This window comes from Triticum aestivum, chromosome 2D, assembly GCF_018294505.1.
Source record: "Triticum aestivum cultivar Chinese Spring chromosome 2D, IWGSC CS RefSeq v2.1, whole genome shotgun sequence".
NCBI lineage: Eukaryota > Viridiplantae > Streptophyta > Magnoliopsida > Poales > Poaceae > Triticum > Triticum aestivum.
Window position 1 is genome coordinate 541,543,601 of NC_057799.1, and position 72,089 is coordinate 541,615,689.

At 47.9% G+C, this 72,089-nt stretch overlaps 1 protein-coding gene and 1 pseudogene across 1 annotated transcript; one reads left to right on the plus strand and one right to left on the minus strand.

The window, feature by feature from the left end:
- The first annotated feature begins 24,751 nt into the window (after positions 1-24,751).
- LOC123049866 (pumilio homolog 1) lies at positions 24,752-39,015 on the plus strand. The gene is made up of 9 exons (XM_044472730.1): positions 24,752-24,991; positions 25,506-25,686; positions 36,375-36,874; positions 37,041-37,182; positions 37,291-37,398; positions 37,732-37,944; positions 38,046-38,156; positions 38,243-38,443; positions 38,539-39,015. Exons 2-9 carry the CDS (start codon positions 25,510-25,512, stop codon positions 38,764-38,766), a joined length of 1,680 nt encoding a protein of 559 aa, XP_044328665.1. The 5' UTR covers positions 24,752-24,991; positions 25,506-25,509; the 3' UTR covers positions 38,767-39,015.
- Positions 39,016-50,963: 11,948 nt separating this feature from the next.
- LOC123049867 (coniferyl alcohol acyltransferase-like) lies at positions 50,964-54,685 on the minus strand (annotated as a pseudogene).
- Positions 54,686-72,089: the final 17,404 nt, after the last annotated feature.

Genomic DNA, 72,089 nt, shown 5'->3' on the forward strand with positions numbered 1-72,089 from the left:
AACGTGATTTTCGGAACGAACATGATCCAGAGGACTTGGACCCTACGTCAAGACATCAACCAGGAGGGCACGAGGTAGGGGGGCACGCCTACCCCCCAGGCGCGCCCTCCACCCTCGTGGGCCCCACGTTGCTCCACCTACGTACTTCCTCCTCCTATATATACCTACGTACCCCCAAACTACCAGATACGGAGCCAAATACCTAATTCCACCGCCGCAACCTTCTATACCCGTGAGATCCCATCTTGGGGCCTTTTTCGGAGCTCCGCCGGAGGGGGCATCGATCACGGAGGGCTTCTACATCAACACCATAGTCTCTCCGATGATGTGTGAGTAGTTTACCTCAGACCTTCGGGTCCATAGTTATTAGCTAGATGGCTTCTTCTCTCTTTTTGGATCTCAATACAGTGTTCTCCCCCTCTCTTGTGAAGATCTATTCGATGTAATATTCTTTTGCGGTGTGTTTGTTGAGACCGATGAATTGTGGGTTTATGATCAAGTTTATCTATGAACAATATTTGAATCTTCTCTGAATTCTTTTATGTATGGTTGGTTATCTTTGCAAGTCTCTTCGAATTATCAGTTTGGTTTGGCCTACTAGATTGATCTTTCTTGCAATAGGAGAAGTGCTTAGCTTTGGGTTCAATCTTGCGGTGTCCTTTCCCAGTGACAATAGGGGCAGCAAGGCACGTATTGTATTGTTGCCATCGAGGATAACAAGATGGGGTTTATATCATATTGCATGAGTTTATCCCTCTACATCATGTCATCTTACTTAAAGCGTTACTCTGTTCTTATGAACTTAATACTCTAGATGCATGCTGGATAGCGGTCGATGTGTGGAGTAATAGTAGTAGATGCAGGCAGGAGTCGGTCTACTTGTCTCGGACGTGATGCCTATATACATGATCATACCTAGATATTCTCATAACTATGCTCAATTCTGTCAATTGCTCAACAGTAATTTGTTCATCCACCGTAATACTTATGCTCTTGAGAGAAGCCACTAGTGAAACCTATGGCCCCCGGGTCTATCTTCCATCATATTAATCTTCCAACACTTAGCTATTTTTTATTGCCTTTTATTTTACTTTGCATCTTTATCATAAAAATACCAAAAATATTATCTTATCATATCTATCAGATCTCACTCTCGTAAGTGACCGTGAAGGGATTGACAACCCCTTTATCGCGTTGGTTGCGAGGATTTATTTGTTTGTGTAGGTGCGAGGGAATCGTGCGTGGTCTCCTACTGGATTGATACCTTGGTTCTCAAAAACTGAGGGAAATACTTACGCTGCTTTATTGCATCACCCTTTCCTCTTCAAGGGAAAACCAACGCAGTGCTCAAGAGGTAGCAAAGGCGCGCGTGCCTCCTGCGGGGGAGATTTCGCCGACGCCGGGGGAGGGCGAGCGGGTCGTCTTCCGCTCGCACTTCATCCGTGTATTCGGCCTGCCGATGAGCGGCTTTCTCCGCTCGTTCCTCGAGTTCTATCATCTCCAACCGCATCACATCACGCCCAACACTGTGATGCTTCTGTCCGCCTTCGTCACGATGTGCGAAGGCTACCTCGGCATCCTCCCCACCATCAAGTTGTGGGGAGCGTTCTTTTACACCAAACTGGGCACCTCCGCCAAGGAGAAGGCGGCCCAGTGTGGTGCCTTCATCGCGGTGTGCCGGCCGTCGCCGAAGAACGCCTTCCCTGCCATCAAGCTGCCACAGTCGGTCAAGATGTGGCAGCAATCTTACTTCTATGTGGAGAATGTCAACCCAGCCGTCGACTTCATCAACCTGCCGGCCTATGAAGCCGGCCCACCGGCTGAGCCTCGGGCCAACTGGGGCTACAAGCCGAAGCCCGTGTCAGCAGACGGCGCCGCTGCCATCAACCGACTCCGGGTGCTGACCGAAGCCGAAGGCCTCAAGGCGTCCGACTTGCTGGTCACCTTTGTCGCGCGCCGGGTTCTCCTGCTCCAAGGCCGGCCTCACTTGATCAGCCGGATGAGTGGGCATCGTGACCCGTGCGGGCTGAGCACCAAGGAGATGCCGGCTGCTGAAGTGGCGAACTTGGTGAACGAGATCTCCGACCTCAAGCTGGAGGGCTCCGGGCAGTTCGGCAAGCAGCTGTACTCCCGCGCGGACCCACCGCCTGCCGTAAGTTCTTCAATCTTTTCTCCCTTCAGAACTTCATCTTGATTCTGTCTTGTTGTAACGAACAGTCAGCCTCTTGCTTTTTGAAACAGATCTATATGTCTGAGGCGACGACCGCCGTTGTGGGGCAGGTGGCCCCTACAAACCAGACCGAGCTGTGAGCGACGTGGACGACCCCGACTTGGGGGCAGCCGCCTTGGAAGATGACGCCACAGGCGGCGTCTACAGAGCAGACGCCTCCGAAGAAGGGGGCGGCGTCGAGACGTGGCCGGACGACTTCAAGGAGGAGGACGCGCCGTGCCACATGCGGGGGGCCGACAAGGCGGTCGCAGGCTCCTCCGCCGCGCCGACTGCGCAAGCCGGCACGCGCAAGCGCAAACAAGGCGCCGCCTTGTTCGGCAGCGCACCGAAGAAGGCCAAGAACCCGACCGCTGCGACCAGGCGGAAGGAGGCCACCGCGAAGGCGGCCAAATTTCAGAAGCTCCCGAAGGCGCCTCCCATGGTGTCGGCGTAAGTATCTTTTTCTCGTGCCTTCCTTTCTTATTGGTTCTATCTGAGCTTCCTCTCCTCATCTTCTTGACTTAGGGCTCCGCTCTCACTTGAGAAGTCGGCCGCCGCCTCCGTTATCGGGTCGGTGGAGGCCTTCACCACTAGCCGGCGAATCGATCCTGCGGCTGACCTCCGGGAGGCGTAGGAACGAAACGCGCGTGAGGCGCGCGAGGAGCAGGAGGCCGCCCGCCTGCAGAAGGCGGAAGCAGACAAGGCGGAGGCCGCCACGCTGAAGAAGCTGGCGGAGGCCGAGGCCGATGCCGCCGTGAAGAAGCGGCTCGAAGAAGCCGCACGCCGCCAGGAGCCGCTTTTCGTCGTTCCTTTGAATTCTGCACCGCCTCCACCAGAGTTCACGGCGCCGACTAGAGGAGCCGGCGACGAGCACCCGATCATGGAGAGGAAGGCGGCGACGTCGTTATGCCGGATGTAGTCGTGCCTCCGCCACCGCCATTCGAAGGAGTGCGAGACAAGCAGCCGGCTGACCCGCTGGTGCCACTAGCCGGAGACGAGATGGTGACGGACCCGACTCCTGGGGCCCTCACACCAACGCGTCGTCGCTTTGCGAAGGCGGCCTCAGCGCCACGACCGCTGGAAGCCAGCGCCGCGAGCTCATCAATCCCCGATGCCGAAGCGACCAGCGCCGCGCCCGCTGACTGGGTGCGAGGAGGCGGGACGGGCCCTTTGAATCAGGCGATCCTGGACATCCAAGGCAAGCTCCGAGCCGAGGCCGACGCTCTGAAGCGGTGCAATAAGCTTGATAATCCCCAAGTGAAGGGAATCGTCGTAGCAATTTCCAAAGGTGGAAGTGATAAGTATGGAGTGTCGAACCCATAAGGAGCTAAAGGTAAGATCAATATTCTCTCAAGCCCTATCTGCCACTGATACGACTCTACGTATACCGAACGTTTGCTTCCAACTAGAAACGAGAAATAAAACTATGTTGTGGGTACGAAGAGGATAACTTTGTATGGTAACGGAGAGCTAAAACATAAAAGTAGGTGATGTTATCATAAAGTTAGAATATATTACTAAATATCACAGATAGCGAGTGTGGAATAATGATGGATCGTGTGCGGAATTGTCCTAGGCAATTGTTAACAAGACCGGTAGTCGTCATTGCAATTTCATATGAGGGAGAGGCATAAGCTAACATACTTTCTCTACTTGGATCATATGCACTTATGATTGGAACTCTAGCAAGTATCCGCAACTACTAAAGATCATTAAGGTAAAGCCCAACCATAGCATTAAAGCATCAAGTCCTCTTTATTCCCATACGCAACAACCCCTTACTCGGGTTTGTGTTTCAGTTACTCACCAACCCACTATATGCGAATCATGAACGTATTGCAACACCCTACAGCGGGAATCCCTCATGCTTGCGCGACACGGAGGGCACCATAGGACAGAACCAAAATAAAACATACAACTCGTACCAATCTAGATCATCAATCAACCCAAAGACAAGGGATATCTACTCAAAACATCATAGGATGGCAACACATCATTGGATCATAATATGTGGCATAAAGCACCATGTTCAAGTAGGGATTATAGCGGGATGCGGGAGAGTGGACCACGTAAAAGAGATGAGGATGGTGATGATGATGGTGATGTTGATGAAGACGATGACCGCGGTGATGATTCCCCTCCCGATGGCACTCCGGCGCCACCGAGAGAGAGGAGGAGAGGTTCTCCCCCTTGTGCTTCCTCCTCCATGGCCTCCCCCTAGATTGGGAGAGGTTCTCCCTCTGGTCCTTGGCCTTCATGGCGATGATGGCCCCTCCGAGATCCTCCTCCATGGCCTCCGGTGATGATGGCCCCCTCCGGCAGGGTGCCAGAGAGGGCCTAGATTGATTTCTCGTGGCTACAGAGGCTTGCGATGGCGGAACTTCCGATCTAGGTATCTTTCTGGAAGTTTGGGTATATACAGGATAAGTTGGCTTTGATTTCACGTCAGGGGGTCACCGAGGCGTCCACGAGGCAGGGGGCGCGCCCTACCCCCCTGGGCACGCCCCCACTCTCGTGGGTGCCTCAGGACTCCCCTGGTCCATCTCCGGTGCTCCAAGCGCTTCTTCTGGTCCAACAATAGGCTCCATGAAATTTCAGGTCAATTGGACTCCGTTTGGTTTTCCTTTTCTGCGATACTCAAAACAAGGGAAAAACAGGAACTGGCACTGGGCTTTGGGTTAATAGGTTAGTCCCAAAAATCATATAAAACAACATATAAAAGCCCATTAAACATCCAAGATAGATAATATAACAGCATGAATGCTTCATAAATTATAGATACGTTGGAGACGTATCAAATGCCTTCTTGGACTCGCATGCAGCCATCCGGGTATGCTTCTCACTTCTTCATCTTTGATTTTTGTACTTCTTTGTGGGGGCGCGCCAGCGCACCCACTGGGTGTAGTCCCCGAGCTACGGGCCGGCTGCTGAGCAGGCAGCTCGGAACTTTAACTGGCAAGCCCCGAGTACTAACATTGTCTGATATCTTCATTATAGGACTATCATAACCTCCGCGCGGTCGCCTTCAACTCTAATGTCCGAGATCTGGACAAACGGACCGCCGACCTGTCGGAGAGCCGGAGTAAGTCCTTGTTTTCTTTCTCTACGGGGGCGCGCTAGCGCACCCGCGGGCTGTAGTCCCCAAGATTCGGGCCGACTGCTGAGTAGTCGGGCCGGATCTCCCCGACGACTGTTCTTCTTCTTTGTTGATATTGATAACTTCTTTCTCTGCGGGGGCGCGCTGGTGCACCCACGGGCTGTAGTCCCCGAGATTTGGGCCGACTGCTGAGCAGTCGAGCCGGATCTCCCCGGCGACTGTACTTCTTCTCTGTTGGTTGCTGACGTCTTTTTCTTTCTCCCTCCTTGCAGTGGCCAACGCTGCCCTGCAGCAGCAGCTGGGTGAAGCCAACACCGCCTTGCGTGCCAAGGAGGTGGAGTGCAATGAGCTGGCCCAGGAGCGTGACCGGCTGACCACACGACTGGCGGAGCAGGCGGAGCTTCTCAAGAAAGCCCAGAAGGAGGCGGAGGCGAAGGAGTCCAGTTTCCTTGCTGAGTTCGAGATCGAACGCTCCGCCTGGACCGATAAGGAGGCATTGCTGACTGTCGGCTTTGGCAAGATTGAAGACATGGTTGACAGTAAGCTTCCTTCTTTATTCTTTCTTCAAGCCGCCGGCTGCTGATCGAGCCGGCTTCTTGTTTCTAATTTTGTCTCTTTTGCTTTCTGTTTGAGCAAACTTCTTCCCTGGTCACTCTGGCGCTGCCAATCAGGCCATCGAGGCCGATCGCGAAGGGCGGAGGGCGGAAGGTGCGCAGATTGCTGCCAATGCCCCCCGGACCTTTAGCGAACAACTTCTCAACATCCAGGCCCGTCTTCGGCCGGCTCATCGGATGCTGCGCCGTCTTCAGCGCGTTGGCGCCCAAGCGATCTTCGCCCTGTGGCCAGACATGTCGGCTCCGCGCACTCCCAGTTGGACTGCCGACTGGCTGGAGGTGGCGGCCAGCCGTCTTGAGGCTTGGAAGGGTTCCTCGGCCCGGGCTGGAGCACGCCGGGCCTTGGAGTTCGTCAAGGCGTGGTACCCTGGGCTAAATCTAGCCCAGTTGACCATGTTTCGACAGGAGGCCCAAGAGGAGATGGTGGCGGTGGAGCGTGATCTTATCAAACGGGCGGCGGCGATCGCCGAGTACACCAACACCAGCATCTTCGTCCCGGAGCTGGCTGAGAACGGTGCCGAGGCGCCACCAGAGTGGTTTGGGCTAAACCCGGAGGATGGCGAGGACTCGGCCGACGTGATCGACTCCAGCGACGAGGGAGAAGACGAGGAGGAGGAAGGTGAAGAGTAAGCGCTAGAGGCTGAAGCGGACGGCCAGCCTCAGCTCGACCACGCCTCCAGCAACGAGCCACGCCCGAGCGAGCCGACTGCTGCTGAAGGCGACCAAGCGGAGACTGGCCAGCCGGCCGCTCCACTAACCGGCACCACCGACTCCACCGTTCCGCCGAACCCGTCTGCTGCTCCCTAGGCTGCCAATTTATCTTTTGTTTTTACCTGCTTATCAGTCTCGATAAACTTTGTTAACTTCACACAATTCCACCCGCGGGGTGTATTTCAAACTTCTGTTGAATGTTGGCCAAGGGCCTTTTGATATGTAAATATGCTTGTCGAGTTCTATCTTTCCTTGCTTTCTGCTCCTTGGCTTTTTTTCTTTGTCGCCCTCCCTGGGCTGCCGTCTGGCCAGCCAAACAGCCGCTCTGCGGACTGCGGCTGGGTCCAGTACTGGGCTGCTTTGGGAGGGTAAGTACTTAGCCGATTAGAGCATTTAGCAATTTAAGTAGAAGTCGGCCGGCCGGCTGCTCAGTAGCCGGTCGGTGAGGCGGGGAGCCGGCTTGAACTTTGTACATGCTTTGGGGTCCTTAGCCATTTTTCATGTGGGCACCCTTTTCTGCCTTTGACTCCTGCCTACCGGACAGCCGCTCTGTGAGCTGCGGCTTTGGCGGGAGAAGGCTTAAGTGCCAACACATTACTTGACCGGCTACAGGAAACACTACATAGTACAAGGCGGCGAGCCCCCGGGCCGACTGGTCGAACCCGGTGCCAGGCGGACTAATGAAATACCACATTCATAGGCATAATACTTATCATATAGATAAAAGAGGGCAGTCCCCGAGCTCTTCTCGGGGGACCCGGAGTCTTCATACTTAATACAAAAGTTAGCGTGGTACATACTGCATCAACTGTAAAACCTTCGAAGGAGATTTGCATTCCATGGCCGCTCTGTCTCCTTGCCGGAGTCATCTCTTTTGCGTGCTCGAGGCTTCTGAGCATCGATCAAGTAGTAGGAGTCATTGCCTAACACCTTGCTGATGATGAAGGGGCCTTCCCAAGGTGTCGAGAGCTTGTGCTTGCCGGCTGTTCGCTGGATCAGCCGGAGCACAAGGTCTCCCTCTTGGAAGGATCTTGGCTTGACCTTCCGATTGTAGTATCGGCGCAGGCTCTGCTAGTAGATGGTGGACCGGCTGAGTGCCAACAGTCGGCCCTCTTCCAGCAGATCGACGCCGTCTTCTCATGCTTCTTTTGCCTCCTCTTCAGTGTATATGGTGACTCGAGGGGAGTCGAATTCTATGTCCGTCGGGATGACGGCTTCGGCACCGTAGACGAGGAAGAAAGGCGTGAAGCCGGTTGACTTGTTCGGAGTTGTGCGCAGGCTCCAGAGGACGGTCGGCAGCTCATCGAGCCAACAGCCGGCCGAACGCTGCAGAGGCTCGACCAATCGGGGCATGATGCTGGACAAAATGAGGCTGTTTGCTCGCTCTACTTGGCCGTTTGACTGTGGATGGGCAACGGATGCTAAGTCCAGCCGGATGCCCTGCGTCATGCAGAAATGAGCCAAGGCGCCCTTGGCGAAATTTGTGCCATTATCTGTGATGATGCTGTGCGGTATGCCATACCGGATGGTGATGTCGGAGATGAAAGTCATAGCAGTCGGACCATTCAACTTCTTGATTGGTTTTTCTTCTATCCACTTGGTGAACTTGTCCACTTCGACAAGCAGATGAATCATGCCACCGCGTGCTGTCTTGAACGGTCCCACCATGTCCAGGCCCCAGACGGCAAAGGGCCAGACAATGGGGATAGTCCTGAGTGTAGAAGCCGGCAAATGTGGCTTGGAGCAGAACTTCTGGCACCCTTTACACTTCTGGACCAAGTCTTTGGCATCTTCTAGAGCAGTCGGCCAGAAAAGACCATGGCGGAAAGCTTTTGCAACAAGTGATCTTGAAGCCGCATGGTGACCGCACTCGCCTTGGTGGATATCTTTGAGGATTGCTTGGCCTTGCTCCGGCTCCACGCAGCGTTGGCACACACCAGTGACACTGCGCCTCACAAGTTTTATGTTGACAATGGTGTACGCTGCTGCCCGGCGTTGCACTTGTCGGGCCGAGATCTCATCAGTCGGCAGCTCTTTGTTCACCAGAAAGTTGAGGATGGGCTACGCCCATGAAGGTGCTGCTATTTCTTGGACTGCCAGAACTGCAATTTGCACGAGGGCAATTGGGCCGGGAGGCGGCGGGTTGGAGTCGGCTGCCGCTTGCTGAATCAGTGAAGTCCCCGGGCCGACTGCTGCAGTCCCCGGGCTGGGTGCGACCGCCGCAGTCCCCGAGCTGCCTGCCGAAGTCCCCGCGCCGGCTGCTGAGGTTCTCAAGTCGGATCCGAATGCTTCGGGAGGAGCCGACACGAAGATGGAGTCTGATTCTGGCGACGACTTGATAGACGGTTTGAGGAGGTATTGCAGGGCGACGCCGGCCGGTATTGCTTGCCGGGTGGAGCCAATTAGTGCCAAGGCATCTGCTTGCTCATTGTCATTTCTTGGCACATGGAGGAACTCGCACCCTTCAAAGTATCCACTGAGTTGCTGGACGAGGAAGCGGTAGCTGGCCATATTTGCATCCTTGGCATCCCGGTCGCCAGACGACTGCTGGACCACCAAGTCGGAATCACCATAGCACAGGATCCGGCGAATGCCGAGTTCCTTGGCTAGCCGGAGCCCGTGAATGAGTGCTTCGTATTTAGCAACGTTGTTGGAGGCGGCAAAGTGAATCTGCAACACATATCTGAGCTTGTCGCCTTTGGGAGAGGTGAGGACGATGCCGGCTCCCAAACCGGTGCACATCTTAGAACCATCAAAGTGCATTCGCCAATGAGTGGAGTCTGGCACTGGCGGCAGGTACTGGGTCTCGGCCCAGTCGACGAGGAAGTCGGACAGTGCTTGTGACTTGATGGCGGTGCGAGGCTGGTAGTAGATGGTGTAGGGGGCCAAATCTATGGCCCATTTGGCCACTCGGCCTGAAGCATCTCGGCTTCCAATGATCTCGGCAAGTGGAGCAGTGCAGACCACAGTGATTGGGTGCTCTTGAAAGTATGGCTTCAGCTTCTTGGCGGCGAAGTGCATGCCGTAGCACATCTTCTGATAGTGGGGGTAGTTCTGCTTGGAGGCGGACAATGCTTCACTCAGGTAATACACCGGCCTCTGGACTGGCAGTGCCTTGCCATCTTCCTTGCGTTCCACAACTATGACTATGCTGACCACCCGGCTGGTGGCGGCGATGTAGAGAAGCATGGGCTCCTTAGCAGTCGGAGCCGCCAGGACAGGCGCAGTGGTCAACATCTTTTTGAGCTGGAGAAAAGCTTCATCCGCCTTGTCGTTCCACTCGAAAAATATGGTCTTCTTCATGAGCTGGTACAGGGGAAGAGCCTTCTCGCCCAGCCGACTGATGAAACGACTGATGGATGCCAAACTGCCGGTAAATTTTTGCACGTCCAGCAGTCGGGTGGGCACCTCCATCTCTTGATGGCCTTGATCTTCACAGGGTTGCACACTTTGCCGCTCTGAGACCAGGAAGCCAAGAAGCTGGCCGGCTGGTACTCCAAAGATACATTTCTCCGGGTTGAGCTTGATTTGAAATCGGCGCAAGTTTTCAAAGGTTTCCTTGGGGTCTTCTAGCAGCGTGCCGGGCTTCTCCGTCTTCACCACAACGTCGTCCACATAGACATGGGCGTTTCTGCCGAGTTGCTTGAGGAGACACTTCTGCATGCAACATTGAAACGTGGCGCCGACATTCCTCAAGCCGAACGTCATGGTCAAGTAGCAGAAGGCTCCGAATGGTGTGATGAAGGCGGTCTTCACCCTGTCAGCCGGGTTCAGCTTGATCTGATGGTACCCTGAATATGCATCCAAAAAACTCAACAGCTCGCATCCGGCTGTGGAGTCTATTACTTGGTTAATTCTTGGCAGGGCAAAGGGATCTTTGGGGCAAGCTTTGTTCAGGCTGGTATAATCGATACACATGCGCCATTGCTTATTCTTCTTCAGTACAAGGACTGGGTTGGCTAACCATTCTGGAAAGAACACTTCCATGATGAAGTCGGCTGCTAGAAGCCGGGCTATCTCCTCTCCAACAACTCTTCTCTTCTCTTCTGACAGGCGGCGCAAGGGCTGCCTGACTGGCTTGGCATCAGATCGGTCATGTAGCTTGTGCTCGGCGAAATCCGTCGGGACACCCGGCATGTCCTTGGGAGACCATGCAAAGATGTCCCGATTCTCACGGAGGAAATCGATGAGCTCGCTTTCCTATTTGCTGTCGAGGTTTGCACCTATGACAGCGTGCCTCTCCGGGTGCTTCGGGTCCAAGGGTATCTTCTTTGTTTCTTTTGCCGGCTTGAACAAGCTCTCAGCTTTCGACTCCTTGGGGTTGGGTGACATTTCCGGCTGCTTGCCTGCCATTGCCACAACCCGGTCAAGGAGCCGCTTCTCTGCTGCAATCACAAGGGACTCGGCTAGCCGGCTGTTGTCTGCCGCACAGGCGGACAACTTCTTGTAGTCTCCGGTTATGGTCAGGATTCCCTTGGTGCTTGGCATCTTCATCTTGAGGTAAGCATAGTGGAGGACCGCCATGAACTTGGCCAGAGCAGGTCGGCCAAGTAGCGCATGGTAGGGGCTTTCACGGCCCACCACCTCAAACCAGACTGCTCTCGGCGAAAGTGATCTTTGTCCCCAAAGAGGACATCTATCTGTGTCTTGCTGATTGGTGAGCAGGAAAGGCCAGGAACTATGCCATGGAATACAGTCCGACTGGGCTGAAGCTGCCTCTGTTTGATTCCTAACTTCTCCATAGTATCTCGGTACAGGATGCTGATGTTGCTACCGCCATCTATCAAGACTCGGGAGAAGCGAGCAGCCCGCCTCTCTGTTGCGAAGGTGGCATCTAAGACCAAAGCATAAGAACCAGGAGAGGGCATCACCTCCGGGTGGTCAGCTCTGCTCCAACTGATAGGCTTCTCGGACCAATGCATGAACTCGGGGGTCTCTGATGCTACTGCATTTACTTCTTGTTGCCGTTGCCGTCTGCTGTGCTTGTCGTCGGCCACGCTGGTGAACACAACATAAGCCCCATGCTCTTCAGGATATTCATCTTGTATTGCGCCGACTGGCCGAACCGCCGGCTGCTGGGGAGGAGGAGGAGGCGGCGGCCCGATAAGCGGGGGAGGCAGGAGTCCATCGCCCTTGGCAATCCTAGTGAGCAAGTGGCATTTCCGAGTGGTGTGGTTGGACGGCTTCGCGCCGCTGTGGAACTTGCAGGGTGCATCTAGAGTTTGCTCGTACGAGAAGGCGGGCAGCCAGTTGGGCTTGCCGCCCTTCTGGCGTTTGGGAGGAGGCTGCCCTTCCGGCTGCTGGTCTTCAACTGTCGACACCTGCCGGCTCATGGAAGCCGGCTGCGTGGCCTTGCGCTTATGGTCATTCTGTTGCTGACGCCGACTGGTGTCACCAGCCGGGGTCCGAGGAGCTTGAGGGGCCACCTTGCCCGTTGCGTCAACTTGGATCTCCGCCTTCATGGAGGAGTCGGCCGTGGCGTACTTGTCTGCTATGATCAGCAGTTCATCGAGGGTCGTCGGCTCATCGCAGAGAAGCTTGTGCTTGAGGAGGGTGCCTTCTCGGCACCCGGCGGTGAAGTACTCGATGGCCTGCACCTCGTGCACGCCCTCGCAAGAGTTGCGCAGCTCGGCCCAACGCGTGAGGTAATCGCGAGTTGATTCGTTGGGGCCTTGGACGCACAAGGAGAGCTGGCGAGGCTTGGGCGGCCGCTTGTAGGTGCCGGTGAAGTTGCGGATGAAGGCTTCAGTGAAATCGACCCAGCTGTTGATGCTGCGGGGCTTCAGGCTGTTCATCCATGTCCGGGCTGTGCCCTGGAGCATGAGCGGAACGTACTTCACGGCAACGCGCTTGTTGCCGTTGGCGATGCTGACGGCTGTGGAGTAGTCGACCAGCCAGTCCTCCGGCTTCATGGAGCCGGTGTACTTGGGTGTATCTCTCGGGAGAGTGAACCCTTTGGGGAAGGGCTCATCTCGGATGCGGGGGCCAAAACAAGGCGGACCCAGCTCGTCTTCTTCTTCTAGTGCCAGGGATCGGTTGAGGCGGTCGATCCAGTGGCAGGCGTCGTTCTCTCCGACTCCTTCTCGGCGACCAAGGTGGTCGCCGAGTGTCGGGTGGTCAACAGGCGGCGGTGAAATGCGCCTCTCTCTGCGGGGAGGGGGAGGCGGATAGTCGTCTCGTCGCTGCACTGCTCTTGGGCGGCCGTCTTGGTCGCGCTCGATGGTGATGCGAGTCCGGCTGCGGCTGGCAGCCGGCTCCTTGTCTCTTCTATCGCGGAGGCCGCCAGTCGGCGTCCGAGATGTCGCGCCTTTCTCTCACCGGGGAGGCGGATCGTCGTTTTGCCGGTTGGGCGTTTCAACGCGGCAGCCAGCTTCTTGCTGCTCGGCAGCCGCGTCAAGGAGCTGCTGGACGCGCTCCGTCATGTGGCGACGCTCGTCGCCCTCGAGCTTGTCTAGCTCGTCTGCTGCCGCCTGGGCAGCTCGTATGTTCTCTGCGGGCGTGGCGTAGACGGGATGATCTGTCCCGAACATGCTGGCGATGGTCGCGCCACGCTGCCGGATCAGGCCAATGCAGCTAGGCCCACCAGGAGCTGGCGTGCCGCCGCCGACACGATCCATCTCACGCTGGTAGGCCTCCGAAAGGCGTGTCATGCTGGCCAGCCGGTTGGTGCTTTCGACGAATTGGACACGGCGTGCCTCCAGCATCTCAGCGTTGGCGTCTTCCGGGATGGGCGCAGTCAGGTCTTGCAGCGCCGCCTGCAACGGATCCTGGCCACTTTTGCCAGAGTGCTCGCCGTGGCTGATGATGAGCACCTCCGTGACGGTGCTGCCACCGCTGTCCGCGTGAGGAAGCGGTTCGTCGTGGACCACCACGTTGGTGGGGAACGCGTCAAGCGACGCTGTGTCGGAGTCGACGAGCATCGGGTCGGTGGAGCCAACCGACTCCAAGTCCACAACAGGCTCGCTGGCGATGGCTCTCGGGGCCATCGGTGCCCGCATCAGACGCGGGCTCGTCGGAGAGGCGAATGTCGCCAACAAGATCGGCGAGGCAGCTCACCGCGCAGGAGACCTCCGCGCCGTGCAGCGCATCGGCGCAGATGCCATTTGGCGTGCCGAGCTGGCTGCGCTCACCAGGAAGGAACAAGGTTCCCGTCCAGAACAGGTCTCCGGGAGACGGTGCACCTCGCCCCACGGTGGGCGCCTAATGTCGGGGGTTGGGTGCGACATATGCCAATGGATGGCTTATTATGGTGGGAGCGAGTAGAACGTCGCCGGTGCCTGGAAGCGGGATGAGGCGTAGACACGAACGCCGGCGCACTTTACCCAGGTTCGGGGCTCTCCTAGGAGATAACACCCCTAGTCCTGCTCTGCGGGGTCTCCGCATGATCACTAAGGCACTAGTGAGTACAATGGCGCTCCTCGAGCTGTATGCTGGAGGTGGAAGAAGGCAGGGCTCGCTCTCTCCTCTCTCTATGTGTGAGTCTAGTTCTAACAGGTTGGGAACCCTTTGCATGGGTGCCCTGGGGGGTTTATATAGGCCTACCCCAAGGGGTATAATAGTAATCCAGCCGGGTGTAGGACCCGGCTGTCAGTGTCTCTGGTCGCCGGCTTCTCCGCCGGCTGCTGGAGCCCGCCGCCTGGTGGCCCCGCCGACTGGTCTGGTACGGAGCTGACAGGCTGCTCCCGCCGCTCGCAGGTCTTGCCGGCTACTGGTTACTGTAGCCGTGATGCTAATGACGTGTACTTGGTCAGGGAAGCATGGCTACAGTCTCGCCAACTGGTGGGAGATCACTGTAGCCACTTCCTGTCTCATCTGGTTAATGGCGCACGGACCCCGAGGGAAGGGAGGGCCGCCTACTGGAGGCCGGCCTCCCTCGGGTCCGACTGGTCAGGCCTCCGCCGTCCTCCGGGCTCTCGCTGTTCGGTAGGGCCCGCCGCCTACAGGCCGTACCGGCAGGTCGTCGTGGGAACAGGGCTCTGCCTGCCAGTAGTGATGTCAGGGGTGGAGTGGCAACAGTGCCGCGCCGGGTGGATATCTCCGCCTGTACGGAACACTGTGGCCATGCCCGGCCCTGGATACGAGGGTGATGGGCTACACTGTAGCCACATCATGTCTTGTCTTCTTAATGGGGCGCAGACTCTGAGGGCGCCGTGGGCCACCTGCTAGGAGCCGGCCTCTCTGGAGGCCGCCTGCAAGGAGTCGGCCCGTCTTGGTGCTGCCTTCTGGAGCTTAGCCGCCTTCTGGCAGCCGGCTGCTTGGGCAAGCCGGCCATCAGTAGGCGGCGCTTCATCTTGATGTCCTGAGGGTCGCAGCCAGCCCCGATGTCTTGAAAGGCTCAGGGACTCGGGTTAGGCTACCCGTCGCCCATTACTCCGACATAATCTGAAAATATAAAAATAGCAAGGTAACTAATGATAAAAGTGAGCACAAACGGTATTGCAATGCTTTGAAACAAGGCCTAAGGTTCATACTTTCACTAGTGCAAGTTCTCTCAACAATAATAACATAACTGGATCATATAACTATCCCTCAACATGCAACAAAGAGTCACTCCAAAGTCACTAATAGCGGAGAACAAACGAAGAGATTATTGTAGGGTATGAAACCACCGCAAAGTTATCCTTTCTGATCGATCTATTCAAAGCTATTCTTTCCGTTCGATCTATCCTAGAGTTCGTACTAGAATAACACCTTAAGATACAAATCAACCAAAACCCTAATGTCACCTAGATACTCCATTGTCACCTCAAGTATCCGTGGGTATGATTATACGATATGCATCACACAATCTCAGATTCATCTATTCAACCAACACAAAGAACTTCAAAGAGTGCCCCAAAGTTTCTACCGGAGAGTCAAGACGAAAACGTGTGCCAACCCCTATGCATAAGTTCACAAGGTCACTGAACCGACAAGTTGATCACCAAAACATACATCAAGTAGATCATGTGAATATCCCATTGTCACCACAGATAAGCACATGCAAGACATACATCAAGTGTTCTCAAATCCTTAAAGACTCAATCCGATAAGATAACTTCAAAGGGAAAACTCAATCCATTACAAGAGAGTAGAGGGGGAGAAACATCATAAGATCCAACTATAATAGCAAAGCTCGCGATACATCAAGATCGTGCCAAATCAAGAACACGAGAGAGAGAGAGATCAAACACATAGCTACTGGTCCATACCCTCAGCCCCGAGGGTGAACTACTCCCTCCTCGTCATGGAGAGCGCCGGGATGATGAAGATGGCCACCGGTGAGGGATCCCCCTCCGGAAGGGTGCCAGAACAGGGTCCCGATTGGTTTTTGGTGGCTATAGAGGCTTGCGGCGGCGAAATTCCCGATCTAGGTTTCTTTCTGGGGGTTTCTGTATTTATAGGAATTTTTGGCGTAGGTTTCACATCAGGGGGTCTCTGAGTCGTCCACGAGATAGGGGGCACGCCCAGGGGGGTAGGGCGCGCCCCCCACCCTTGTGGACGGCCCGGGACTCTTCTGGCCCAACTCTTTTACTCCGGGGGCTTCTTTTGGTCCATAAAAAATCATCAAAAATTGGCACGTCAATATTCCTTTTCTGCGATACTCAAAAACAAGGAAAAAACAGAAATTGGCACTGGGCTCTAGGTTAATAGGTTAGTCCCAAAAATCATATAAAATAGCATATAAATGCATATAAAATATCCTAGATGGATAATATAATAGCATGGAACAATCAAAAATTATAGATACGTTGGAGACGTATCAAGCATCCCCAAGCTTAATTCATGCTCGTCCTCGAGTAGGTAAATGATAAAAACAGAATTTTTGATGTGGAATTCTACCTTACATAATTTTCAATGTAATTTTCTTTACTGTGGCATGAATGCTCAGATCTGACAGATTCAAGACAAAAGTTTAATATTGACATAAAAATAATAATACTTCAAGCATACTAACCAAGCAATTATGTCTTCTCAAAATAACATGGCCAAAGAAAGCTCATCCCTACAAAATCATATAGTTAAGCCATGTTTCATTTTCGTCACACAAAATGCTCTCATCTTGCACAACCCCGATGACAAGCCAAGCAATTGTTTCATACTTTAGTATTCTCAAACTTTTTCAACTTTCACGCAATATATGAGCGTGAGCCATGGACATAGCACCATGGGTGGAATAGAATATAATGATGGGGGTTGTGTGGAGAAGACAAAAAGGGAGAAAGTCTCACATCGACGCGGCTAATCAATGGGCTATGGAGATGCCCATCAATTGATGTCAATGCGAGGAGTAGGGATTGCCATGCAACGGATGCACTAGAGCTATAAATGTATGAAAGCTCAACAAAAGAAACTAAGTGGGTGTATCCAACTTGCTTGCTCACGAAGACCTAGGGCATTTGAGGAAGCCCATTGTTGGAATATACAAGCCAAGTTCTATAATGAAAAATTCCCACTAGTATATGAAAGTGAAAATATAAGAGGCTCTCTATCATGAAGATCATGGTGCTATTTTGAAGCACAAGTGTGGAAAAAGGATAGTAGCATTGTCCATTTTATTCTTTTTTTCTTTTTTATTTGGCCTTTCTTTTTTTTATATTTGGCCCCTTTTTTGGGACAATGCTCTATTAATGATAATCATCACACTTCTATTTATTTACATCTCAAAGATTACAACTCGATACTAGAACAAAGTATGACTCTATATGAATGCCTCCGGCGGTATACCGGGATAGGCAATGAACCAAGAGTGACATGTATGAAAGAATTATGAACGGTGGCTTTGCCACAAATACTATGTCAACTACATGATCATGCAAGGCAATATGACAATGATGAAGCGTGTCATAATAAACGGAACGGTGGAAAGTTGCATGGCAATATATCTCGGAATGGCTATGGAAATGCCATAATAGGTAGGTATGGTGGCTGTTTTGAGGAAGATATAAGGAGGTTTATGTGTGATAGAGCGTATCATATCACGGGGTTTGGATGTACCGGCGAAGTTTGCACCAACTCTCAAGGTGAGAAAGGGCAATGCACGGTACCGAAGAGGCTAGCAATGATGGAAGGTGAGAGTGCGTATAATCCATGGACTCAACATTAGTCATAAAGAACTCACATACTTATTGCAAAAATCTACAAATCATCTAAACCAAGCACTACGCGCATGCTCCTAGGGGAATAGATTGGTAGGAAAAGACCATCGCTCGTCCCCAACTGCCACTCATAAGGAAGGCAATCAAAGAACACCTCATGCTTCAAATTTGTCACACAACGGTTACCGTACGTGCATGCTACGGGACTTGCAAACCTCAACACAAGTATTTCTCAAATTCAAAATTACTCAACAAGCATGACTCTAATATCACCATCTTCATATCTCAAAACAATCATCAAGCATCAAACTTCTCATAGTATTCAATGCACTTATATGAAAGTTTTTATTATATCCCTCTTGGATGCCTATCATATTAGGACTAAATTCATAACCAAAGCAAATTACCATGCTGTTTAAGACTCTCAAAATAATATAAGTGAAGCATGAGAGTTCACCTATTTATTCAAAATAAAACTACCTCGTACTCTAAAGGATATAAGTGAAGCATTAGAGCAAACGGCAAACTACTCCAAAAGATATAAGTGAAGATCAATGAGTAGTCGAATAATCATGTAACTATGTGAAGACTCTCTAACATTTAAGAATTTCAGATCTTGGTATTTTCTTCAAATATCAAGCAAAAGAAAAGAAAATAAAATGACGCTCCAAGCAAAACACATATCATGTGGTGAATAAAAATATAGCTCCAAGTAAAGTTACCGATGAACAAAGACGAAAGAGGGGATGCCATCCAGGGCATCCCCAATCTTAGGCTCTTGGTTGTCCTTGAATATTACCTTGGGGTGCCTTGGGCATCCCCAAGCTTAGGCTCTTGCCACTCCTTATTCCATAGTCCATCGAATCTTTACCCAAAACTTGAAAACTTCACAACACAAAACTCAACAGGAAACTCGTAAGTTCCGTTAGTATAAGAAAATAAATCACCACTTTTGGTACTGTTGTGAACTCATTCTAAATTCATATTGGTGTAATATCTAATGTATTCCAACTTCTCTATGGTTCATACCCTCCGATACTACCCATAGATTCATCAAAATAAGCAAACAACACATAGAAAACAGAATCTGTCAAAAACAGAACAGTCTGTAGTAATCTGTAACTCCCGAATACTTATGTAACTCCAAAAATCCTAAAAAATTAGGAAAGCCTGAGAAATTTGTGTACCAATCCGGAGCAAAAAGAATCAGATCAAAAGCACGTTTCGGTGAATTATCAAAACTAATTTACTGGGCGCAAAAGTTTCTGATTTTCAGCAGGATCAACACAACTATCACCGTAAGCTATCCTAAAGGTCTTACTTGGCACTTTATTGAAACAAAAGCTATAAAACATGATTACTATAGTAGCATAATCATGTGAACACACAAAAACGGTAAAGGTAAATATTGGGCTGTGTCCCAACAAGTGCTTTTCTTTAATGCCTTTTAGCTAGGCAAGATGATTTCAATGATGCTCGCATAAAAGATAATAATTGAAATATAAAGAGAGCATCATGAAGCATATTACTAACACATTTAAGTCTAACCCACTTCCTATGCATAGTGATTTTGTGATCAAACAACTTATGAGAACAATATTCAACTAGCATAGGAAGGCAAAACAAGCATACCTTTAAAACTTTAAGCACATAGAGAGGAAACTTGATATTATTGGAATTCCTACAAGCATATATTCCTCCCTCATAATAATTTTCAGTAGCATCATGAATGAATTCAACAATATAACTATCACATAAAGCATTCTTTTCATGATCTACAAGCATAGAAATTTTATTACTCTCCACATAAGCAAATTTATTCTCATGAATAGTGGTGGGAGCAAACTCAACAAAATAACTATCATGTGATTGAAAATTAAGATCAAGATGACAAGTTTCATGGTTATCATTGTTCTTTATAGCATATGTGTCATCACAATAATCATCATAGATAGGAGGCATGCTTTCATCATAGTAAATTTTCTCATCAAAACTTGGGGGACAAAAAATATCATCTTCATCAAACATAGCAACCCCAAGCTTGCGGCTTTGCATATTATGAGCATCATGGATATTCATAGAATTCATACTAACAAAATTGCAATCATGCTCATCATTCACATATTTTATGCCAAGCATTCTATGTAATTCTTCTTCTAGTACTTGAGCACAATTTTCCTTCCCATCATTTTCACGAAAGACATTAAAAAGATGAAGCATATGAGGCAACCGTAATTACATTTTTTTGTAGTTTTCTTTTATAAACTAAACTAGTGATAAAACAAGAAACTAAAAGATTCAATTGCAAGATCCAAAGATATACCTTCAAGCACTCACCTCCCCGGCAACATCGCCAGAAATTGCTTGATGTCTACTACGCAACCTTCTTCTTGTAGACGTTGTTGGGCCTCCAAGTGCAGAGGTTTGTAGGACAGTAGCAAATTTTCCTCAAGTGGATGACCTAAGGTTTATCAATCCGTGGGAGGCGTAGGTTGAAGATGGTCTCTCTCAAACAACCCTGCAACCAAATAACAAAGAGTCTCTTGTGTCCCCAACACACCCAATACAATGGTAAATTGTATAGGTGCACTAGTTCGGCGAAGAGATAGTGATACAAGTGCAATATGGATGGTCGATATAGGTTTTTGTAATCTGAAAATATAAAAACAGCAAGGTAACTAATGATAAAAGTGAGCACAAACGGTATTGCAATGCTTTGAAACAAGGCCTAAGGTTCATTCTTTCACTAGTGCAAGTTCTCTCAACAATAATAACATAATTGGATCATATAACTATCCCTCAACATGCAACAAAGAGTCACTCCAAAGTCACTAATAGCGGAGAACAAACGAAGAGATTATTGTAGGGTACGAAACCACCTCAAAGTTATCCTTTCTGATCGATCTATTCAAGAGTCTGTAGTAAAATAACATGAAGCTATTCTTTCCGTTCGATCTATCCTAGAGTTCGTACTAGAATAACACCTTAAGATACAAATCAACCAAAACCCTAATGTCACCTAGATACTCCATTGTCACCTCAAGTATCCGTGGGTATGATTATACGATATGCATCACACAATCTCAGATTCATCTATTCAACCAACACAAAGAACTTCAAAGAGTGCCCCAAAGTTTCTACCAGAGAATCAAGACGAAAACGTGTGCCAACCCCTATGCATAAGTTCACAAGGTCATTGAACCCGCAAGTTGATCACCAAAACATACATCAAGTAGATCATGTGAATATCCCATTGTCACCACAGATAAGCACGTGCAAGACATACATCAAGTGTTCTCAAATCCTTAAAGACTCAATCTGATAAGATAACTTCAAAGGGAAACTCAATCCATTACAAGAGAGTAGAGGGGGAGAAACATCATAAGATCCAACTATAATAGCAAAGCTCGCGATACATCAAGATCGTGACAAATCAAGAACACGAGAGAGAGAGATCAAACACATAGCTACTGGTACATACCCTCAGCCCCGCGGGTGAACTACTCCCTCCTTGTCTTGGAGAGTGCCGGGATGATGAAGATGGCCACCGGTGAGGGATCCCCCCTCCGGCAGGGTGCCGGAACAGGGTCCTGATTGGTTTTTGGTGGCTACAGAGGCTTGCGGTGGTGGAACTCCCGATCTAGGTTTCTTTCTGGGGGTTTCTGTATTTACAGGAATTTTTGGCGTAGGTTTCACGTCAGGGGGTTCTCCGAGTCGTCCACGAGATAGGAGGGCGCGCCCCCCACCCTGGTGGACGGCCCGGGACTCTTCTGGCCCAACTCTTTTACTCCGGGGGCTTCTTTTGGTCCATAAAAAATCATCAAAAATTGGCACGTCAATTGGCCTCCGTTTGGTATTCCTTTTCTGCGATACTCAAAAACAAGAAAAAAACATAAACTGGCACTCGGCTCTAGGTTAATAGGTTAGTCCCAAAAATCATATAAAATAGCATATAAAACATCCTAGATGGATAATATAATAGCATGGAACAATCAAAAATTATAGATACGTTGGAGACGTATCAAGCATCCCCAAGCTTAATTTCTGCTCGTCCTCGAGTAGGTAAATGATAAAAACAGAATTTTTGATGTGGAATGCTACCTAACATAATTTTCAATGTAATTTTCTTTATTGTGGCATGAATGCTCAGATCCGACAGATTCAAGACAAAAGTTTAATATTGACATAAAAATAATAATACTTCAAGCATACTAACTAAGCAATTATGTCTTCTCAAGCATATTAACTAAGCAATTATGCATTCAGCTAGCGAATACTATATCTCGCTTACTACGAGATACATGAGCGCCCGCCTTCGGCCCTCCTACTAGTTGGTTGGACTAGTAAGCAGTTTTCCTTTTGCGCGAGTTCATGTCACATGTTTCTTATTTATGCAGTGGGGTTTATTTTTTGATTCGGTGCATAGTGCATTGCTTCTCACCCGGCTCAGCCAGGTGGACCACTCTAGCTTGGTATTTTTTTTTCTATTTTGGTTTTTGCTTTGTATTTTTTTTATTATCATATCCTTTTCTTTTTATTCTATTTTTAAGGTTCCTTTTTTCTTATTAATTTTCATTTTTATTTTGGGTTTCTTGGTCCTTCCTTTTTGCCATTCTTCTTTTTGTTTTTTCATTTTTATAGTTTTTCAGATATATGTTGACTTTGTTTAAATAAACATCGACCATTTATTGTATACATGTTGAACATTGTTTAGATGGACGTTGAATGTTTTTCAAAAATGACATGAACATTTAAAAAAATATATGTACATTTATCTGAATAGCTTGATTATTGTTATATGTTATGAAGATTTTTATAAAATCAAGTGAGCTAAATTTAAATTTTATGAATACTTCTTTGTTATGAACATATTTTTAAACCCATTTTATACGAATTAGATTTTTTAAACATTTTTTTGAAGATGTTTATGGAAGAATTATGAACATATGTTCAATGTTATTTTATTCTTTCTTTATATTTTCTTTTTTAAATGCACGTTGAAAGCTTTAAAGATACACCTCAAACAATTTTCTAAATACATGTTAAACATTTTTCAGATACAGGTCAAACATTTTCGAATACACTTTGAAAATTTTGGTCATACATGTTGAACATTTGTCAAATGCATCCTGAACATTATTCAAATACACTGTGAACATTTTTTAAAAGACAATATGCACATTTTTACAACACCCGTTTATCATTTTTCAAATACAGGTCGAACATTTTTTATAGACTCTGTGAACATTATTCTAAATACCCTGGTCATTACATGTTGAACTTTTTGAATACACCAAAAAAATTAAAATGAATGATGATAATTTTTAAATATGTGATAAACAATTTTCTCAAATACAAGCCAAACATTTTCTATAGATCGGTACAAAAACAGTAAATTTCTCAAACTATTTTCTAAAAGCAATGTAAAATCTAAAACATAAAACGTAAAAAAATGAAGCAGGAAAAGAAACCCTGCGGGTGTGGCTTCCGTGAGAAGTGTGCACTCTCCCGTTACAGGCCTGGCTTATGAACGCGTTGCTGCAGGCAAAGATTATTCTGCGAAATATAAAGCATAATGTTGACTAAATTGGTTAGTTATCAGTTTTGTATTCCAATCTCACAAAAAGTTACAAAGTTTTAACAACTTATGATTTTGGCAAATATTGCCAAGAATGTTAGCAGCAAACCAATCAACAACATAGACCCATCTGCCTCCAGCTCGAAAACCACATTTGGTGCTTCAGGTGTCCGTTACTTCGTTACCCGTCACTCGCGCACACCCTCGATCCCTTCTGTCTGGCGAACTAGGCCGACCCATAGAACTAGGAGCCCCGCAAGAGAGCACCCCGCCATTGCCGACAGCCGCTCGGGCTTCGCTAGGTAGGGGAGGAAGGAGATTGGGGCGGTGGCGCCTAGGGCTGGTAGATGGAGCCCTCATGTCGCCCTTGGTAGGGACGACCAAGTTTTTTTGCGTCCTCCGTTTTTGTTCTTGTTGTTTTACCTATATCTCACTCCCGTTGTCTAACTTTCTAACGAAACATCCCATGGTCGTCGTACCTAGCTGCATGGCTGCAATGAACATGTATTCATTCATGTACAAGTCATTTCTTTCCATGAGTCGTGAACCTAGAAAGGCGAGTGTTCTCGCAAAGCCGATTATTCTGATAAGACGTGTATAGGTTATTGTGTGATTTTCCTTTTGTTGGACATATTTTATATGCAGTTGGAATCTTTCCTCAACATTATGGTGAACATTGAGATCATCCCCTCTCAAGTGTATTCGTTGCTCAAGGCTTCCCGTCTATTTGTTGGATGACAGAATGGGCTTTCAAAAACCATTATTGGGGGGGGGGGGGGGGGGGATGCGGTACCGCGGCACCAGTCTGATTGCAATCTTTTTACATGGTGGTATTTTATCTTCCAAAGATTGATACCACGAAGAAGCTATTTTCAAAAGAATTTATTGTAACTCTTAATCTATACCACCATTAAAAGACGGGGGGGGGGGGGGGGGGGGGGATGTTTAAACTAATATCAACCATCAAATCATATGCATCCAACGACCTAGATTGCTATAATGGTGAGTCCTCAACATGTTTACTGTGTAATCAATACCATCCCAAATATTGACATTATCAGTAACGACATAATTAACCTGTAATTAATATCTCACATTTCCTTTAAAAATATCCTACCTAATATCAGCATATATTTAATATTACCTTTTTTTTAACTCTCAATTAATACCCTCCTGATATCAACGCCGATTGCATGTAGTACCATTTATTAGTTATATTAGTCACTACCTTGTAATTTCTTGGATCTTTGATTCAAAGCAGTGTACGTGATAGTTGTGAGTATATATTCATAAAGTCACAAGCGTCTCTAAAAAGTATATTTTCTTGTGTCCTTTTCTGCAGTGAACGGCTGGAAAGTAGCGCAATAGCAGCAGCAAGCCAGCAATTCGGCCGCGCTGGTGGTGATGCACTGATACTAGTAACGTATACGCCTAATCTCTGGCTTGGCATACTCGTGGCAACTTTCCAGTTGAAACGTATATGCACCTCCCTTCCCCCGGTTTATATCTCCCTCGCTCCCACAATCACATTCTCAAAAAAGTCATTCACTATACTCCTCCGGGCTCTTCTCGTGTTCCTTTAAACCAGAGAACATCCTCTTCTGGTTACAACATGGACTAATTGCATATTGGTGTTCCTTTGAATCACGGAAGATCCTCTACTACTTGTATACTCCACCGGGCTCTCTTTCAATTTCTCGCAAGGCAAGTTGTATATACTCCATATCTTGTGCTTCTTAACTACTCTAGATCTAATCCATGTCCGCTCTCCCTGATGTTTCTTGTGCTAGATCTGACTTTTTTCAGTCGCTATATATTTTTCTCTGACCCATCTTTATTAAGTGTTCATGTTGAATTCATGCTTGTCTTCCTTTTTTTTGCTGAATTCATGCTTGTGTTCCTTTGAGTCAGAATAATTAGGCTAATTATGCAATACAAGAGTTTAGATCAGATCTTGTGCGTAGTTAACTTTCTGTTCACTGATTACCACTCCCTTGTATTATCTTGTACATATTTTATCTAGATCTATCATGTTTTCTTGGACTTGTTACTTGTTGCTAATTAGATCTGAATTTCGTACTGGTACATGTTCACTTATTTTGGGTGCAAACATGTTTCTTGCTCTTGTTTGTTTGAATGGACTAAACTTGTGCATGTAGCTTTCCTGTGAGGAAAAGAACCATGTTTTTACACGCTGACAATGTGTAAATTTTTACAGAGAGATGGATAACAAAGGGAAATCCAAGGCCATTGACGATTACGTGCGAACGGCATCCCAGTTCCATCGTAGCAGCGGGATAGACAGCGGCAAAGAGATATGGGAGGACGATGCTGCCACCATTGCTCTTGGCGTCCGTCAACATGACAGGAGCCTTTTCCTCAGCTTCTTGGATGAACAGGTAATTAATTAATTATTTATGCCAGCCCCGCATATCATTGTTTACATCTACAGTGTACATATCATGCATCCTATTAAAAACTGATAATTAATTTACTGCTATGAATGCACATTGATAGGTAAAGGAGTATATAGAGTAATACATTTACACCCGTATATTAATTCTTTACACAAATATCATAAACTATATCATATATATTTAATATGTGTTTAGATATAGCCCCTCCGGTGGATTGTATATTATTGTTATGTTTAAAAGATCTCTCATTTAATGGGTCTTATGAGAGAGAATATATGAGTATTTTCGTTTTGGTGTGAAAATCATATCTAGATTGAGATATGGTGACCCTCTGTTTCCCATTAAGAGGTTGCACCGTAGACATTTAGCGCGCGTGCGACATTTAGTCGTCACCCTCCTCCTCGCTGGGGTTGTGCGCGAAATAAGTTGTCAAATCATACTTCCCTAAAGACCAACCCCAGCGGATCCCTCCCCTCTTGGCTGCGCGATCTCCATCCCACGATTTGCAATTTTTGGCCAAGAAATCCAAAAAAAAATGCCCCCTAATGAAAAGAACTACCATGACAGTTTCTAAAACTGCCAGCCCCACACCCCTCAAATGCAATGAAAACTGCCAGTGGACCCCTTCTGTTTGCCAAGCGAACATTCGCCAGGGAGTCCTAGTTCTATTGTATTAGTACTTCTATACATATAGTTGGCACCAATTAATGGTACTAGTGGAATTTTCCACATGATTTAGTGTAGTGGGCCGGGGTTGCTTGTTAATTACCCCAGATAAGACACCCTAGCTCTTATTGAAGAAAATAATTTTCCATATAAAAGAATATTATTAAGTTCCCAGCTGTATCGTACTACGATATACTATTTATTTGGTACATTATTAATGGTGCCACTTTATACATACTATACTCCTATACTCAATGAGAGAAGGATATGTTCTTCCACCATAATTTATAGTTACCAAGGATTACTACTATGGTAGGTTGCTTATTAGCTATCGTTCCTCCCCTTCTCCCCTCGCGCCTCCCCTCCACGCCCAGCCCCCCAGCTCCGCCGTCGCCGCAGGATGCACCACCTCCCCGCCCGCTTCCACCGCGCCGCCGCCGAGGGGCCAGCCACCATGGTCGTGCTGCGCCTCGGGAAGACGGCGGCGGGACGGATCCGTCCCTTGCTCGCTCCCCCACCCACCCTGCGTCACAGATCTCCTGCGCGGGCGCCCCCCTCCCAGCTGCTGCACGTCTCTGCCGGTCTGGCGGAGGGCGCGGCGTGCCAGCCTCGGCCACGGGGCGTCGTCCCTGCAGTCCTCCCTCCCCTCTGTGCGTGGCCCAGCCCTGTTGGTGCCGCCGCCCATGCTTTGGGCATGGGATCTGCGACCGGTAACAAGGGCTTCCGCGGCCTGCCTTCCTGCAGGCGCCCCCCTCGTCACCGGCGACCCGTCTCTCCTCCGAGCCACGACGATGGCTCTGGCGGTGGCGACGAGTCTACTTTGCTAGTGGCAGTCATGAAGCCCTCAAAGCGAGTGCTTGCTGGGGCTGCTCCAGCCCCGATGACCTTTGACCTGCGTCCCTCCGGTGTCCTAGGCTGCCGGCGTCCTTTGCCGGGCGGCTCCGGCCTCGGCGACCCAGCAGTTGCGTTCCTTCCAGCTCGCCTGGCTCCCCAATGACCCGACGACTATGGCCATGGTAGCCAGGATCTCCGTCCCTCCAGTCCTTGCTTGCCAGCGTTGCCGATCACCGTCGCCCAACCCCCTCGTGGTTCGCTTCGCCGCCTGCCCTACACTGTACGTCTCAAAGCCTCTAGTTTTGCCAGGTCCGTGCTCGTGGGTTCAAAGGTGGTGCCACCCTTCGACGGTAGATGCAGCCCAACCAACCGCATTCCGACATGGTGGCTCTGACCGGCGTTCGCTTCCTCATCTTCGCTTCCAGATACGATGGCTATGGGATTGCTCATCCTCAGGAATCCCTGCTCGGCTTGCCGATGCTGGCAGCGGCAGCGTCCGCGGATGTCGTTTCCTTCTTGGAGGCGCTGTCAAGGCCCTTGGTTGCGCCCCTCTTCGAGCTCAAGGGAAACCCTAGGTGTGGTTCCTCCGGACCGGATGGCGACTGCGTCTCGGCGTCGTGCTCCTTCTTGAAGGCGTCATCTTACTCGCTCGCGGTGTCCCCGGTTTTGGTTCTCGAGATGTTGGTGCTTTTGTTGGTTCGGCGTTGCCACACTTGGTTCGGGCTTGTTAGGTTTTAGCTGTGATGTATCCCCTGTTCGAGCCGAGCATCCCTTACCTTTATGCTCCGGGCACCATGTTCACGCCTGTCTGCGTTCGTGTCATGTGTTGTACCCCATCTGTAATCATTCTATTCCTTCTACCAATGTAATGATACACAAGCTTTGCGTATTTGCAAAAAAAAGAAGTAGCCTAATTTAGAAATGGAAGATCTTCTAATCAGGCAAACAATGCAGATTAGTAAAGCCTAATTTAGTTTTTCATCCCGCTCCTCCTCCGACCGAGCTGAGGCACGGTGGTGGTGACCTACATGGATGCGGGGACCTTGGCAGTTGTGTGGACGGAAAATCTGTTCTCTAATTTCATCCGTCCAATTCTAACTAAGCTAGGGATACACCGTCCACAAATTCGATGGTGAAAGGAGGCATGTCGATCCGCGTTCAATATACTTCACAAATGGTACATTGGGACAGTGCTGCAAAGGGCGAAAGATGTCTCTTGATGCATCGATGTCACATTGATGTGCTGTTACATGGGACCCATGCGTGCCACCCTTTGACAATGACCTTGTCGCACTCATTGCCGAAATGTTTAAACCATCCGGCTTTGTTAATTGCATTGTCGAGCAATGCTCTATTGCCTATTGATAGTCGCTATAAGGAGATAAGGTCGCATACAAGGAGCCGACCCCACACAAACCTCACCGTACTCACCGACCATGTTGCGGTGTATGTTCTCCAACACCTCTATGTCCTACCTCACCCTAGGTGGCTTTGTTGCCTTCATCCTGAAGACCTCTGATGCCATGGTCTACTCTAGTTTGGTCGAACAAGCGGAGATTAGGAGACGCAGAAAGGTTGGGTGGGGAACAAAGATTACCAGGGACATTTCTGCCTAATTATTGCCTCACATATTGAGACAGTGTCAAAAAATTAATAAAATGTCAAATAGTAAAGGTCTAAGGTGGATGGGGAAACCAACATGTTACAACTTACAACAGAAGAAATAACAAATCCTCAAGGCATCTGCAAAGATGGGAGCATACAATTTCCCCTTATAATTGGTGGCAGGTGGCGGGGCAAGTGGCGGTGGCAAGTGGTGATATGACAATTGAAGCATAGGTGGAGAGTCCTGAAATGCATGTATCTTAAGTGCCACAAAGATGGAGGTCATGACTACGCAATCACCTAGTGGTAGCTCCATCGACGTCCTCGACATGAAGTGAAGGTGCCAAGCGATTCGGGGATGGAATCATATATCGAAGAACCGCACTGGTTTGGTGCGCATTTCAGACTCCAAGTCACCAACAGGGATAGACCACCTCATGACACTAAATCAATATATATTTGGTTTCTAGGTATGCTCTGCAACCAAGTACCCATTCCTACAATGTGCTCGATTAGTGCAATCATCTTAGATTTTCTCTTAACATTAAGAAAGTAGTTGTGTCTGGTTCTTCTCCTCCATTTCGTGTGTGAATTGTGACAAAGGCTTGTTATCAGTCAACACATTTAGGGAGACCCTAGATTTCCGCTCATGCCATAGGGGCCAGATCATCATGGCAAACATTGAGTCATAGGCCTTGTGCTTGTCTCTTAGCATGTGCTTACAATGTCCTTGACACCATTATTTACAGAAACATGAAGCACTTGAAGTGAGACAATAAAGGTTAGCCCATTCATGGTTAATGAAGCACAACCTCTAAAGGCACCCCCAGTTGATCAAAAGGGGTAAACAAACTACTTGGATGCATACCTTTAACCCAAGTATGTAAAGTTAAAGTTCACAAAGGCACCGAGAGTCAAAATCCTTAATAGGTACATGAGCAATGCCTTAAAGGCATGCTTAAATGCCCACAACCTACTTTCGGGGGTATTTCTAGTGTAAGGCATGACTTGTTCCTTGAAGCCTTATTTCTTAGCATACCCAAAGGAGGAAAGAAACCTCAAATTCATGCTTTGGTTCCCAAAGCCTACTTGTTGAAGCTAGTGGTGGTTCAACCGTTGGTAGTTAGTATCTTAGTTGGTCCAGTTGCAGTGATTAACTAAAATATTATACTCTGCCAAGGAAGCACCAAGTGGTCACCTTGTGTGGTCAAAAGTGGTGGCTAGTTGTAGTGATTGCAACTCTGTGATTAGAGACCAGGGGCGTACACCATGTATCCATATTGTTACTATATTAATAAGTTAAAACATGTATCAAGATGCTTTGAATTGTATCAATTCTGTTCAAGTGTAATTGAATATCTTGTATGGTTATACCAGTTGGGATGGCTGCATTTGGATTATGATTTAAGCTTCTAGCCATGCTTGCTTCAGATGTATCAATATGAGTAGTACATGGAAGAACCTTCGCGAGTCACAATTATGCCATTATCAACAACCAAGGATGCAAGCATTATTCTATGATGTGAAAGACATTAAGGATCATTAACCACAAGTTTAATTTAAGTGAGCTCCCTTCAGAACATCCAAATTGATGCATATTTTTAGGACATTCCCAATCAATCAGGAACTTATGTAACATTAATAGACATTGTGTTGTAATGTTGATTAATGTATCGAGTTAAGTAATTGTCTTTAGTTGTGAGATCCACCTGATAAGAGATTTAAAGAGCTAATGGTGTTGTCAATATGAGAATTGTTCCGAGAAAGAAACTACATTTCATTCATTTGAAGCATACCATCGGACGCAAAGCCTAGTGTGAATCTAGGGGAAACGAACTGTGTATCTAGTACCTAAGTCATCCCTTGTGATATGTTTTGAAGGAGTGTATATACTTCATATTCATTATTATCTACAAAAGAGATAAACAAACGGTCATTGCATTCTCGCAAGATCAGCACATTAGTCATTCTTCTCTCAAATTGTGACGAACCGGTCACTTTGGGTGTTTTATGAGCGAACTAGCCACTCAGTCGTACCCAACCATTATCCGTGTGGATGTGTCATGATGACTTAGCATGGGGCCCATAGTGCAGTCACTCATGAGGTGTTTAGTTTGCAAAAAAACACCCTGGAAACAAGCTGAGCTCAAGGGACATTTCCTTCGCATTCAATTTTTTGCAATGCACCCCTTGAGTTTAATCTTAGGAGGGGGGGGGGGGTCTTTTGCAAAGCCTCCTCTATCATCTCTCTCATATGTTCATCTCTACTCCGCTCCACCGCTCTTACACAAGTTGGCAGAGGATACACGCGACGCCCCCATGCCCATTTTCCTTCCCACCATTGCCTACTCCTACCATATCCATCTTCCTGCCATCGCCCATTCCCGCTAATGCTCTTTTCCCGCCATCTCCCTCTCCCGCTCCCACCATGGTCAGCTCATTTTATGATGACGCCAGCCTGCACGATTTTGCCATAGCCAAGCAACACCATTGCTCAGCCTTACTCTCATTTAGCACAATGGTGAGGAAGCTTCTCACCTCGTGGGACTCCATCGATGGGCGGCTCCGCAACAGCACCACTGCCCAGCGCCGGGGATGGGCGACTTCTCGTCTGGCATGGGCCGCTCCAAGTACGACACATCCAACTTCTCCTCTAGTATGGGCGGCTACTAAAACTCCTCCGACATCGAGCCAGCATCACCAGGGCTCTTTGCTAACCATCAGAAGATTGAGCAGGAAGATGCCGAGGAATAGGAGGCGCTCGAGGTGATATAGGGACAACTGCACAACAACATCGGTAGCAGTGATCATGATAAGTTCTTTCCTGCAAAGAAGGTAGTTTTTTGGGCTGCCAATGCCCACGATATGAGGCGTATGTGCCCACTGTGCAATAATAGGAGGCCCGCATGGTACACAACAGCAGCGCAACCAGGCAGTGCTCACAACATCTCTTTCCACTGCACAGGCCGAGGCGATCTGGCATCAGGCTGCCGAAGCAGAGCGCCTTGCTGCCAAGGAGCATAGGGTGACTAGCAAGGGTGCCTTTGCCGCCCTCAATGACGTAGATGAATAGGCCTACACCATCGAATTTACTCAGTAACAAACTACATGTGCTCAATTTCAAATAGGAGAACATGCATCATGCCTACTCATTGTACTGAATATTCATAGCTGAACTTGATTCACTGCTAGACAGAACATGATATCAAATTAATACCATATTCCTTTGGTCTTTTTGAAAAAATATTCACAGATGGATTTGATTTTGTCAGGAGCATTTTGGGATGATATCAAACAATTTACCTAAAATTGGTACCCCAAAAACCTTCGAACAATGTCACTGCCTTCTTTTGCCATACGACAAGCAGGGTCAAGTAGGTGAATGCACTTGTCTGCCTTGTGCTCCACACCATTGAACTCGGTATCAAAATGGTATTACGGTAGCCAAAGTCGAATTCTGACAAATCCTCCTAAAAATGAAATCTTTCTGCGCAAAACCTGAGCAGTCATGCATATATGTTCGAGAGAGGACTTGGTTTACTTACCTGAGAGCTTGTCTTTGGTCACCAGTAGCACATAGTCATCGGCTTCCATTCCCCCCTCATGTGCTTCAGCCCGCTGGTGCCGCCCATATCACCAAACAATAGATGCCACCGATGGTCACGCCTCCTCATCCTAGTCATGTCAGCGATGCCTAACCGACATGGTCCACACAGCCGTGCAGGGTACCTTCCACTGCCGCCGTCCGCCTGCATAGGGTCAGGATTTTGATGCTCGATTTGGCAATCAAGGGGAAAGGGGGCTCAACATCTTTCCAAGATATTTTCTACAAGTTAAAGCCTCCTAAGAGACTGCACTATGGGCCCCACGCCGAGTCAACACGCCACCTCAAACCCCGTTATGGTTGGAAATGACGGAGTGACCAATTCGGTCATGAAATAAACAGTGACCAATGTGCTCATCTTGCGGGAGTTGAGTGACCAATGATGTGTTTATCTCTCTACAAATTCCCTTCATAGAAACTCTTTATGAAAATTTATTTAAAATTTCCCTCGTTAAAAATGTCATGGTACAAAAGCACTACAAGAAATTGTTCAACTAGAATACAATAATTCATGGTAAAGAATGAATAATTGTTAATAGTTTTATTTTTAGAAAAGGACAAGTATACATTTTGTTCCATATTTTAATTTTCATCATAGAAGTTATGATATGCATGGCACTATCGGGGTTTGCTTCTATGAAACATCTTATAACAAGGCGACATTATAAGACCAATGGCATGTATGGAACATACCTTTTACGCAACTTAATACACCATCATCACATCAATTATTTCCTATAAAACTCGAGATACTAACTATTCACATTTGTAGTTTTCAAATGAACAAAAGCCTAATGTGACATGCTAAAAATTTCTCAACTACCATGATGCCACTATAGAATTTACCACACCCACCCACCCATAGAGAATTTGTCGGTGTACAAAAGTAGGGGCCTTTATGTACCCCTTTACTTGTGCGCGGGAAGTCGTGAAGAGCAAAGGGGCAAGGTGGATTCCCCCGGCAAGACCCTCGCCGGGGTGACTTGCCCAACACCAGCAAGGCCGCCACCCTTGAGCCTGAGAGTCCTGACACCATCGACAAACATCAAGACCAAGGCTCAGGGGCGCCTGCGTGGTGGCATGCAGATCCTTGTGAAAACCAAAGACCTGTAAATCTAGATGGGAACCAGAAGACGAAGACCCCCGGCAAGATCCTTGCCGGGAACAGACGAAGACCCCCTGCAAGATCCTTGCCGGGACGGCCACGAGACCACCGGCAAGATCCTTGCCGGGGACACCCACAAGACCCCGGCAAGACCCATGCCAACCCCGGCAAGTCCCTTGCCGGGGGCATCTACGGGGCCACAACCAGGCCCGCACCTACCAAGGTTTCGCTATCCCACGGCCGTTCCGACGCGGCAACCAGCCTGCCAAACTAGGCACGCACCTACGTGGCAGCGAGCAACCTCTAGGCCAACCAGTCAAGCACCTGCGTGGTGGTATGTAGATCTTCGTGAAGACCCTACCACCGCACCAGCGCAGCAGCCAGCCAGCCAACGTGGTGTTGCATGCCTCGTCAGCTTGGACGCGCGTCAAAGCAAGGCGAGGCGGCGACGGACGGGACGAGCTTCATTGTCGTCCCCGATAAAGCAAGAGGACGCATAGGTGGCGCATTAAATGCATTTGTCCTATGATGTCAGGGATAGACTTGTACATTGTAGATGCTTTCCACCTCCTGTGTGCCATTGTGGCGACCCCTTTGACATATAAAAGGAGTCCCGAGGCGTACTGAGGAAGCATTCGGACTTTTTGAACGGGGCATGCACCGCAGCTAGTTCAAGAGCTCAAGAACACCAAATATACACCAAAGCAAGACTAGGGTATTACGCATCGTTTGCGGCCCGAACCTGGGTAAAAAATCCCCTCGCGCTGATCTTTTAGACCTGCTCTTTGCGCAGCTCCACGCCCCGCCAACCGTAGTAGGGATTCCCTGTGATCCCATAGGCGTCGTTTTCCCCTACAGAATTTATATTGATTTTAGCATCACAAGCCTCTCCATGGCCGGTCCCCTTTGAAGGTCACTACTTGCAAATTGCAACCATGCTCACTTAAATTTAGTGTCCAAACCACACCCTGATTTGGTGTAGAAATCATAAACTAAATCAATGTTGTGAGTCATCTCTCAAATTGTTCATGGGTTGGGTTATTGGGCTTAGTGCCTCAGTATGACTATAGAGACGTGTGAATTGGTAGGACAAAAATATGCCTACGTCCCAAACCATGCACAGTACCTATCTATACATAGGCTGCCCATCATGGCCATGAGTGGGTAGTGCTAGCTTTGTTCCCTCCTATTCAAGAGTCTCCCTATTCAATTGCATCTCCCCCTCAATAAATAAATAAATTCAATTGCATCTCCCTTGATCTCATAGTTGCCCTACCTTCTCCACATCAAAATCGTTGCCTCTATAGGTAGTCCTCTCTTGTGTCCTATTATTCACAAATCACAGTCCTCCCCTTACTTGCGCCATCTATGCTTCATGTTGAGTTATTGTATTCCATTTCTCATTGCCCACCGATTATCGATCTCCACATAATCTTCCTAATCCTCATCCGGAAACTATCCATCCGAGATCTAAGGCCGGTGTTTGGTGAACAACTAAGGTTACACAGAGTCATCATAAAGAAGGTTGATCATAAATTTGCCGACTCAACGATCTGAATTTGTAAAAATAGACCTCAATCTCTTGTTCTTTTTATTCTCGTTCCTTGTGAATCTAAAAAGGCATTGCCATGCTTGTCTTTGGGATAAATTATGAAGAAGGAATGTTTAGGTCTCTATAGACATGACCCTTGCTATCTAGGTTGTGCTTGTAGTCCTTGAGGTAGAAGATTTTCATTTTCTCTGAATAACACGAGCAACCACACATTTGTGTTAGGATATGAAATACTTTTTGAAGGATACGTAATGATTTTTCACTTAGGTGGTTGGTCCATAAACAATCGAAATTGACCCATGATGAGGCCTTGCATTTCATTAACAGTCTTTTGTTGCTGGATCGTTCTCATCTCTTATCATTTGTATCTTTCGCCGAGATCTCTCCCCATTTTTTCACTGCCTTGCTCCCTATTTCTTTATCTCACCATACTCCACGATGGGAGCTACCTTCCCCATGAATTTCGATGGGGCAAAGATTGAGATACATTCCGCATTGTTCGTCTTGCCGTACGACATCTCCACCATGCACATGCCTAGATAAGGGAGGAGCCAGTGGTACCATACGGGAGGGACGTCCCTTCCATCATCGTGAGCTCATGGATGATGCTTTTCTTATCAAACGGTGGTGAATCACCTCCCTTCATGTATATTTGTGAGAAATTTTTGTCTCAATTGTTACTTGGGCTGCTATGATATGTACATAGTGACGGGCACCATGCATTTCCTATGTTATGCTTGAAATTTTTTCATTGCAATTTGCTCGATTACTAGATTAATTGGTCGATTGAGATGGAAGTTACACAACACTAGTGCTCTCCACTACTTCTGGTCAACCTTTTTTTCAATTTTTAAGATTGCATGACAAATTGGTTTAGCATGATTAAAACTGATGTTGTGTGATTGGTTGATTGTATTGCTCAAGTTACCTACAGTGTTTCTTGATTTTATCTGGCAACACTACATTTGTTCTATATTACACGACATGATAATTCTTTGCCCAAAAAACCCAAATATTTTTGCAGTTTTTGTTATTGTCTTGAAAGTTGAAATAGTGATTGTTGTAGATAAAATTTGCATTGAGGAAAGTTTACTCTCGTCGACTCTACACTCAGTGTGATCCACTGAGCAATGAGCAATTAGCAGTATCATATATCTGACATATGGATGGAGTTTACCCTTGAAACTACCATATGATCATGAGTTAGTAACTGCTCGTTGTCATTGTTGTTTTACTTACTGGAAATATTTGAACTAATGAGTGCTCCCCATAATGGAAATAATAAATTGTTGTTTCCTTTTCAGGATGATTCAAAGAGCGAAGAAGAGTCGACTCTACACAATCAGAAGTTGCCCCAAATTGGCGACACATACATAGATCCATTTCAGCCTGTGAACTCTTGTGCCTCTACTACAAAGAGTGTTGTCAAGGATTATACTGAGCTACACTCCCAAATTCCACTAGTGAATATGGATGCCATTGAAGATTTGCATGCACAATCATCGTCATCTTCTTCAAGGAGTGTGCCTAGTAATTTTGTTAATATGATGGCGATGCAGGAGGCATGCCTTCGTGCGTTGATTGACCCAGACCAGGAATTATCCTGCAAATTATGGCGTCAGTCCCCTATGGCTTTGAAGAATCACTACGCTCTCGACGTTGAGATGGCATGTTCTGGGGGGCATGTGCCAAATACAAATGCTCCTGGAAATTCCCAGGTCAATTCACTTCTTCAGCTGATCAAGAATCCAGTAAACCAGTCTATGCGGCTCATTAATGTCAAGGGTCACGTACCTGCTCTCAGGTGCACAAAACTCATGCAATCTTATCTTCATAATTACCTTATTAAGCATCAGTTTCAGTCAGTATATTCTCAAGGTTACGTCTCCTATTATGCTATGCGTCCCTTGAAAAAATTGCAACCTTATATGGGAAACCATCCATTACCCTTTGTTGTATTTGACATGCAGTGCTGACCCAATTGGGAGCTGCTTTATACGACAGAAACTTGACGAAGCAACTACTGGAGAGATAGTTATGCTATATAAAGAAATCACGCCTCACATCCTTACACTGGCCACTGATGTCTTTCCCACTTATGTTATCCAAAAGGTTTTCTTCCTCCAATTCCTATAGAAGTTTGTATCTTGAGTCTCTAATTAAGGATGTTGAGATTAATTGGACATAAACTTTTGTACTTACCTTCCAATTTTTTTATAGCTTCTTGAGCATGGACCACATGTCTACTTCAGGATACTAATTGCTAATCTAATGGGGCATGTGTTAGACCTAAGCCTTCATCTCTATGGTTGTCGGGTGATCCAGAAGGTAAGCTGAACACTATCTCTTTTCTAACATCTCATGATGGAAGGAATTAAGGTGTGTTTGTAGAGTGCAAAACTGCACCTTTATATTTGGAAGGCCTCTACTTTGTAATGTCATGTAAGATAGAATATGTAATTTAGTCAAACCATTCATTCTCTCATTTATTCTCTTGTTAATATGTACATTATCTTAGATAACTTCTGCTATAAATATAATATAATGTGAAATGCATAAATAGTTTAAGCTGATTATGTTGCATTATGTTTTATGTTTTTACCCTGGTATGCCATATTGCTTCGTTGCAAGCTTGGTCACTGATGGTGTCTCTTTGTTCAGGCTTTTGAAATAAGCGACATTGATCAACAAATAAAGATGGCCACGGAGCTTGATTGCAACCTATTCAAATGTATATGTGATCAACATGCAAACCATGCCGTTCAGAAATGCATGGAGTGTGTGCAGCCACAATATATCCAATTCATCTATAGACGGTTATGTGGCAAGGCCAAGATGTTATCCACACATCCTTATGGATGCCATGTGGTTCAGGTAGTTAGTTTGGGCATTACACTTTTTACCGCTTCCTATCTTTCGACGTTTGTTTGGACCTTGTTCACTAATTATTCCTCCCGTCCTCGTGATCTTCTTAGAAAATGCTGGAGTTCTGCAAGGATCCTCAAATTATGGACAGGTTTATCACGGAGATTCTCGATTGTGTAAGGGAGTTGTCTGTAGACCCATATGGAAACTACGTTGTGCAGGTAAAGCGTGTAGTTGTTTGTAATTGATGAAATATTGTCGCGGCTAAACAAACAATTCACATGTGTGTTCTATCGACATGTTGCAGTACATTGTGGAGCATGGAGGACCTCGTTATCGACAAATTATTATGTTGAAACTTGCTGGAAGCATAGTACAGATGAGCCACCAGAAGCACTCTTCCAAAGTCATTGAGAAGTGCCTAATCTATGCCAGCTACCACGATTGCAAGCTTGCCATGAATGAGATCCTTTCTGCAGGCGGTGGTCAAACTGCAGATCATCTCGTGGTATGTGGCTCTTGAGGTCTTACCGCTGTTACTCGACACCCCTAGAGACATATAGTACACATGACTAATCTTGCGTGGTTGCCCTGGTCATGCAGGGCATGATAATCCACCAGTATGCAAACTGCGTGGTGCGGCAGATGATTGACGTGGTGAACGATTGGCAGTTCAACGTGATCGTGGATGTGCTGAGGCGCAACAGGGACACTTTGGTCAAGTACGCCCATGGGAGGCAGGTCATCGCGCAGGTCGAGAGGCTCCTCAATGGCATGGCACCGTCCCCCGACTCCTTTGGGCAGACATCGTCATCGTCCCGGTTCCTCTAGTGTGTTTTTAATTGCTTTTACAATGGTTTGCTTTCTATGTCTCTGTTGTTCTTCCTGGAGCATCAGTGATCGGCAGAAATTGAATTAAGGTGAACTCAGTTGCTTTCGTTTTCCCCATTAGGTGAACTGAATTGTTTCTGTAGAGGAGAAACGAACTATAACCTCCTCTGGTCTAAAGACTTGTCAGGCACCCAGCCTATACCATTATCTATGAATTGAACTATTTGTTTTCCATACCATTTTGTGAGGGCTTCATCAGTTAAGTTTAGGACTTCAAAATATCTTCCTGGTTGGTTTCACCAGGCATATGCATGTTCCAGGTTGTCGACCAGGCAGTTAAAAATAGTATACTCTTATGTAGCTAGACGGCTCATTCAGGCTTTGAATTCAGAAACATACACACAGAATATCACGTGATGCATCATTTAGGTTTCTTGTTTTGTGGGTGATGCATCATTTAGGTTGTGATGGGCAGAGTGTGGTTTAAGGTACCTGTTGGGCCTCGCAGCGTCGTCCAAGGCGTGGCTGTAGGCACTGTGGCAGATGGCAACTGCACTGTCAGTTTCTAGGATGAATGGTGCGCGGCTGCACTCAATGGCAAGGGCAGCTCCTTCCATGCACGCCGCAATACTTTGATCAGTTAATTCGCTTGACTTAAGCACTCCTACTGCCCTAGGTTAGTATGTATTCCCACAAGAAAAAGGAGACAAAACAAAACTTGATTTGCATTGATCTAACAGACGACTCCATACATACGTACCTTGCAGATCTATACACCATCTAGCGGCTATACGTACGCGACAGGATAATCTCTCAGGCAGGCCGGGTGGCAGCTGCTCCATACGTCCTGATCGTCAGCTCTAAGAACATCTTCAATAAATGATGTAAAATACAAGAGTGTTTGCAGTAAAATTTACATCATCAAAAAGTGGGCTTTGCATCACGAAAACCTCCAACTCCAACGGATGATGTAAAATAGGACATTAGCACTCCAATAGATAGATGATGTAAAATAGGATAGCCGCACAGCAGCCGCTCCACAATTTCATATATATTTGAACCAAATAATATCAAAATCATCTTAAATTAATCATCCTAAACAAACATACAATTTGAGCTAAACTGAACTTGAACTAGGCCGAACAACTGTACCTTTCTGAACATACAGAAACTAGCATAGCAGGGACACTAGGAACTGAACATTATCTGAACTATAACAGCCGGCGCTCGATTTAGCTGCTCCTGCTCGCTGCGTTAGTGGCCAGATGCTGCTGCTCGCCCAACGAGCAAATCGAGCACTGCCGCTCTCCCCCTCAAGCTTGATGGCCAAACCAAGCATTGCCACACTGCATCAATTAGAGCGGCGGCTGGTCCCTGCCACACCCGGCCGCCATATGTGCCCAGGCTCAGCAGGAGATCGGCCCATGGATCGAGCCCCAGATGCTCGCACGAGCCGCTCCTGCACGGCCTCGCTGTAGGTCGCTGCACGCGCGAGGGCCAGCGTCGGGACAGCGGAGTCTGACGCGACGAGGGAGGAGAAGAGGGCCTCGAGCGCGGCCTCGGGGAGGGGAGAAGCATGGGGGCTCTTCTCCAGCAGGAAGACGGTGAGGGCACGCGCGAGGGCTGCCGCCATGGGAGGCGACGTTGAGAGGGAGGCCGCCGCCATCGACTTGAATGCGAGCCATGGGTCATCCGAGCAGTCCGCGAGAAGAAACGCAGCAGCGACTTCGAGCGCCACGGCGTCCGCGACGGACGGGTAGGAGCGGGAGGTGGTGGGGGCGATGGAGGGCCATGGCGGCGAGCGCGGGAGCGGCGGCGACGGCCGCGGGGTTGGAGGAGGCGGCCATGGACGCCCAGTGGCTGGGGCGGTGCCAGAGCTGGCCGGAATCGGTCGGCGGCGGCGGAAGGGGATCGAGCGGTCAGCCACGCAGCGGGAACTTCCGGGCGGGCAGTTGGGTCTTCGGGTTTTTCTCTGGATTTGCTCGGGAGGCCTGATCCAAATTTGAATCAGATGTATTTTATGTTTAGAGTAAATAAAATCTGATAAAAAATTGCATCTACATCAATTTGATTGAGGGACTTTTTGAGCCTTCGTGATGTATATTTCAATTATTTTTACTTCAACATATATACATGATCCCGCCAACGCTATATCTCACTTACTACGAGATACATCAGGGCCTTGCCTTCTGCGATCCTGCTAGTGGGTTGGACTAGCAAGCGGTTTTCCTTTTGCACGAGTCCGGCTCACATGTTTCTTATTTACCCACCGGTTATTTTTCGATTCGGAGCGTAGTGCATTGCTTCTCGCCCGACTCAGTCAGGTGGACCATTCTAACCTGTTATTTTGTTTTTTTTTCGGTTTTGTGTTTTGCTTTGTATTTATTTTCCTTTTCATTATCACCTTTTCTTTTTATTCCATTATAAGGTTCCTTTCTTCTTATTATATTTGTATTTTGGGTTTTTTGTTCCCTAATATTTGCCGTTCTTCATTTTGCTTTTTATTTTTATAGTTTTTCATATACATATTGACTTTGTTTTAATAAACATCGAACATTTTTAGTATATATGTTGAACACTGTTCAGATGCACGTTGAATATTTTTCCAAAATGTCATGAACATTTTTTTAAATATGTGAACATTACTATGAATAGCACATAATTTTCTTTATATATGTTATGAACATTTTTATAAAATCAAGTGAACCAGTTTTTAAATTTTATGAATACTTCTTAAAATGTTATGAACATATTTTGAAACCTGTTTAATGGTATTTTTTTACAAACAGTTTTTTAACATTTTCTTGAAGATGTTTTTAGAAAATATTATGAACACATTTTTAATGTTCCTTTCTCTTTTATTTTTTATTTTTTAAATACGCATTGAATACTTTACAGAAACACTTCAAACATTTTTCTAAATAAATGTTAAACATTTTCAAAGACAAGTCAAACATTTTCTAATACATGTTGAAATTTTTGGAAATACATGTTGAACATTTGTCAAATGCATGCTGAACATTATTCAAATACGCTATGAACATCTTTTTTAAAGAAACCGTGCACATTTTTACAACACCCATTCATCATTTTCGAAATACAGGCCGAACATTTTTTACTAAATACATGGTGAACATTATTTTAAATACCCCGGTCATTACATGTTCAAAATTTGTAAATACAGCATAATTTTTTTAAATGGATGATAATAATTGTTAAACATGTGTTGAACATTAAAAAAATACAAGTCGAACATTTTCTATAGATTGGTAAAAAAAATAGTTTCCAAAATAATAGTACATTTCCTAAACTATTTTTAAAAGCAGTGTAAAAACGAAAACATAAAACATAAAAAAATCAAAGGAGACGACTATCCTGCAAATCGCTAGAAGCGATATATACATACAAAGCATAATGTTGACTAGAGATTGGTTACTTATCAGTTTCCCAATCCAATTTCACAAAAAGTTACACAGTTTTAACAACCTGTGATTTTGGCAAATATTGGCAAGAATTTTAGGCAGCAAACCAGTCAACATCATAGATCCACCCAAATCCAGGTCGCAAACTCTATTTGGCACTTCACGCGCCAGTTACTTCATTACTCGTAACTGGCGCACACCCTCCATCCCTTCTGTCGGTGAACTGGGCGGGCACATATATAGTTCAGCTTCTCAAAAGCTGCTCTGGTTTTGGGAAGCTTACAAAAGCTTTCGAACCGGTTATATCTTTTATGTGTTTTTGGTTTTCTGGTTCACTCATTTTTGTCTGGTTTTTCTTTTCATTTTCTTTTTATTTTTCCATTATTTTATTTCCTTTTTTTCAAATGCATGAACTTTTTTTTGCAAATTTGTGAACTTTTTCCCAACTTTTGTGAACTTTTTCCCAAAGTACAAACTATTGTTTTCCAACTTTTGATATTTTTTTTAAATCCCATTTTTTGAACTTTTTTCAAATTTTTTAATTTTCCAATCTTGAACTTTTTATAAATTTACAAAGTTTTTCCAAAATATTTGAACTTTAGAAATATGAACTTTTGTGAACCTTTTCAGTTCAAGAATTTCTTTAAATTCATGAACATTTTTGGAATTCATGATTTTTTTGTATCCGTGAACTTTTGTTGCATGTTCGTGATTTCTTTTCTGAAATCTGTGAACTTTTCAAATTCCTGAATTTTTTTCGAACGTGTCAATATGTTTTTCATGCCAATTGTTTGATAGGGCTAGATGGGGTTCAACCAAATAGATCTTTGAGGCTGAAGACAACATTGCTCTCTACTCTGGGCTTTTACTACTATAGGAATGCCCAGTTGTGGCGGACGCTAAATATCCATCAGTGGCGATCAAAGCCCGCTCGCCACTGTTATGGTTGGTACTTATGGTGGGCACTGGCTGGCGCCCACCATGATATATTTTGCCAAGCCAAAAAGAAAAATGCATGTCATGGCAGCGTTTTTGGCTATCGCCGCAGTTGTTTTCATTTTAACAGTAATATTATTATCGTAGAGTTATATACAACACAATTTAAGAACGAACTTTCAATGTTTAACAATTTCACATAACACTAAACAACCGCACACAACATATATGTTCGATGAAATGCTAGTACGGTAGAATTCACGTACGAAATTGGGATCAACACCAAGAAAAAGCTATGGTGACTGTGGGACATTGTACCACAGATAAATGTCGTCGGTATCATCTACTTCACCTAGAAATAACATGCATGCCCTCCGAGCTTCCATCTTCACTCTTTGCAATCTGTATCCAATTAGGACCACTGAAATGCGTTCGGTGTGCCTTGTTGGTGACCATAAGGTTCAAGCGTATGCCATTTTGAAGCAAGGCCATCTTGAGCTCAAATGTGCCCTCCACCTCCGTGGATAGGTTCGCCCTACACATGAAGTCTGCCCTTCCCCAACAAGAGATGCACTAAGCATAATTGAATGAAAACAACAAGTAGTCATTTTGGGGCGCAACTTTATAATCGTGAGCAACTCATCATCCATAACACAAGCTGAATTAAAATGTACTGTCCTCTTCTGAAAGTCCTGCTGAAAATCTATTTGGATTTCATTGTAATGAGGGTGCACCTTGTAGCAGGCACCTAGCCTGTTGTCGCCACATCATCGACATTCTTGGTTCATTGCCTACATTCATGTTTAGAAATGAAATAGAAATCACATAGTTCATGACATCATTTATACACTATAGTCTATAGTACAATCAGCATGGCAAAAATAAACATTTAAAAACTAGGGATCGAAGAAAATAATTGGGCATGACTTCTACTAAAAAATATATTGAGTGCTAGAAATGCGACAAAACGAAAATTAATCAATGTTTTGCCATAATTTCGGCACTCATTTTGCAGCCCTGCAAATTTTAAGCAGTCCCTATGGATAAGAGACCAGTAGGATAAAAGGATACCAGTTAATTACATATAAGAAACATCAATTAATATGTCAACAACAAAAATATCAAATTAGTCTCATTAGCTAGATTCCTTAGAATTTTTTTCCATAGGCTTCCTCATATACATATGAATCTTTAAACATATGGTCCATATCATTGTTCAACTTGTCGCGCATATCCAATGCATATAAGCTCCAATAGTCACGGAGTGACACAATGGTATTATCTTAAATGAACGCAAGTAATTGGATAATAACCATAGAAACATATACTCTAGAATTTTCTATTAGTCACAACTAAGCAAGACAACCTACTTTTGACATTGTTGCGTTGTAAATCTAAATCAACACGAATTGGAGCAAACACGTATAAACACACTATAGAACATTTAAGTGGCACAAGCTATTGTATAGAAGAATATGACTTTATCTTCTATGCTAAGAATTAAATGAGTTTGGTTAACTAACAAAATATGTATAACTACTTTTGAGAAAAATACATAATCCAATTAGAATAACATTATAGATATATGTTAAACCGAATGCCAACCCTAGGTTTTGATGTGTAAAATAATTGTAGTGATATTGTAGGAGGAGGCTATGGAGGGAGGAGCTTAATTACTTGGAGGTTGAAGCCGTTGAAGCTCGAGGAGGCGGAGGGAGCGGAATGGTGCCAGAGGAGGAGTTAGCCGGCGGTGGTGGGGTGAGGCCTCCGCTGTCGGAGGAGGAGGCCATGGCGGTAGGGCCACCGAAGGCAGGCGCTATGGTGGACAGAGGACGGCCGAGCGATTTTGCGGGCGAGGGTGGGGTTGAATTTGGTTTGGAGATGTTTTGGGGGGATCTAAATTTTCTTCGGGTAGGCTGAGTAGTGGCGCGGCCCAACTCTCGCCACAACTAAAGACCTGGCAGTTGCATGTATTTACTGAAGCATGCCAGTGAATGTGTTCTACATAATTAACTGGTGTTTCTACATCATTTCAACTTCAAACTTTTCCCATGATTAGCACACACCGTTGGAAGCCACATGCTCAAATTTGGCCACTTTTGAGTTGATTTCCTATTTTCGAAGCATTAACCAATTTTCCAGTCACTAAGAAGGACATAACCCTCTTCGGTTCCAAATAATGTGCAAACAAGTTCGGAAATGGATGAAACTTGGCATGACGTGTAGGGTGTGGTAAAAAGTTGAGAGCGTTATGAAAAAAACTTGATGCGCTTCGTGTACAAACTAAACACTATGCGGTGAAGTATCGGTGTTTCATACGGAAGCCACCCACTTCCACATGCAACTCCATCTTTTACATCATTCAACTTCGATCTTTTCCATGATTAATACATCCCATATGGAATATCATGCTCAAATTTGACCATTTTTTTATTTTGAAGCATTAACTAATTTTGTGGCCACTAAAAAGGGCAGAACGCTCTTCGGTTCCAAATAACATGCAAACAAGCTAAAAAATGGATGAAACCTAGCATGGTGTGTTCATAGGACTACCCCATAGGGTGTGGTAGAAATTTGAGAGCGTGACGACAAAAACTTGATGCACTTCGTGTACGAACTTAATACTCTCCAGTGAAGTATCAGTGTTTCAAACGAAAACCACCCACTCGCATACACAACTCCATTTTTTTTTTTACATCATTTCAACTTAAAACTTTTTTCATGATTAATACACATCGCTGGAAGCCTAATGCTCAAATTTGGTCACTTTTGAGTTGGTTTCCTACTTTTGAAGCATTAATTGTTTCTTCGGCCACTAAAAAGGGCAATGCTCTTCGGTTCCAATTAACATGCTAACAAGCTTGGAAATGAATGAAATTTTGCATGGGGTCACTTGAGAGTGTTACAACAAAAAATTGATGTACTTCGTGACGAACTAAACACTCTCCGGCAAAGTGTCAGTGTTTTGAATGAAACCACCCACTTCCAGACACAACTCCTTATATATAGGACAAATTTTTCCTACTACCGGGTGTAGTTACTCCCACTTTTATTTCATACGTTCTAGGTAGTATCTATCATATCGGAGAGTATGTACGCGTAGTATGTAGTATGTAAGAATGTTTAGGTAGTATATATACTATTTTTTAGATAGTATGTAGTATATTTTGAGCATACTTTCTTTTACGTACAAATATGTACGTATTTCACAAATATTATAAAAACATGGACTCACATGCAATTTTTTCACATAACTCACTTTGGAGTATCTTAGATATAATATGTAAACATACTAAAAATAATAAAGTAGAGTATATACTACCACATGTTAGTATATGAGAAATGGGTGTAACTACACCTGGTAGTAGGATGCATTTTCCCTTAGTGATGCTATTCATCACCCAGGATGCAGAATAAGTTATTCTTCATCCGAGGTAATCTTACGATCACTTCATAATTAAATTACATTTGGAATTCAAATAGTTACATTCTTATTGATTCACTACGTAAAATTTGGTATAAGAAAATAAAAATATAGGACATTAGACAAGAAAATTTGAAGTTTATGTATATTTTACACTATGTTTTTACGTTTGTAATTTTACATAACATAAAATATTTTTTACGGCGATTATATATTTTCTTACTGCCTCTTTTTACGTCAGAAGTAAGAAAAAACTTACGGAATGTAAAATTACAGTGCACTGATGGTAAAATAGAGGGGGGTGAAGAATAACTATTCCTCACCCAGGGTGACGAATAGTCTATTCATTTCAACTTCAAACTTTTTCCATGATTAATACACACCATTAAAAGTCCCATTATTAAATTTGAGTATTCAGGGTTTAGTAAATATGATTTATCATGGATTTTCTGACTTATTAGATGCGTGGCGGGCGGTCTAGTACGCCCGCCACTGCTAACATTTGGAAATTTTAGCTTGGGCGGGCAAATATTCATGTGGCGGGCATGGTTTTCTGCCCGCCACCTGTGCATAACACACCAGTGGCATGCACGAGTTTGCTGCCCGCCACTGCTGCTTTTATCCCATGGGTAAATTTGTAAAAGTTTAGTACTGGCAGGTGGTCATTTTAGCCCGCCACTGCTGTCCACATAGCAGTGGCAAGTGCCTGTCCACGCCCGCTACTAAATTTAGCCCACTTGTAAGGCTTTTCCCAGTAGTATTTGATGAAGAAGCCCGTCCATATAGCACATAGTAAAGAGCAATGGTTGATTGTTGGCAGTGAGAACACGTGAATGAAGCATCCATTCCAATATGCTTAGTCAAATGATCATATGCTATATGTATAGCTTCATTATTATGATAAAGAAGAGGTGTAGGATCCTTGCATTCCATACCAATATCAGGTAATAAGAAATGAAGCCATGCTACTTTCAAAGTAGTGGTGGCAAGGGCTTGAAGTTCAGCCTCTTTAGGGTTTAGCAATATATCTAACAGGACCAGAGGCGGTATCGTGTCGCGATCACGATGTTAAACCGACTTGATTTCTAAGTCGTATACTCAAGAAATAATTAATTTCTCTACCAAAACATCAAAAAATAAAGCGGTAAAAGAAAGTTGCACCGATGCAAGGCAACAGACTGGATTTTGGCGGACCATTCACGCGCATGTCGCACGCCCCGCCCCGAGCCCGACTAGGCGAGGCGAGCGAGCACACGCGGTCTTCTATTTCTCTTCTTCACACATCACATAGAGAACCCACTATATAAGGTGGTCCAATACTTCCTCCACTTGCGGTATGAGGCTAAACTTTTAGCACCAACACTTGCCATTTTTACATGGGCCACTTTGGGATTTCAGAAATTGTACATGGGTAAGACCCATTATTTTCTAACACATGTAAGCGTCGACAGGTGGTGCGTAGCTTGTTGATGTAGACCTTAAGCCGTGGTTGGACTTGCCAGTAGCTTCCACAGCTGTAAGAACACAACATTTTTATGGGATTTTATCATTTATGCCACCGACTGTATCTCACTACTCAGTTTTGCCACTAGGAATTTCAACTGCTCAAAAATGCCATCGCCACGTTAGGCGCATGCTAAAAAATGCCACTAGACACCCTTACTGTCAGCTCACATCTCGTTTGCCATGTAACGATGATCAAAATACCTATAGACCAACATGTCAGCTCTCCCTCTACCTCAATACAATAAAATATGGATCCCACGTGATCCCAATTGCATTCTTATTTGCCTCTAAAATTATTGACTTGCTTACTCCTGACAAGTGGGGTCCACACTTAGCATTGTGAGATAAAGAGAGCTGACATCTGGGTATAGGGGTATGTTCATCATATAACATGGTCAACGAGTTTCACCTGACAATAACGATGTCTAATGGCATTTTGAGCAAACATCTAATACAACGATGACATTTTTAGATATCTAATGGCATTTTTAAATAAGCATCTCACTGAACGATGCCATTTTGAGCAATTGTAACTTCAAATGGCAAAACTGAGTAGTCGGACACAACTAGTAGCATAAATGATAAAACCCCTTCTATATATAATGTCAGCCAGGTTTTTGAAAATTCAGCCTTCCATTAAAGCTTTGTTTCGAGAGGTCCAAAAATGACCATGCTAGGGCCTCAAATCCCATCCAAGCCAAGTGTCTATCATGTCCCAAAGTTCCTTGCACAATACGGAACCCCGATAGGTTCCATGAACACCCGGTGGCCTGTCGGATGGCACTCCGGGCAAAAGGAGCGACAATGTAGCGGAAGAGGATGTGGTCACATGTTTCGTATTCCCCACACCACACACATTTACCATCCCAGGTCCTTTCCTATTCTGAACTTTGTCACCACTCAGAATTCGTAGCCACCTGCCAAAGGAAAATTTTGATCTTCAATGGGATTTTGGCCTTACATATGCGGATCACCTCAAATTTCGGAGCCGCTCTAAATATTTCATGGTATAATGATCCGGTTGAGAATATGCCAGATGGCTCCAATCTCCATAACACCGAGTCCTCCCTATTAGTCAACTAAACTGATCCTAGAAGCCGGCATAGACCCTTCTAATTAGCCACTTCCTCAGGCCCAGAGTTCTCCTGAAATTAGGTGCCCAACCATTCGCTTGCCAACACTCAGGCCCAGAGTTCTTCTAGAGCTCTAGAGAATCACAAATAAGCGAGGGTAGCAGTGGCAAAAAGGTTTATCCATACATCATATGTCAAACCAAAATTGGGTCTTCCATCCATTTTCCAACGAGAACTTAGATCCGAGCCGGAGAAGGTGTTGAACTTTTAGGGACGCCCTTGCAAATTGAGATTTCTTAGTAGTGGTGGGTGTGGTGCGCACTCCCTGCGCTAAGTATTTGTTTCGGGATATTTGTAACCACAAACCTCCCTAAAAACATCTCCAACAGTGGCTGCAAAAACCCCCCGCGCACTTGATTTTAGCGCGCGCGCGACGGTTTTGCGCGCTGGCGGGAAACTCAGGGGCGCGGGAAACGATTGCGTGCGCGCGGGAAAAAGTGGACGGTCGCGCGTTAGATTTGGCGCGCCGGAAGCGGCGCGCCTATAAATTGCTGCACCCGTCATGCGGCCTCCCATCGCTCTTCACCTCGCCACGCGCTCTCTCCCCGCTTCCTCTGTCGCTTCCTCGCTTCGCCGCCGCGCCACCGGGGATCTTCGAGCTACCGCGGCGTCCGCGAGCGCCCCTCCGGCGTCTTCTACGTTGAGATTCGGTCCGGCGACGTTCGCCTCGGCGTCGGCACGTTCTAGACCGCACGAGGCCGCCCGCGCGTACGACGCGGTGGGGTGGCGCCTCGGGAGGCCTCGCCCACAGATGAACTTTCAGGACGTCTGGACGTGCGAGCAGGCGCAGGCCATCGCTCCTCCGCCGCGGATAATAACTGATGCCGACCGTCATGAACACCGTCGGCGGCAGCGCCGCCTCCTCATCGCCGAGGCGGACAAGCGAGCCATGGCGGAGTGGCGCCAGCGCCACCCGGAGGACGTCGCCAACGAGCATGCCTTCTGGGCGGAGAAGAGGGCAAGGCAGCGCGCAGAACGGGCGGACAGGCGTCGTCGGAAGGCACTGGCGATATCGTAGTGCGACCTGGGACAGGCATCATTCTTCTCTAGCGGCGATGAGCGGTGGGAAGACGCGTTTCTTGATACGTCGGACGACACAAGCGAGGAGGAGGAGGACGACGACTCGGAGTAGTTTCTAGTTGCACCGTATTTTTTACCTCGGACTAGTGTCTTTTTTTACCTATCTATGCTAGATGAACTATTTATGTATCGCTTTTTTTTATCTATGTATCATTTTTTTATCTATGTCTATGGTTTTTTATTTGTCTTGAGTGCGTAGCGCAGTTTTTTTTGCAGCGCCTGCTGGAGCGGCTCGCGCGCGCTAAACTTTACAGCTGCCGCTGGAGCAAGCGCTCCTCGTCGCGTAAAACTCACAAACAGCGCTGCAAACGCTTTTTTAACGCGCCACGCGTTGCGCGTCTGTTGGAGATGCTTTAACCCGACAAAATCTTCCATGCCCACTTGGCCATGAGAAACCCTGGCCCAACAAACCATGCTTTGTCCAAAACCCCTATTTTATCGTACATGAGCAAGCTAACTAGTGATCCAAAACAAATGACACTCACACATTAATTCTTACCACTTTATACACATACAAAAGGCTCTGTTACATCACTGCATATACTTGGCATGACGTGTTTATTTTCAAAAGTAAAGTTGCCGCCAACGATGTAGCTGGTGGCACTGGAAATGCAAAACGGTCCACCGACGCACACAAATTCCAAATAAGCAAATGAAGCTGCCGATCGAGCAACATTACAATTACATGGCCCTCCTTCATCCCAACACATAGCTATTCTCCAGGGCTTTGAAAACAGATGGCTCTTCCTCCATCACCTTCACCAATTCTGGCACCGCGTGGACGTACACAACCCAGTCCCCGTCCCCGCGTGCGCTCGGCATCGGCATGATGTACCCCGTGTCAGCGGGCCACGGGAAGTGGTATGACGCGAACGCCGGCAGACCCGTCCCGAAATCGGCCTCGCCCACCGGGAAGCCCATCCCCGATGACACAAAGCACGCCATCGCTTCGGAGCCGCCGGTGCCGCCCAGGTACGCCCTGGCAACGGCCGGCTTGGGCCGCAGCGCCTCCACCCAGTCGATGAGCCCCCGGAAGTGCTCGCCCGTCGCGGCCTCCCGCACCCACCGGTGCACGTCGTCCGCCACGTCCGCGAGCGTCATGCTGCGGCGAAGTTCGTCGGTGCCGATGACGCCGTACGGTATGGTCAGCACGTTGCCGAAGTAGGCCTTCATGGCGCCGTCGGGGAACATGCGAGCACGCCCGTCCACCACCATGCCCATGCAGCACAGACGCTGGTGTCCGGAGGCCGCCATGGAACAGAGCTGCCACAGGTGCGCCGTGAATGCCTCGAGCTTCGTGCGCCCTGGCCCGGCCGAGGCATGCAGCGTTGCGACGTCGTGAGCTGCTACGTGGTACTCCCTCTGTTCCTAAATATAAGTCTTTTTAGAGATTACACTATGGACTACATACGGAACAAAATGAATGAATTTACACTCTAAAATATATCTACATACATCCGTATGTGGTTTGTAGTGGAATATCTAAAAAAAAATTATATTTAGGAATGGAGGGAGTAGATGCGGTTGATGGAGTTGGCAGCGGCCGAGGACGAAGGGAGCGGCACGGAGCTGAGAGGAGAGAACAGGCGGTCGATCAGGGCGTCGGTGGTATACGTGCGCGGAGAGGGGTCGCGTGGGGCGACCACGGAGCGGCGGAAGGACGGGGCCGGGGGTGCGGAGCCACCACGGGATGCAGCGGCCCAGGCGACGTGGAACATGTTGAAGGAGTAGGCGTCGCAGACCCGGTGGTCGAACGTGCATCCGACGACGGGCCGCCGCACTTAAACTTGGTGACCTGCGCTCGTGCATGCACCATGCAACGCAATTAGCACTCGGAAAACAAAAGAACGTCAGGTCACGAGATACTAATTGGTGGGAAGCAAATACATTTTGCAGAACACTGTATTATAATCTTGATTATATTACGTGAGAAATATATAGTTTCTACCCGAAATTTGTTAGCATGGTACATCTATCTATCTTTTGTATTTAGAGGATTGATCGAGTTGAAATTCTCCCTCTTCTATAGGAATATTTCTTGCGAAATGAGTCAAAGTTTGTTTAACTCACCATCTGAGTGTGTGCATTGAATAAGGGACGTGCTACGTGTCGGTCGGTGGATCTTTTGAAAAGATCCGCCGGGTTGCGAGCCGTCAGATCAGCGCACCTTGTGGTTGAGTGGTGTCCTCACTTTTGCAACAGAGACCGTGTTGCAAGTTTCTTTTGCAACACAAGTCTTCTTGCAAAAATATTTGCAACAAAGGCTATGCTGCACATTTCTTTTGTAACATAGGTCTTGTTGCATAATTCTTTTGGCAACAGAGGTCTTGTTGCAGAATTTTTTTTGTGTCTCAACTTTTTTGCAACATAGGTGTTGTTGTGGAAGAAACTTTTGCAACATAGATGATGTTGTAGAAAAATTAACAACAAAGATGTAGTTAGAATAGTGCGGTGTGTGAGCCACACATAGGACACGCGTCACACGCTGGACGCGGCAAATGCCCCATGTCAGATTAGCCGGTTGTTCCCAAGCTTTTCCCATTGAATAAGAAGTGCCATCATTTATCAAAAATAGCCGAGTGCAAGTGTGTATAAATGTATTTTTGTAAGAAGACCTCCGATGAGGTAATCTACTACTTTCCTCCTACCGTGATAATCAACTTGACTAGATAAATATGAGTTAGCACAAAATTGTAATATTAAAAAAATCAAATAGAAGTTGAATGGTAGTATTCTTTATGGAATATTCCCTCCCTCCCTCCCGTTTTAAAGGCCTATCTCAAAATTTTCAGATTTCCATTGTATTATTCCCACTTTGAGTCTCATTCAACAGAAGTGATTTGAGTCACACACCAAATTTAATCCATGGAGATGAGGGTGAGTGAATTATAGGTCATGCATGCACTCTAAGGAGTTGTACATGAAGTTGATAGGATGACACTTGCCATCCTAAGGAATTGTCTTGCCTCGGTACGACGCACAAAATGAGTTTTGAGTGGATCTGTAGATTCTCCAAAAAACAAAGGAAATAAATAGTATCTCTACGAAATTCCCGTACGTGTTTCCTACAAATCGAATGCATGTATAGAATTTTTTTCTCTGAAATCTTTGTTCCTATGTTTTTCCTGTAAAAATCATTCAAACTGAATGTTATTCTGCATGCACCACACAAATTCAATTAGAGGGAGGGTGCTGCATTTATTGCTTAAGGAACGATCATGTGGGGAATACTCTATTTAGTAGTTTTGAACCCACGAAGCTCATGCCAGCCACTCATCATCTACTAACTAGTTAGACTGCCCATAGCGGGAGTAATTTCAGCAGTAAAATTAGGTCCAAGTCTGCAAATTTGCTTATGTGACAATGATTTAATGAGAAGAGAGATGATTTGAATAACATAGCTAGTTACTCATAGTACTCATACTATGAGTAACATCACACATAACAAAATAAAAATGAGTCTACAAGATAATAAATAAAGTGTTGTATGACAATATACATATGTTACTCCCCATTATTGAGGTATTAAGATAGACTAATAAGTAATAACGTATGCATGTTACCAGTCTAAATTACTCCCCACTAGGAAAGATACCGGCTGATGTGGAAAGAAATAAGGGGTTAGTTTGGAAAGGGGTGGGGTGGGGGATGGACACGCTTTCCATCCGTGACAAACTGACCGCAGCTTTAGCATTTTGAACGAGCCCTTTTAAACATAAAGGGAGGGAGTGTGGTTCATAATTTATTAGGAAAATTGTGGTCAACGTTAAACTGAAAACTCAAGGGGCTTACATTCTGGCCATAAGTCAGTTGTTTTCGTTTCAGTCACTTAATGAACTTCGGAGTGTTAACCTGGAAAATATCGAGAAAACTTTTGGCCAGGCTGAGATGGCAACATGTGAGGGGAGAGGGGGCCCATGCGTGATGTAGCCTTGTCCATTAAGTTAATGCAACTTTTGGTCAGGATTATCTTCAGATAGTCGCTTCCTTATATCATACTATACCTGAACAGATATCACGCCGGCCTTCTTGGCAGGCACCAGTTTCTCGGCGCTCTCGTCCGGCAGGGCGAGCCGCACCTCCTGCAGCTGGGATCCGTCAGCGGTAGCTTCCGCGAAGTCCACGCCGCGGCCGTTGCACAGCAGCTCCGGTTACCCTACAGCGTTGGCCACGACCTCCCCGGCTAGCGGGTAGTAGGTCACCAGCACCTTGGCCAGCGCCTCCTTCAGCGCAGAGGCGGTGGGCGCCGGGTGTAGGTAGCAGAAGAAGACGCTGACGTCGAGCGCTGGCAGGAGCAGGTCCAGGTTAGACAGCGGCAGGCGGTGCTCGTGCATCGGCAGTGCTGGCTTCACCGTAGTCATGGCTGATTTGAGCACCAGCTCATGGTCACCGTGCATTTCTGCGGTTTCGTACACCATATTGGGAGTAGGGAGAGAATGAGACTAGCTAGACCTGGGGATTTTGAAGGTGAAACTGGATGGAATGGAACCCGTGTTGCCTGTTGCCTATTTCCAACTGGATGGTGCATGGTGGGGTGCTATTTAAAGGATGGAGGATTGTACTCCCTCCATCTCATAATATAGACGTTATACATGAGAATGGCGTTTTGGATCTCGGCCTTCATGGAGGCCGAATTTTTGAAAACTCAAAATTCGAAAATTTGGATTTTAAAAAAAAATCTGTGTACAAGTAAACAAGGATGTGAGGCGTATCGGTGTAAAATTTTAGGATGAAATACGTTGAAATATGACCTGTACAAAAAAGACAATTCATTGTCTAGAAGGATGAATAGTATCATGTGTTAAAAAGCCTCGGATTTGTCTTTTTACACAACCCTCATTTCAACGTATTTCGTCATGAAAATTTACAAACTTGTGCATTATACCTTCATCTATATCTGTATTTGTTTTAAAAATTCTTTGAAATGTTTTATGTTACAGCCCTCCTAGGAGGCGAATTACAGTATGGGGACATGAGCTAGTGCACATCCCAGGTCGGGGGCAAGACTACTCTAAGTCCAGCAGTGCCTGCCATAGCCCAAAGTTTGGCCTCCTCCTTGATGCAGTGAACTAGCGTTCGGATGGAGGGGCGCGCGTCGTTGAAGATGCAATCGTTGCGGTGCTTCCAGATCATTCAGGATGTAAGAAGTGTCGCGGATGCCAGCCCTTTGCGCATCGCCTTGGGCGTGACCTGCCGGGCATCATGCCACCAATCGAAGTGGGTAGCCTCATTGTTCGGGGGCCTGCATGTCATGCGCATCCTCTTTTCAATACAATGAAACACAAAGCTTTTGCGTTTTCCCGAAAAAAAATTCTTTGAAATGTAAAAATATAAATTTTCACGAATTTTGAATTTTGCATTTGGAGGCCTTCATGGAGCTCGGCCTCCAAAAACAATTTCCATCATTACACTCTATTTGTAAATTGGATGTAATACGTCTTATGTTGTGGTATGGAGGGAGTATATCCAAATCCAAGGCAAACACCCAGACGGTGGCTTACATGTCGTCGGTGGCAGGCTATCATCCAATACCCAGGCGCGCGACCTGACGCACTACCTTAGCGTTTATGCGCTATAACATGTATTTTGTTTCCAGTAAGTTTCTAATTACACGACTCTGAGAGCTGGCATTGGGTGATCTTTTTTGGGATCCTAGGACTTATTTAAGGATTTTATTGATGGTTTTTCTTTGCTCCCCCATTAATTATAACGTATACTACTTATATTAATGAAAAGTGCCGTAGAACAGTTGTTCCATGGTTTAGGGCTTAAGAAAAACTAGTTCTTCCGCCCTTTCGTTTTCATTAGCATCAATACATGCATCATGCAACATTCTAAAGCACAGTACAGGTTAAGAGATGGTTGAGGTATCCGATGGTTCGTCCGGAGTCATGGTTGGTTGGCGGTTGGGAGAAATCCTTGTCGGCTTGACCGGCACCGACGCGGTGACGCCCGTGGGCGCCGCCGTGCCTTTCTGAAGGGCGTCGGATGTACCCCTTCCCCCACGTCCGTTCGCGTACCGGGGGAGACCCCTGGACAAGTCCGGGTTGCAGCGTCGTTGTCGTCGCGTTCCTTCTTGAAGGTGTTGCTTGGTATGCGGCGGCCCGGAGTGCTAGGAGCGTGGTGGAATTCTCCGGTGGGTGCAGCGGTTTCGAGCCATCTTCGTTTTGTTGATCCGCCGTTGTCAGCATTTGTTTTTTTTTTATATTTTCTTTTTCATTTCTTTTGAGCGTGCCTGTGCTGCTTCTGCCCCAGCACCTATCGTCGGTTGTATTGGTGTTTGGCTTTGCAATAGAAAGCAGGGGGAAACCCTTTTTCGTCGAGGTATCCGATCGAGATGACTCTTGCATATAGATGCTCGGTGACGTCGTTTTGTTGAATGTGCTCTTCACAGCTCTACCATTTCGGCAATCAGGCTGGTTCTTCTTTGTCTAGCTTGGTTGGTGTTTCCCTATCACTTCAGATAAGAAGTCGAGTAAGAGAATAGTATGCGTGATCTTTCTTCTGGCAAATTCTTTTCATGCAGTCGAACTAGTGAAACTAGTCACAGTACAAATGTTAATGCTATATAACTCCATCGCATCACTATATATAACTGATAATATAATTTTATTTGTAAAAAATATATGTTTTTTGTGAAAAGATCAACATATATTTCGCATATAAATATACATATAATCAATTCGTGCCATTATGATCTGGCCTCCCCACATAGTCGGTGTAGATCCATCTTTTTTTCAATTCATGACAGAATCAATAGGATCTTTCTTTTCAGGATTATGTTGTTAATTATACTACTGTATAATATACCATTGAAGTTACAGTTAAATAATTTTATTTGTCAATCATCTTGATTGTCGGTATATGAATAAGCAGCAATTTTACAGTATAACCCTGCCAAGTTAACTAGACCACTTTCTTCATTTATGATAAGTTCATAGTCTTTTTACCACTATATATGCACACCGGTATATACTATGATCTAAGTCATATTGGTCAATGCATATCAGATCCAAGCTATTTAGAATCAATAAAGATGCATACATTGTATTTATTTATTTATTTATTTGCAACTGAGGCCGACATTTGTAACAGTTTTATCACAGAAATAAAATGGAGCTCTTCAGAAGCCTTGAACTAATTCCCAGTATTTCCAGAAATAAACTTACGTGCCAACTACTTACTTTCAATTTCAATAAAGATCCAAGCTATTTGGAATCAATGGATATGCATATATTGAATTTTGTGCTTTTATATTAAACTATAAAACATAGTAATATTGAGTCCGAATTAGTTTCAGTTTCCTGTTTATAAATGCTTAGCAAATTTACTGTACTAAATTTTGGGCATCCCCGCAATTTGCCAAAGTTTGAAGCTCGAAATCCTTGAAAATACCAATACTAATATTTTCATTATTGACACTTGCTTTTGGATACATAAATTTTAATTATTTCTTTATTCCATGACTTTATAAGTTGGAAAGAGTAATTATTTAGATTTGAATATAGTGGAACATACTCCCTCTGTAAACTAATATAAGAGCGTTTAGATCACTAAAGTAGTGTTCTAAATGCTCTTATATTAGTTTACGAAGGGAGTACTTCTTATTTGATTTCTCATTTCAAAGTCCATGGTCTATGCATTAACAATAATATCTTAAATTCATGATTTCTTGAAATGAATAGTAATGTGATACACATATCTTGAAAATATGTAAACAATATTGTTGGCATATGTGAATTGTGACCTTTGTCATTAATAGTTGCTGAAAATACACCACATATACTAGTGAGGAGCAGGACATTCTATTCAAGTATACAAAAATACTTTACCAATCTCCAAGCCATTATTGCATTAAATTTCATCCTCGCATGGTAGTAGGGCCCGAGGCGCATTATCGATATACGAAAGCTACGGAGAACTGCTCCCTCTGTCTGGGTTCACTAGGCTGGCTAGCAGAACTGGCAGAACCAAAAATCCTCGTGTGGAGAGATCACATTAGACTATGCAGCTAGTAGTTAACGGACATTAGTTCCTAGCGTGCTCTTTGGAAAAAGAGAGGTTAGGGCATATTCAATAGCTTGTATGTTGTTTTGTTGGTGAAATTAGCCATGTCATCAACCCACAAGCTATCATACAACTAGTAGAATTGAATGTATCTAACCTAGTGAATGTTAAGAACATGCACAAGCTGGGTGAAGCACACTTTTGTTGTAGTATTATCCCTTTTTATATACCGTTCCCAAAGAAGAGCAAATGCCAGTGTTATTGGGACTATTTCGGCCACACTTGAGGTGTCATTTGTCTTGAGTGAATAGGCTAGTTCGGTATCTGTAAGAACTATGATGATGATGGTAGAAGAATTATTGTGGTGTAAAGTAATGGAACTTGAATAAGAGATGCAAGTAAATAACTAGAAGTAAACAGTGTTTTCCTGCAATGGAGAAATTAGGCATAGAGAGGTTTACTTCACAATGAATAGTGAATGTGCCATGTGCATTGCTAATTGGGTGTTACCTAAGATGTGATGTTTAACCTTTATATTGAACTTTCGACAGCCCAGTTACCCTTGAAAGCCAAACTCCTTGGGTCGAGATTGTTTGACTCTATTGTCTTGCCTCACGCAACCATCAACAATGGTCGACTAGGCGATTAAGGTCATTAATCAGACCAACGCTTTAGGCATTGTGGTTCCTCGTGCTCACTGTAATGTATTATTTCCTAGTTGATATCAAAACCATTCGCCTGAAGGTTGCAAATTCACTAGACAATAAGTGCTTACAAATGTAAGTATCTAGATCATGTCGTCTGAGCCTTTAAATTGGACTACAAGCGTTACATACGCCATGGATAATCAACCTAGTAACCAATCATCAAAGTAATTTCACAAATGTATCAAAATAGGCACGAATGCATCTCACCAATCCATTACATGTCCCACTCCCCGGAGAATTATTCGCGCATGATAGATAAAGAACAGCCAAACTCAGAGATCAACTTAAAGGTAATTGTCTCGGTATTACCGTAGTTTGCTACATGAAGATGGATGATTAATCAGATCGCGATCTGTAGATCAAAGTATGAATAGACTTTACAAATCATAGTCTTACAAGTTGGAACATCTCTCTAATGTTGGTTGTGTCGATGTGGGAATGGAGGATCTCACTGCAGAGGAACCCGGAACGAATCTAAGTGAAGCAATTCTCCTCCGGAGCTCTCTCCTCTGCTCTGATCTTTGTTCAGTGTCCTGTGTCAGTTTGTTGTGTGTTTCCTAGTTATGAAAGTTGTTCATGTAGATGACGGGAAGGCAGCGCCGCCTGGTACGGCCACTAGTACGACTTTATAACTAGGCGATGTCTTCTCTCCTATTGATGCCCAATGAAGTTTCTTCCAAAGAGAAAGTTGTCCATTTCTCCCTTAATCATCCAAATATGGATTTATATCCTTACAAAAGCTTTTGGTCATGATAATCAAGCAATAATACAAGGTTTACGTATTTCGACAAATATATGTTAGTGAAGCGGTGAAAATCGACAAAACCTTGGGTTAAACCAAGCAAAATGCCCTTGAGAAACACAATATGAATAGAGCCATCAACTACCAATAGTAGGTGATAGAATATAAAAGTTTGATATATATAAATGTTTCCTACCACCCGGCGGTAGTTACCACCACTTGAGTTTTGTACATTGTATGTAGTATTTGTCAAATCGGAGAATATGAACACATAGTATATAGTATATAAGAATGTTTAAGTAGTATATATATACTATTTTAGTATGTAACATATTTTGAGTATGCTCCTTTTTTATGTATAAATATGTACTCATTTCACAAATATAATAAAACCATGGGCCAACTAGTAACTTTTTCATGTAACTCACTTTGAAGTATCTTATATATTGTATATGGACATACTTAGAATGATAAACTAGTATATATAGTATCAAATGGTAGTATATGAGACATGAGGGTAACGACCCCAAGGTGATAGGAGGATACAAAATATAGTAACAAAGTATAGAAAATATAGTAATTTTTGTAAAAATATAGTAAATTACAAACTTGGGTACTAAAAATATTATTCTCAGAATTACTACATTTTATACACCGTTTTACTAGATTTTGTACATAGCGTCGCTAGGTGTGCGGAATAATCAACATTGTCAGCGTTCTAGGAACCAGGGTACCCAGACTTGCCTGCCTGCGGCCCACGGATTGGCTCCATCGACGGCCTGGTACGTCCCATCTACAATGCCAACAAATCAAGACCCTCGCGAGGGGCCAAGGCTCGCGAGGCGGACGACGCCAAGACCTCCGGAGGGAGCGGCCTCCCCAGGATGGCTCCTGAGGAGTGGAGATTCCTATGCAGGTGCCCGCCTCATGAAGTTGAGGTGACGCAAGCCATGACGACCAAGGCTAGGCGGGCGCAGAGCTCCAAGTTTCCTCTTTGGTGCTAAGGAGGCAAGTGCAGGCGCAGGGTCCCGAGGAATCAGCCAAAGGTTTCCATTCCCATGCGACGAGACCAAGACTGCCAGGACGGCAGGACGGATGTCATCGTGGAGCCCATCGCAGCGTCACGACCAGAGGCTTTGCACGCGAAGACCACCTTTCGTCAGGATAAGATGTACTACTTGTCCCCTTTCAAATTGGCCCCTGCAGGATCTCTTACCGCCTTTGTTTTGGAGGAAGAGGACCAAGGCCACTATAAAATATAGGTTAGCCGCCACCATAGAAGGGATCGGAACCTCATTAACTCCACCCTCACCAGAGCAGACCTCGCGAGGTTGTTCTTCCCTTGTACGAGTTCATCCTCAGCCCCTCGTGAGGCTAATCCATCCCAAAGCAGGAGTAGGGTCTTACACCGCAAAGTGGCCCGAACCTGGGTAAACTGCCATGTCCATCTTCTTCCTTGTTCATTGAGCTAGGCCGTGGGACGATGGGGCAGTTGGTTGGAGAGGTTGAGTTCTTCGCACACGCCCCAGAGTTCGAACCTTTTCTTGGGTCTGCGGAGCCCTGAATCAAAAAACATGGAGTGTGTGCAAGAGTTGTTGGTTAATTTACATAAACAACTTTGTTCTCTCTCTCTTTAAGTGTCCCATATCACACCATCATTTGTCCTAGGTGGAGACGATCGCGCTCCTCCCCATCATCTCCGGCCATGGACAGAGCAACATCATCACATGTAGAGAACCACCTACAGAGCAACACCCACACACAATAAAGCACATGCAAAAGAGAAGCACTTACATTTAAAACATGGTTGTTGTCGCCGATTCCAAAGGATCGTTGCGCTGGACTAGGCTATCATGCCTTCAGGGAACGAATAGGAGAAGAACACATTTAGATGAAGAAGCATCCAAATCATGGCCCGTGGAGTACCAATTTTGCCAACTTTCTCGACTCCCTCCTAGCACGTGTACATCATCATCGGTTAGGTTCTATCAAATTACTTTTGGAGACGATCTACCTAGGCTCTAGCGGCTCCTGAACATCATCTATAGGCTAGAATTCGTCGTTGGCCGCCTATGGCCGATGCCCGCCATGTCCGTGCCGAGCCCCGGGCCGCTCGGGTCGCCCAAACGACGCTAGTGGGTAACCGCGCCCCTCGCCGCCCTGCCTCCCTGCTGGTTAACGCCGCCACCGACCCTGCTGCCCACGAGCACCAGGATTCGTTGCTGCCACCCTCCGTGCGTCGCGACGGCCGCACCGCAACTCCATCGCCCACTCCGGCCACGGTGTCGTCCTCGCACGCTCATCGCGGGCTAGCGGGTGCGCAACCCACGATGCTCATGCCGCGGGAGCTCCTGCGTTACCACCCTACCAATGACCTCTACGACCACTCGCTTGCCCGCATCACCGAGCTCGTCAACACCGCCGGCGAGGCCCCAGCGCCATCCTGCTTGCCTCGTCCTCCGCCGTCCCTGGCGGGCGAGGTTGCTCACGGCGCCTCCTCCTCCTCCTCCTCCTCCTCTGCATGACATGGATCCTGAGCCGAGGCGCGAGGCACCCCGACGCGACCCGCCGCGCAGGGCGCCGGCGCGCGATGAAGAAAGTTGCTAGGTGGTGCAGCGGCCCCAAGGAGAAGCGCGTGCGCTTCCAACTCCACCACGTCAAGACCGCGTGCCGCCAGAGGCGGTGGCGCGCGGGCGTCAAGACCAGGCTCTTCCCCTGCGGCTGGCCCTTGTGAGTGTGGCAGGTTGCCGTGCTTTCACTCCGGAGCTGCGCCACGTTGTCCTGCCCGCTAAGTTCAAGCCGGATCTGCCTGCACGCTACGACGGCAGCCCTGATCCCGCTGAGTTCCTCCAGCTCTACGAGCTGAGCATCGAAGAGGCAAATAGCGACGAGAAGGTCATGGCGAACGGCGACGAGAAGTTCATAGCGAACTGGTTCCCCATGGCCCTCAAGGACGACGCACGCTCATGGCTCTTGAACCTTCCGGTGGGGTCGATCTCCTCCTGGGACGAGCTCCATGAGCGCTTCATCGCCAACTTCCAGTGCACTCGCGACCGCGCTCCCACAGCAGGCGACCTGCGGTGCATCAAGCAGCAGCCAGGCGAAACCCTGCATAGGTACATACAGCGCTTCACCAACGTTCGCCTCAAGATCCCAAAGGTGTCGGACGAGGCCATCATCTCGGCGTTCACTGATGGCGTCCCAGACGTCAAGATGAAGGAAGAGCTCGCCATACATGAAGACCTGTGTTCGGCTCTGGAGATGTTCAACATGGCAACCAGGTGCGCGAGGGTAGAGGAAGGTTGCCTCTCCCTCCTGGAGCTCCTGGAGGCCGATCCTGAAGACAAGAAGGCCAAGGCTAAAGACGTGAAGCGCAAGGGCCCCGCTGAGCTCACGGCTGAACTTGAAATGAAGCGCGGTTGTGACCACGCCGAATCCTCCAAGGGCAGTCATCCGTTCTGCGTCTTCCACAACGTCCACAGCCACAACACTAACGACTGCCAGGAGCTCAAGGTAATCCGCGACGGGCGCATTGGCCGCCGTCCAGAGCGCAACGATCGTGCCTACGGCCGCGGAGGAGGTCGCGGTGGAGGCCGCTGGGACAACCGCGACCCTCGCCAGGACTGGCGTGATCAGCCTCATGAGGACCACTGGCAGGGCCAGCCTGTCGGTGTACAAAAGTAGGGGCTCCCCTTTTGACCCCTTTACTTGTGCACGGGCAGTCAGAGCCGCGCCCACGACCACACTGAGTAGGGCAGGGAAGGAGGCCGGAGCACAAGACGATCGAGGCAACGCCAAGACCCAAAAACACTGAAGAGCAATAGGGCGAGGTGGACTCCCCCGGCAAGGCCCTTGCTGGGGTGGTCTCCGCGGCCCCGGCAAGAGCCTTGCCAGGGCAACTTGCCCAACACCAGCAGAGCGAGCCGCCCTTGAGCCTAAGAGTTCCAAGCGCTGCCAACAACTACATTGGGACCTAGGCTCGAGAGGCACCTCTGTGACCGCATGCAGATCTTCGTCAAGATCATAAACACATGAGATCAGATGAGGACCAGAAGACGACAACCCTCGGCGGGATCCCAGCCAAGGAAATCCACGAGACCCCCGGCAAGCGCCTTGCCAGGGATGACCGCAACGCCACGACAAGACCCTTGCCGGGCCCCCGGCAAGGCCCTTGCCGAGGGCATCAGCGGGACCATAGACAGGCCCACGCCTGCCAAGACGCCACCGCCGTCCCCATGTGGCTACTAGCTCAACCAACTAGGCAGGCACCTACGTGGCGACGGGCGGCCTCTACACCGACCCAGCAAGCACCTGTGTGGTGGCAGGCAGATCTTCATGAAGGCTCCACCATCGCGCCAGCCCAGCAGCCGGCCAACATGGTGCCACGACGCCTCGTCAGCTCGGACGCGTGTTGAAGCCAGGCAAGGCGACGACAACTGGGACGTGCTTCCTTACCGTCCCCAATAAAGCGAGAGGGGCACGCCGGAAGCGCATTAAATGCGTTTGTCCGACGATGCCAGAGGATAGACTCATCCACTGTACACCTTTCCACCTCCTATGTGCCACTGTGGCAACCCCTTTTTGTCTATAAAAGGAGGCCCGAGGCGACCAGGAGAAGGATTCGGATATTTTGGGCAAGTCACACCCCGTAGCTAGCTCAAGAACACAAGAACACTCAAATACATCCACCAAAGCAGGACTAGGGTATTATGCATCTCCGTGGCAGGAACCTGGGTAAACGATTTGTGTGCTTCTCATCAGACCCGCTCTTTGCACAACCCCACGCCCGCGAACCGTAGATGGGATCCCAGTGATTCCATAGGTGTCGATTTCCCCTGACATCTTTGGCGCGCCAGGTAGGGGGTGGGCGCTGTTGTGGAAATCTGGTCTGATCGGAGCAGCGGCTTCATCGTGGCCATCGTTCCAAGGGAGAAGACGACCAAGCTTGACGGCACCATCTGCAGATGCGGTGGACGCCCGTGCGGCGACAGAAAAACTAAGTCGCGCGAAAATTTAAGCAATTTCTTTTTAAATATAAGGTTATTGTCCTCGAAGCTCCTGCCCTATGTATGGAAAAACTGCACGCAAAGGGTCCCTTCCGCTATTGGCAACGCCCTTGCTCTGTTTCGAGTCCGCTCAACAGCCCAAGCGGCCGCGTCGAGAACGGCAGGGTAGCCTTCCGCAATTAGCAATGCTCTCGATTCTGACTCGAGTCAAGCTCGACAGTTCGAGCGGCCGCGTTGGGAGCGGTAAGGTGGTTCGCCTGGCAGCAAGCACACCCGGCAGGCCGTTGGGGATCCATCCTCAAGGCGCCGTGCCCTGGGTTTACGCGCCGGCAAGCCTACTCGATTAACGTAGGGTGAACATACAAAGGGGGGATTGAACAGAAAAGTAACATGCATAATATCAAAAGTGCTGCAGAGTTATATTACATCAATTGTTGCTGCGGTTCTAACTAAAGATAAAAATTGTCTTGGTCGTGAACCTGCAGCGGCGATGAGAGACAGGGTGCCTAATCCCGGCACTGGCCCTCTATCCTCTGAATTCCATCGATGCGGCTGATGATGGGCATGATACGCTCCTTGAGCACCGTGAGGTCCGCATCCTCCGGCAAGCTCTCCAGCGCGGCGTCGAAGTCGAGGTTGGGATTCCAGTGCGCCACCTTGGTGAGGACCTTGGTCATGGCACCCCGGCAAAGCCTCCGAGCCTCATCGGCCTGAGAGGCCGCCCGGTTGGAGTGGAGCTGCTCCAGGGCCCCGAGGACACCCTCGAAGAACAGGGTCAGCTTGGCATTGGGGCTCGCGTTGCGCTCCGGGGTGTACCTCACATTTGGCATCCCCATGCTGGCCAGCTGCGTGGTGATCCTGCCGGCGACATCTTCGAGGCGTCCGATCCAGCGGTTCTCGCCCTCCACAAAGTCCTTGTGGTTGGCGGCTTCGTTCTTCTGCAGCTGCTTCTCGGCCTCCAGATCCTTGGCCAGGGTCTCCTCTCGGGCTTTGGCCTCCAAGAGCGTCTCCTCAAGACCCTCCAGCTTCAGCTTCAGGTCTTTGATGGAGTCGTTGGCCTTGGAGAGCCGCTCAGCCTTGCCGAGGACTGCGCCCTGTGCCTCCATTAGGGCACCGTTGAGCATGTCCTTTTCCTCGGCCAGCTTCAGGGCCTGATCCTTCAGCCCGTCCCGCTCCACCTCCAACTCTTTCACCTTGCCGGCGTGAACCAGAGCCTGGGCATTGAGTGCCTCCTTGTGCCTCTGCTCCAGCTCCCGGGTCCGCTGCACGACAAGCTTCTCCACCTCCTCGTCCTTGCTATGAAGCGTTGCGGCAAGCTTCTCCTCACGCGCGGCAAGGTCCTCCTCCTGGGAGTTCAGCGCGGCCTGCTGCTGGTGCCGAGCAGCCTCAGCCCGGGCAGCCTGCTGCTCAGCCAGTTCCTGGGCCTTCTCGATATCAGCCTGCTTCATGACAAGCTCCAGGTTGCGCTTAGCCAACGCGCCCTGGGCGGCCTTCAGGTCCTTGTTGGCCTGGCAGAACCAAGCCTGCGCCTCGGCGACGCACCCCTCGAGGTCCGCCTCCGCCTTGTCCACCACCACCATCCTGGACTTGGCCTTGTCCAGGCGGGCGCGGTGAAGCGCATGAAGCTTCTGGAAGTTGGCGCTCATGGCCCGGAGGAGCCGCTCTTCCTGGGAACCGCCACCACCGGTGCTCGGCTCGTCAACAACCTCAAGCCCGGCGGCGGCAAGCACTTCATCGTCGAACACCTCCCCCTCGACGGGTGCCCCAGTGCTCGCCGTCGCTGGGAGGTGGACGAACAGGTCATCGCTCACCTTCAGATACCTGCCGGAGCCAGAGGCAGCGGAGGAGGAAGGTTGGTCGTCAACCACCTCCTCCTCGGCAGCGGCCTTGCCGGCCTCCTCGGCAGCAGCCTTGCCAGGCTCCCCGGCGGACCCCTTGGCGGCGTCCTCAGCAGCATCCTTGGCGACATCCTCGATGACAGTGTCGATGTCCTCCCGGTCCGCTGAGGGAGGATCTGGATATTGAGAAGGGGGCGAGGCGAAGCCAAGACCAAGATTCAAGAAGAAAAAGAACAAGGACAGAAGGCGAGAGACTTACCCGTGCCGAGCTGGGAAGAAGAGGCCCCCTCCCCGCCAACATTTGGCGCCGAGGCAAAGCCATCAACGCCCGAGTTTGCCTCCTCCTCCTTCGTGTGCATGGGATCGGTGCCTGGCGCCCTTGCCGGGGACGCCCCTCGGGGCGGCGTGGTCGATGGGGGCGGCGTGATGGGGGTAGCCCTCAGTGGCTCCTCCTGCTGCTGTCCTCCTCCTGCAACCACGACAAGGTCAGCGCCAAGGGATCGTATCCCCAACACACGGCGATGAGGGGTGAGTGATGAGCTTACACTGGGGGCTGTGCCGGGGGCTGCTGTCCGGGCTGCTCAACACCACCAGCGGTGTGCCAGAAGTACCTGCCGGGGGCTGGGCCACTCGCCGAAGCCCTGGCCCTCTTCACCCTCTGGGCCAGTGTCTCCACATCCCTGCAATGAAAGAAACAAATCAAGATAAGTGGCACAGTTTGAGGAGGCAGAGATGACAAAAAAAGGAACAAGATACTTACTCGTCCTCCACCTCCTCCTCTGTTGCCTTCCTCTTCCTCCTTGGGCCGAGGGACCCAAAATCGAAGACAACATCCGCGTCGTCATCTGCGGGAGGAGGGGAAGCAGATGGGGTCCGTGGATGCTTGGACGAAGCAGAGGCAGTTGCCTTCTTCTTCACCACCGCGGCCTTCACCACTTTCCTCACCGCCGCGGCCCTCGTCTGGCGCACGGACGCCCCCTGGGTTTGCTGCGGCTGCACGGCCCTGCCAGGCCGGACTGGCTCGCCAGAGCTGGCCCGCCGCAGGACTCGCCCTCTCCCCGTTGCCGGGGGTCGACAGTCTCGACCTCCTCCTCCGACGGCTCGTCGACCACATCTTCGATGAGAGGGGCCCCAGTGCCGGCGCTGCTGGCCTCCCCAGTGGCCTCTGCCCACTTGGCGAGCTCCTTTTCCTCCGCCTCCGCCGCAGCCTTGTCCTCCACGCCGCCGGCGCTGCCGGCCTCCCTGGCGGCGATGTAGTCCAGCTCCGCCGGCGTGGTGTCCTGGACGAGTCGCGGTTCGGCGCTGACGTACTTCTCCTCCAAGGTGTCAAAAAACTCCTACACTTGATCCTCTGGTGGCTCGGCCCAAGTAGAGACGAGGCCGTGCGTGTTGAACTCCGGCATCATGGCGATGATGTCGTTTCAGCGCGAGTTATTGCTCTGCGGGACCACCCCCGCCGGCAACCCGAACAAGGGCCCCTTGGCAACCTTGCCGGTCTTGGCAGCCTTGCCAGACCGCTCGACCTTGCCGTGGCGGTTCACGTCGAGCTGGAAGAGCCGCTGCCAGAAGTGGGCGTGCCCCATCACCGTGAGGTTGTGGTCGAGGCCGGGGTGAAGCCTCATGATGTCGGCCGCATTTGTAAAGAGCCAGGACGGCCTTCCCTTGTTGTGCAGCAGAGTGATTCGGCGGCGGATGAAATCCGCCCCGATCATCTCAAGGGTGAGCCCGGCCTCGGTGAGGCGAAGGATCCTGATGGTGGCGACCGTGAGCTTCGCGTCATCGGCGTCAACATTGCTCCAGTCATTTCTATGAACCGGCGGCGCCCGGCGAACCCGGCAGAAATCCTGTGGATCATCCTCCTCGATCCAGCACCACCGGCCCCACCACTCCTCCCACCTCTCCTTCTGGGTGCCCTCCGGGTATGTCCCCTTGTACCTTGGGATCTAGGCGAAGCAACCGGAAATGGCGCCCCCCTTTTGGATCCGAGGGAATAAGTAGTAGCGGAAGAACACCGTGTTGGGATGCACCCCGGCGAAACCCTCGCAGAGGTGCGCAAAAAGAGCCATGCACGCCACGGCATTTGGAGTAAAATCGAGAAGGTGGAAGCTGTAGGTGTGCATGACGTCATTGAAGAAATCGGAGAAGGGGGGGCAGAGGCCGCAGGAAAAGTAGTCGACGAAGAATGGGTACCGATTTGGGCCGGCTTTGGCAAATGCGGCGGGGATGACGCGCGTGGCCGGATGCCCCGTCGTCTCGCCCCCCGTCTTGCACCCCCACAGGTGTTTGAAGTAGTCCCGGAGTTCGACCACGTCGACCGTCGACGGAAAGTAGGCGTGCTGCATCCGCCGCACCGCCAACTCGCTCTCCGGCGGCTCCTTCTCCCCGGCATCCTTGGCCGCCCCCTTGCCTCTGCTGGTTTTGGGCGCCATGGCGGTTGAGGAGGACAAAGGCGCGGCGGCGGCGAGCGGGAGCAAGAGCTTGAGAGGGAGGAAGAAGGGGACGGCGGTTCCGAGATTGGAGAAGGCGCAGGGGGTAAATGAGCAGCACGCCCGCGGTTATTCCTTTTTACGGGGAAGGCGCAGGCCGCCTCCTTTCCCATTAACTGCGATGTGACGCATGTGTGCGGAGACCGCCCCACGCATGACCCCCATGTCACGCACGACCCTCCACGTCGCGCGTTCAATGCGGGTCTTGGGGAAGCGCAGCGGATGAAAAGTTACTGCAGTAAAATCCGCCCCACCTGCCCGCGCACCGTTCTGGGCCTGGCCCAACAACGCATCGCGCTTATGTGTGGCCCAGGCCTGGGGGCTCCTGTCGGTGTACAAAAGTAGGGGCTCCCCTTTTGACCCCTTTACTTGTGCACGGGCAGTCAGAGCCGCGCCCACGACCACACTGAGCGGGGCAGGGAAGGAGGCCGGAGCACAAGACGATCGAGGCAACGCCAAGACCCAGAAACACTGAAGAGCAATAGGGCAAGGTGGACTCCCCCGGCAAGGCCCTTGCCGGGGCGGTCTCCGCGGCCCCGGCAAGAGCCTTGCCGGGGCAGCTTGCCCAACACCAGCAGAGCGAGCCGGCCTTGAGCCTAAGAGTTCCAAGCGCTGGCAACAACTACATTGGGACCAAGGCTCGGGAGGCACCTCTGTGACGACATGCAGATCTTCGTCAAGATCATAAACACACGAGATCAGATGAGGACCAGAAGACGACAACCCTCGGCGGGATCCCAGCTAAGGAAACCCACGAGACCCCCGGCAAGCACCTTGCCGGGGACGACCGCAACGCCACGGCAAGACCCTTGCCAGGCCCCCAGCAAGGCCCTTGCCGAGGGCATCAGCGGGACCATAGCCAGGCCCACGCCTGCCAAGACGCCACTGCCGTCCCCATGCGGCTGCTAGCTCAACCAACTGGGCAGGCACCTGCGTGGCGACGGGCGGCCTCTACACCGACCCAGCAAGCACCTGTGTGGTGGCAGGCAGATCTTCGTGAAGGCTCCACCACTGCGCCAGCCCAGCAGCCGGCCAACGTGGCGCCATGACGCCTCGTCAGCTCGGACGCGTGTTGAAGCCAGGCGAGGCGACGACAGCTAGGACGTGCTTCCTTGCCGTCCCCGATAAAGCGAGAGGGGCACGTCGGCAGCGTTTGTCCGACGGTGCCAGAGGATAGACTCATCCACTGTACACCTTTCCACCTCCTGTGTGCCACTGTGGCAACCCCCTTTTGTCTATAAAAGGCCCGAGGCGACCAGGAGAAGGATTCGGATCTTTTAGGGCAAGTCACACCCCGTAGCTAGCTCAAGAACACAAGAACACTCAAATACATCCACCAAATCAGGACTAGGGTATTACGCATCTCCGCGACCCGAACCTGGGTAAACGATCTGTGTGCTTCCTGTCAGACCCGCTCTTTGCACAACCCCGCGCTCGCCGACCGTAGAAGGGATCCCAGAGATTCCATAGGTGTCGATTTCCCCCGACACAGCCTCACGATGGCCCCTGGCGTGACCAGCCTCTGAGGACAGTCCTCGGGGCAATGCGTGTTGGGAAACATAGCATGCAATTTCAAAAAAAATTCTTACGCTCATGCAAGATCTATCTAGGAGATGCATAGCAACGAGAGGGGGAGAGTGTGTCCACGTACCCTCGTAGACCAAAAGAGGAAGCGTTTGACAATGTGGTTGATGTAGTTGAACTTCTTCTCGTTCCGACCGATCAAACACTGAACGTACGACACCTCCGAGTTCTGCACACGTTCAGATCGATGACGTTCCTCGAACTCTTGATCCAGCAAAGTGTCGAGGGAGAGTTTTGTCAGCACGATGGAGTGGTGACGGTGATGGTGAAGTGATCCGCGCAGGGCTTCGCCTAAGCACTATGTGAATATGACTGGAGGCGTAAACTGCGGAGGGGCTGCCGCACACAGCTAGGAATCAAGGTTGTGTGTTCTACGGTGCCCCCCTCATATATATAGGTTGGAGGGGAGGAGAGGCAGCCAAGGGGGTGCTCCAAGTAGGAGGAATCCTACTTGGGCGCCTCCCAATTCGGCCTTCCCCTTCCATATTCATCCGGAGGGGGAAGGAAGGAGGAGGGAGGAGAAAAGGAAGGGGGAGGCCGAATCCCTCCCCTTCCTTTCCCTCTTCTCCTCTTTCATTCCCCCTTATTCCGGCCTACATGGGGCGCACCAGCCCCCTAGGGGCTGGTCTATCCCCTTCTTGGCCCATTAGGCCCATGTAGTTGCCGGGGGATGCCCGGAACCCCTTCCGGTGACCCGATACGTACCCGATACCCCCGGAACAATTCCGGTGTCGGAATACTATCGTCCTATATATGAATATTTACCTCTCGACCATTTAGAGACTCCTCGTCATGTCCGTGATCTCATCCGGAACTCTGAACAACATTCGGTCACCAAATCACATAACTCATATAATACAAAATCGTCATCGAACGTTAAGCGTGCGGACCCTACGGGTTCGAGAACTATGTAGACACGACCGAGACACCTCTCCGGTCAATAACCAACAGCGGAACCTGGATGCTCATATTGGTTCCTACATATTCTACAGAGATCTTTATCGGTCTTACCGCAATGACAACATACGTTATTCCCTTTGTCATCGGTATGTTACTTGCTCGAGATTCGATCGTTAGTATCTTCATACCTAGTTCAATCTCGTTACTGGCAAGTCTCTTTACTCGTTCGTAATACATCATCCCGTAACTAACTCATTAGTCATATTGCTTGCAAGGCTTATTATGATGTGCATTACCGAGAGGGCCCAGAGATACCTCTCCGATACTCGGAGTGAAAAATCCTAATCTCGATCTATGCCAACCCAAAAAATACCTTCGGAGATACCTGTAGAGCATCTTTATAATCACCCAGTTACATTGTGATGTTTAATAGCACACAAGGCATTCCTCCGGTATCCGGGAGTTGCATAATCTCATAGTCGAAGGAATATGTATTTGACATGAAGAAAGCAATAGCAATAAAACTGAACGATCAATTGATACGTCTCCAAC

Coding starts and splice junctions, on each gene's coding strand:
- LOC123049866 (XM_044472730.1), top strand. CDS start 25,510: ATGGATAACAAAGGGAAATCCAAGGCCATTGACGATTACGTGCGAACG. Junction 37,399..37,731: donor GTTGTCGGGTGATCCAGAAG/GTAAGCTGAACA, acceptor CTCTTTGTTCAG/GCTTTTGAAATAAGCGACAT. Junction 37,945..38,045: donor ATGGATGCCATGTGGTTCAG/GTAGTTAGTTTG, acceptor TGATCTTCTTAG/AAAATGCTGGAGTTCTGCAA.